This window comes from Theobroma umbraticum, unplaced genomic scaffold (genome assembly GCF_002168275.2).
Source record: "Theobroma umbraticum cultivar Fairchild unplaced genomic scaffold, ASM216827v3 scaffold_86.0, whole genome shotgun sequence".
Lineage (NCBI taxonomy): Eukaryota > Viridiplantae > Streptophyta > Magnoliopsida > Malvales > Malvaceae > Theobroma > Theobroma umbraticum.
Window position 1 is genome coordinate 5,441,464 of NW_018397263.1, and position 72,089 is coordinate 5,513,552.

Genomic DNA, 72,089 nt, shown 5'->3' on the forward strand with positions numbered 1-72,089 from the left:
AATGACTCCTCACTATCATCCTAAGTCACACCAGCTTGCTTGCACAAAGTTGTAATCAAATAAGAGAACCACAAGCCTTCATGCTTTGATTGTGCAGTGTGAGTCATAGCTTTGTAAATTACACGACAAATATCAATTATGCATCTAGTTATGATGGAATGACTAAGGATGGCTCAATCTTTTGTGACGTCATTGAGATGAGTAGTAAGGAGTAATTTGGAAGCCACAAAGTATAACCATATCTCAGAAGTTGGTTTTATCACAGACCTCTTGAATGAAACTGATGCATTATTGAAGAATTGCCATTGAGCACCCTCCTCACAGAGTATATGAAAGATATCATCTCGATCCTCATGCTCAGCCAAATATTGCCCATAGCTATCATTGTCAATATCAAGAGTTTCATAAAATTCATTGATGGCATGGCTTGAGAATGGAACTAATTTACCTCACACAAAAATGAAATCATTAGTAGCCTTAACAGCGTTTACGTAAAATTCTCTTACTGGAGGGATATTTACAACTGCTGGCAAGGCACAAAATTTTTGTCTTCTCATTAAAATAATACCCATAGTATTAAGTAAAAAGCTCGCAATTATAATATTTCTAGACTACCAGGCATATAAAAAGAATTTAAAATCTAGAACTTACCCATATTCCCCAATTTCGACTTATCCTTGAAATTTAAAGCACAAATCTAAACAATCTACCATACCCATAAAATAGTTAAACACAATACCTCAAGAATCATCAATACCCATCACAAATTTCCAACAACATAAAAATATGAAGCAAGTCAACAATAATAAAAATAAAAGAAGAAAAGAGAAAAGAAAAGAAATAGTAAAGAAGAAAAATAAATAAATAAAAGAAACATTGAAACTTGATATTTAGAGCAAATATGTTAGAAATATGTTTGGGTAATAGGTATAGAGGTGATAACTCTATAATATAGATTTATTTGAGCTTAATTTTGATAGTAATTTAGCTTAGTTCTTGTAGTGATGTATAGAAATTAGTATATTTTATTTACATTAATTTAAATTAGTTAATTTAGGTTAGTCAATCTAATCTTAGTTAATTTTATGCTTAATTTGGTGTTAATGTGGTTAAGATAGGTGGTTGTTGATTTATTTGTACTTTTGTAGGTGTTTGATGAAAGAAGAATTTTAATGGGAAAAGAAGAGTGATTTTAAGGTGTAGACTTTCACTGCACATGTTTCAGTATTAGAGTTATAAGTCTCTCTATAGAGCTCCAAATGAAGTGATTCTTAGACCATTGAAAAATTAAGAGAAAACGTTATAACTTTTATGTTTATCACTGGCTCAATTTGGGCTAGAAAGTGATAAAAATCTTGTTGAATTTGATCCATTGTAGCAATCCTAGAACAATCACGATTTCTGTTAATTAATTAGGCAAGGTTGTGACCCACATAGTCTGATGAGGAAATCCTAACTGAAATTGACTTCTTTCTTCACCCAACTTGGCCTACTTTCAAAGCTCTATAAAACAACATTTCGAAGGACTTTGAGAAAAGAACGAAACACTAGATTGACAACTGAGAGTCAAGCCACAAAGTCATTAAAATTAAGAAGAATTTGAAAGATTCAAGGAGATTTGGAGATCAAGAATACAATTCTTGAGTTTTTCTATCTTTTTTATTCTCTTATTCTCTTGGTTTTGTTTTTAATGTTTAAACTTTATTCAACGATGATGTGTAACTTGATAGGGAACTAAACTTTTAATTTAAGATTATGATTAAACTCAATATGTAGTCTGAATTGTTTATCTCTCTTTTATTTAGGTTTGATGGATTTAAGTTGTTTATTTTATTTTATTCTTAATGCTTCTAATTGCTTGATCACCAATTATATTGAATTGGAAACGTAAGTTTAACCTTGACGAAGGAAATTTAGGTAGACTTTAAATAGAATAGCGTATGACCGAATGCATTTAGTTGATTAAGTGGTTTGATTTGCATATAGGGTAAACATACACCATACGTAGCCAAAATTAGAGCACAAACTTAATGAATCTTTCTTCAATTTAATTTGCATAGACATATAGTAAAATTAATTAGAAGAGGTATTTTTATGAGAAATTCGACAGAAACTTGTAAATAATTTAAGACTTTAGGTTAGCAACTTAATCCATTAAACTAAGTTGAGAAAGAGAGACAATAATTAGATGAAGTATTGAGGGGCATCATAATCTTAGGTATGGTAGTTAAATGAGTTTCATAAAATAAATTTACTATTTAATTTTAGTTTCAGTTTATTATTTTTAATTTTTCTTTTTAATAATTTTAAATTTAATTGTTTTGATAAGATTAAGTTGTTACAATTTTGGTAGTTAGTAATTAAGAATTAATTCAATTCTCTGTGGGAATAAATTCTATTTAGTATTATATTATTTGTTAACAATATGTGTCCTTTCGTGAGAAATCAACAACAAGAGGAATAAAGATGAAAGGGGGATAATGGTGAGTGGAAGAGTAGAGGAGAGACGGAGAGTAATGTGTAGAAAATTACTCTTAGGAGTGAGGTAGGTGTGTTGGAGTGAAAAAAGAGAAGGCCTTATATGGGAGGTGAAGGAAGTTGATTTGGGTAGTGGGCTACCCATTATTGGTAGCCCACATAAAGGGGGGCCATGGCCCACATTATAGAAAGTCGCGTGGTTATGTCCTTGCTATGGGAGCGTCGTTGTTTGTGTTCTAGCAAGTCGTCGGGTCGTGCCCTCAAATTTTTTTTAATGGTGGGCTATTTAACATTGATAGCCCACAAAACCCCTAGTGGGCGTTGTGGCTCACATTGTTGAAATTCGTGAGGTCGCGACCTTGTTTTTGTTCTCATTAAGCTGCGACTTACCCTTTCCACCATTTTTTTTTTGAAATTTTTTTGAGTTTTTTTATTTGTGAAGGGGTTGTACATACTTGCAAAATAAAAATAAATTGTTAATAATTGAATAAATAAAAACAATTAAAAGAAAATTAAAGGAAATAATTAGAGTGCTTAAGTTGTCTCCTAAGAAGCGTTTTTTTATAGTTAATAGCTTGGTTATTTCTGACTCAAATTGAGTCGATAAGGGTGATTGAGGATATTTGACGATCACAATCACCACCCCAATAGTGCTTTAATCATTGCCTATTCACCTTGAAGGTTGATTTATCATTAGCCACCTCTACTGCTCAACAAGGATATACTTTCAACACAATGAAAGGTCCAAACCAACGAGATTTCAACTTTCCAAGAAATAATCTCAAACGAGAATTATAAAGAACAACATGTTGGCTAGGCTCAAAACTTCTCTTTATGATTTTCTAGTCATGCCATCATTTTGTCTTCTTTGTGTAGATTTTTGTACTATCGTAAGTTTCTCGACGAAATTCATCCATCTCAATGAGTTGCAAAAGATGCTTTTGTCTAACTGCTTAAAATCAAAATTAAGCTTTTTAATTGCCCAATATGCCTTATGTTCAAGCTCCACTGGAAGATGACAAGATTTTTCAAACACCAATCTATAAGGAAACATCCTAATTGGAGTTTTATATGCAGTCCTATATGCCCACAAAGCATCATCTAACTTTTTCAACCAATCTTTTCTATAAGGATAAACAATTTTTTCTAAAATTCTTTTAATTTCTTGATTTGGAACTTAAGTTTAACTTAGGTTTCTAATTTAATCTAATTGACGGCTAGTCAACTAGAAATATTAAAAACAGAATAAAATAAATAACTTAAATCCATAAAACATAAGCAAAAGAGAAATAAATAAATCAGACTACGTATTGAGTTCAATCATAATCTTAGATAAATGAATTAGTTCCTCATCAAGTGTCACATCATCATCAAATAAGGTTTAAACATTAAAAACAAAATCAAGAAAATAAGAGAATAATAAAAAGATAGAAAAAACCAAAACTTGTAATCTTGATCTCTAAATCTCCTTGGATCCTTCAAATTCTTTTTAACTTCAATGACTTTGCGGCTTGATTCTTAGCTTTCAATCTGATGTTTCGTGATATCCTAAAAGTCTTCCAAAAGGTTATTTTTGTAAAGCTTTAAAGTTAGGCCAAGTTGGGTGAAGAAAGATGTCAATTCTAATTAGGATTTCCTCATCATACTACATGGGCTGTAGACTATCTCCTCCAAAGCCGCAGCCTTGATAATTTAAGTAGCAGAAATCGTAATTGTTCAAGGGCTACTATAGTTCTCCAAGTTAGACAAGATTTTTTACCACTTTCCAAGCTAAATTGGGTACAATGGTAAACATGAAAATTGTAGCTTTTTCTTTTAGCTTTTTAATGGTCCAAGATCATTTCATTTGGAACTCTGTAGAGAGAGTTATGGTTGAAATACAGAAACATGTGCAGTGGAAGTCTACACCTCAAAATGCTCTATTTCTTCTATTAAAATTTTTCCTTCATTAAACACTCACAAAAGCACAAATAAATCAACAACCTATCTTAATCACATTAACACCAAATTAAGTATAAAATTAACTAAAATTAGATTGACTCACCTAAATTAATTAACCTAAATTAATTTAAATAAAACTTACTAATTTCTATGCATTACTACAAGAACTGAGCTAAATTAGTATCAAAATTAAGTCCAAATAACTCTATATCATAGAGTTATCAAAACTCAAAAAGGTTTTATCTTTGTAACAATTTATCTAAACATATACTTGTATTATAAATATATTGAACTAAATGCAAATGAGTAGGCCTTATTTTCATCTTCAATATTATTTTTATTCATATCTTTTCATATGGTATCAAAGCCCTAAGCTCCATTGAATACAACTAAACAACCCATAGCCTCATCAAACTTCAAGCACAACCTCATTTCCTATAGTTTCTTCAAATCTCACCTTTATCTACTCAAACTAGCAAGTACCATTAATGCAACATCTCATTTTCCTATTGAACCCACTCCCTTCAATTTCCATTAATATAGCAACCTATCTTACTTTTATTCATCTCTTTTTGAATAACTTACCAACGAGTTTTATGTATCTAGTAGCATCTACTAGCTGACCTTCATCTGGTCAGTTTACAATTATAGTTTATCAAAGTACTTTTTAGTTTTGTGCCCAACATACCATACTTAAACAATAACTCTAGAGTGTACTTCCTTTGACACAATGAAATACCTTAAGTAAATCTTGCAATTTCAATACCAAGGAAAAATTTTAACTTGCTAAGATCTTTTAGTTTAAAACTGTCACCAAACAACTGTTTTACTCTATCAAAAATTGCAACTAATGAACTTGTTATCAAGATGTCATCAACTAATAATGTCATAGATTCATTATTCTTTGTCTTAGTAAATGGAGAGTAATCAACTTTAGATTGAATAAATTTATACCTCAATAAAGCTTCAGTGAATTAGAGTTCCATTATCTTAAAGTCTGCTTCAAATCATACAAAAATTTTTGTAATTTGCATACAAGTTTGCAACCTAGTGAAGATTTATACTCACCTTGAAGTTCATATCCTTGAGGCAAGCCCATGAATACCTCTTCATCTAAGTCACCGTGGAGGAATGCATTGTCGATGTCTAATTGCCTTAAGAACTAACCTTTAGCAATAGATATGGCCAAAAGAACTTTGACATTAGTTTGCTTAGTAATTGGGCTAAAAGTCTCCTAGTAATCAAATCCCTTTCACTGATTATAACCCTTGGCCCTTGCTTTATAACTTATGCTGCCATGAGAATTAAGTTTCACCTTGTATGCCCATTTACACCTCACTACATGAGTATATCTTGATAGGGGTATTATTATCCAAGTCTTATTTTTTGCTAAAGCAATCAATTCAACTTGCATATCTTCCTTTCAATGATCATATCTGATGGCTTGTTGATAAGTTTAAATTAAAAAAATGTTGGTAAGTGAAATGGTCAAGGCTTTTATGAGATTGTGATAATTGTGAAGTAGATAAGTGTTGTTGAACGAAAATAGCAATAACTAATTTTGTTTGAGAAAGCAATTGACATTGATAAACGTCAAAATATTTAGGAGGGTTTCTTAATCTAGTACTTTTTTGTAAATAAGGTAGGTGATGGATTAGAATAAAAGGAATGTGAAGAATTTGTAGTTTCATTAGAAGCAATGTTTAAGGTTGTATTAATGTCGTCAAAAAAATTATCAAATGATCCTTTATTTGGTAAATAAGTGGTAGGATGAGAATTATTGTTACGCATAAGATCAAAAATATCAAAATATAGATAGTTAGAAATATTAAAATGATCAGAATGATGAAATGCATTTATATAAGAATCACAATGATAAGGAAAAATGGTTTCATGAAAAATAATATCTTAAAAGTAAATGACTATTTTACCCTCAAATCATATACTTTTATATCCATTAATGCCAATTGGATATCCAGGAAAAATGTATTTTCTTGGTCTAGGATCAACTCTTTCTGTTACAAGACAATGTGGAAGCATAACAAAACGGTCTAAAGACTTTGAGATGTGAAAAAGGACATTTTTGGTGTTTTGTTTTTCAAAATAGATGTTGGTATCCTATTTATCAAGTGGGCAGCTACTAGAATAGCATCATCTCAAAATTTTGAGGATAATTTGGATCGAAATATTACAGATTTTGCCACCATCGATAAATGTTGATGTTTCCTTTTCACTACTCCATTTGATTGAGAAGTTTCTATACATAAAAGATGATGTACAATTCCATTTGCAGAATAGAACCCCATCAAAAAAAATTTATGAGATGGAGGATATAAAACTTGGCCCAAAAATCCTAGGAGTCCAGTCTGAATGTAGGTCCAAGTCCACCTCCCTCGTAGCCGAAAGAAACATGTAACCCATTTTTGTCCAAACTTCATGAACCCTCTTTAGATTTCAGATAGCAATCTGGCTGACAATCTTCAAGTCATAAAATTTTTGGAGCCTTATCCTGTTAATCGTCCCCCTTTCTCTCTCGGTCTGTCTCTTCCCCCTCCTTTATTCTCCCCTCACCAGAAAAACAAGCGCCACCCTCAAAACCCGACAATGTAGACCAACACAATGCAAGACACACTCCCTTTCCTCTCCAAAAACAACCCTTTCCCTCCCTTACTGTCCTCCCCCCACCACCACCACCATAAACACCATGATTTTCCTTCACTTTCTCGCCCAAGAAACCTCCACTTCCCCACTTTTTCTTCCAAAACAATCACTAGTCCTCTCCCTCCCAAACCACCCAAAATCCCAGAAATCCCTTCCATATCCCCACCCCCAAGCTCCCACTCCGACTTCCAAGAAAAAATGCTTCACCTTGACTCCATCGGTCTTGATTTTTTCTCCCTAATCCAACACCACCCTCCCATCATAACCACCTCTCTCGATGATCTAAAATCAGCGGTTGATTTTCTCACCTCCTTCAACTTCACTACGCTCGAGCTACGGCGAATCCTCTCCATGTGTCCTGAAATCCTAACCACCAAACCAACTTCGCTGCTCCCAATCTTCACTTTCCTCCTCCGCGAAGCCCGCGTCAACGGCTCTGATTTAAAGAAAGTAATCAACCGACGACCCAGATTGCTCACATGCAACGTGGAAACCCAGCTGCGTCCCACCCTCTATTTCCTTCAAAACATCGGCATCTCCGAGGTAAAAAAACACACTTCCTTACTCTCTTGCAGCGTGGAAAACAAACTGATTCCTCGTATCGAGTACTTCCAAAAAATGGGGTTCTCTTACAGGCACGCGATTTCGATGTTCCGTAGATTTCCTCAACTGTTTAATTACAGTGTTAAGGAAAATTACGAGCCGAAATTGAATTATTTCGTGGTGGAAATGGGGAGAGATTTGAAAGAACTTAAAGAGTTTCCGCAGTATTTTTCGTTTAGCTTGGAGAATAGGATAAAGCCAAGGCACCAATGTTGTATTGAAAAAGGGGTCTGTTTTCCTTTGCCTGTTTTGTTAAGGACAAGTGAAGTTGAGTTTCGTAATAGACTGGAGGTCTGTTGTAATTCTTCGTTGCCGTTTAAGGGGTCTCCTTTGTGGTGTTCAAAAAATTGTGATATCGAATAGTATATGATTCAGTATACTGTAAAAAAGAATGAACTGATTTTTACTCATCTTTCGTTTTTGTTGTTTTTCTTTCTACAATCATGTGAAAATTTGGTGACTGGAACCTGAATTAATATGGGTTTTACATGGCTCCATTTAGTAGATTGAGATGAAGATGTAAAGCCCTGAGTAAATTCAAATCGAGTAGACAAAATGGATGATGACATTTTCTGAATAGTTCATGAGTATTGAAATGGTTCATTAGAGGGCATTATTGGCTTAGTTGTTCTCCTAGTTCTGTGAGGTTTATGGAACTCAGGGTAATGCTAATTCTATTTGAATATTTGTTGGTTATTTCATTTGCTTCAGGCTTTTCATTTAAGGAACAGAGAGAGTTTGCATTGGTTGAGATTCCTTCCCACCTCCCTTTTAGTTTCTTCTGTATTCCGTCTGGGGTCCCTTCTTTCCAGAGCATTTTTAGATAACATGTTCTCTGTATATTCTGTGGGCTTTGATTGACCAAGGAGATAACAAGCTACTTTGATCATTTATATTATGGAGGTTTATAGTACAATTTCTGTCACTTTTCTCCTATACCGTTCTTATCACTGTTTTTCCATATGCTGTAGTCAAGTCACCTGGAGATGAACTGAGGGGATGTTCAGTTCTCTATGTCAGTAAATGTAAGTCTTGCTTAAGTTCTCTGTGTTACCTGAAATCAAGTTATATCCCTGCTGAATTCTGAGTCAGTTATGATGGCTGGCCTAGGTTTTGACATGATAATTACCAAGGCATTCGATTATATTAATAGATAGTTCAAGTATCAGCTAAGTTGGAACCATGCCTCAGCAAACAACTTTTGTTTTCTTCCATTATGGACTTGAAAGTACTGTCCTCCCCTTCCTGAAGCATCATTTCTCCTGTCATTGGTATCTATGAAATTAAGATGGTTTTATAGTTGTTCGTAGCAGCATTTAGTTGAAGTTGAAAGATTGTGTCGACACTTGGTCTTTGACCCCTATCTAATTCTTGGTTGGAAGGAGGATGAGAACTGAGACAGTAAAAGAGATAATAATAATAATAAACCTTTGGTGTATAATCCTATTAAGCAAGCTTGTTTGTGGGCTGTGGCCATGCTGGATTGTTCACTTGCATTTTCAGTGGCCTAATCCATGCCTTTGGACAAATGGCAGAAAGACTCCTCAGCTCATTTTCAATGGGATAGTGCAGTAATCCACCTTGTTGGCAGGCCAAGAGACTCATGGACATTGCTAGAGCATAAAGGGTTTTACCTTTAGTCGAAGCATATGAAGGGCTGGATGTATTTGTAAAGCTTAAACAAGCTCACTTCTAATACCATCAGTCTATACAAACTTTTGCAATACTTTTTTCCCTGTAGACATGATTAATTGCTTATGAAATTAATAATGCAATAATTCTGGACATCTTTAATTGCTTCAAACGCCATGGAACTTGATGCATTATACTCTTGAGAAAATGTTTTAGCATTAAAGAATTATTAGCGACCAACAAAAGCCTAATCCCCTAGTCTCTGGCACTGGTGAGATCCGTTGTCAGAGGTTCAAGCTCATGGATCAATACAATGACCGGAAGACCGGCGAAGCCGAAGCTACGATAGCCTCCCCTGCCTCACTTCTTACCAGACCCATCACCATTAAGAATATCGCTGGTTTTGTTGGGCGTTTTCAGTTTTCCCACTTAGTTTTCGATCCAAACAAACCAGTATTTCATCCCGATCTGACAGTGGCTGGAAAAGCAGTTTCCCTTATCCTACTTCCTCACTGCTATGACATTTCAGAAGAATCCTGCTATCATTTTAACATTCTAAGTTTCCGAGAACATTTCACTTATAATTATTGCATTACAAGTTTCCAATCACAATTATGAATTTCTACCCTCAAAAGTAATCAGTGGAAGACTGGGAGTTGATGCCTCCTTCACGGAAACTTGCAGTCTAAGAAGTTGCTGATCACGGCCTGATATTTGATGCCACAAGTGCAAGAAGCAATTTTTAAGAAAAACTAACGTCGCCAAAGGCTTTGAAGATTCAACAAAAAACATATACTTAAAAACTATATAAAGAGACCACTGGCAATGGACCAAAGAATAAAAATGAATTACCACATGAAGTAACAAATAAATACTAGTAGTACCATATCAGAGTAGCATAGAAAAGAAACAGAACAAGAAGGATATGGGCCATAACCCAGAACGGGGTCTAATGCCCTGAAGCAAAAGCTTGTTCTCAGCTTCATTGTCATTTGTGAGATCCTTGGTCAATGCTGTAACCACCAGCCTCCCCCGGAGATACTCTCTAGTTCCCTACCAGATCCTCCACGATTACCTTCACTTCATCCCGATTACGCCTGATGTCCAAAATACACCTGAGACTGCTATATAATCCAAACAATGTTGCAGCTGTGCAAAGTCCATTTGCTTTGCTTAAATGCAGAGGCGCAGACATGCAAGCAGCTAGTAAGAAACTGGGTATAGATGCAGCTTGTCCCTTCAGCACTGGTGTTCCGTAGCCTGCAACGGCCACTCCAGTTTTACAGTAGATGGCAAATTCTTCACTGTTATTCATGAATAGTTTATAGCTATTGGTTGCATAATCAAGCAAGTACTTTGCCCGATGAACAACCACATCAGCTGAGTCAGAGACTGCCCGAGTACATGTTCCACCGCATACTTTCACAATAAAGAGAGCATTATTAACACCATATTCATACCGGCGCAAGACTCTACCACCTAGGAAGCAGTTGAGGCAAGAGCTGATGATCCCATCTCGTTTTGTTTGAGTGCAGGAAGGGCAGGATTGTTGAGATTGTGCTAGCATTGATACATTCAGGGGAAGATCCAGCAAACTTCCTCTTCCTTCTGAACAACATCTCAATAAATGAATGACTTTGTCATCTCCTACATAGATGCCTGCTTATTCATTTGCACATATATAGAGAAAAAGATCAAATAACTAAGAGTGCTAGTCAACTTTTCAATAGAACCAAAGTTCAACAGACTGAAATAGCAGTAAAATTAAGGCTCAGAGTTGAGGGTGGAAGGGGGAGATAAGAAGTTAACTAATCTACCTGACAAAATGATCTAATTTTTATTGTTGCAATCACCAATAAAAGGAAATGAAGGTTCTAGTGAAGGTGGCAATGCATCGGGTTGTTGCAACCAAATCCTCGTTCAACAAAGAATTATAGCCATTGCTGAACTATGAATTAATAAGGATCAGGAATCAACACAATTGTAAAACCTATATATGAATCTTAAATTCCAATTTTAACAAATGCCTCGTAACTATAGATGTGGAAGAATCTGAAGACCAAACATTTTTCCTTGACGCCACATTTTTTTTTGAAAACAAAGAAGAAAGATCTATTAATTCTGGACTACTAAAGGTGACTGAACATGATTCTATCTAAAAAGCTGAGATCCATACTGGAAACATAAAAAGTGGGTAAAGTGCAAACAGACTATACCATGATCAGCATAGAGAAAGCCTATCCTCCAACAGTAAATATGGTCACCAGGTTTTAGACTCTCCTTATTGATTCTGCATTCATTAAAACAACATCTTTCAATGTTGTCCAAACAAAATAAAAGCCACGGCAGCAGATATACCTGTGGGTTAGCATCCCCATCTGTTGTTCTTCCTTGGACAATTCTTCCTGGATCCCCCTTTTGTTCTACCACTGGCATTTATTGGAAATTATTTGGGATGAGAAATTGATGGATGTCTTCGGGTTGGGCAAAGTTATTACTAATCGGGCTGTACTTGACATGCAATCCCAATTTTAGTTTGATCCAACAGATTAAATGTGTAAGATAAGAATGAATTGTAGATTTGAATTGATACTACAATATCCATAACTTTTACTTAGCTTGATGGGCTTAAATTGACTGCCAGCCCACAAAATTTGTTTGCCATTCTTTTTAATTTGGATTTTGTAGAGGGGTTCATGTGATAAGATTAGAGAAAGTATTGTAAATAAGTAAAAGAATTTAGTACAGGTCGTAGAGAGAAAGAATAGAATAATCTTTGAAGTATTAAATGTTATGGTAGGTGAAAAGAATAGGTGAGTAGTAAAAGAAGAATATTGCTTTTGAAGTTTTTCCTCCCAAAAAAGTTTTGAGTGGAAAAGACTAATGAAGTTCCTTCTATTCTAAAAAAATTGAGAAGACAAAGCTAATAGAGAAAGAAGAGAAGATCACTTTTGCGAAAACGTTCTCCCCAGGCAAGTTGATGAACATCTTCTTGAACCTATTGGATATTATTGGAATCACTTATTCTTTAAAGCACATTCTCATAAAAGACTTTAAATTTCAAAGCAATCAGTTTTGAAGTTGAAGTTTAAGTGTAGTGTGTTTTCATTTTTCATTACTAAATTTGGCTCTAATTCTCAATTTGTTCATGATTAAGACGAATGGGCAAATAAAGAGTTGAAGAATCTTGCTTATGTTAAAATCCTCTCATCTACGGGAGTGCTCGATATTGTGCGGGTCACCTCCAAATTTAACATCCATAAAGAGAAAAGGATGGATATATGGTATGCTATTCTCATAAAGTGGAGCACATTTTCTCATACTATTATTATAGCATAAGGGGAATTTACTTTCACATTGAAGGATGTATGTATTCTTTGAGAACTTCCTTATATGGGAAAGAATAATTTTCATTCTATCAATCTTTTATAAAAATAAGTGTGCTCGAAAATTTATTTTCATAATCTTCTTAAAAGCTTTAGTAGAATTTCAAAGGTTGCACAGTTCTCCAATTGGATAAGACTATTTTATAAGAAGTTTAACACCAAAGGAGTTGATAGTAGCCTTCATGAATACCTAAACCATGAGAATGAGCACCACTTTGTTAATCTTATGGTTGGCTTGACATGTATTTCTCAGGTGTCCAGATGATGAGATCTCTTCAATAATCATTCCTTTCTACAATGAAAATTGCTAAGAAAACAAGATTTCCTTTTACTCCACTATATCTAGAATGTCTATGTAAAAGGCTAAACTTGTGTCAACTCAAGATTGTGGAATCAACTGGGCATCACAAATCTTAACTTATGTAGATGCTTCCTTCATCTAGACGTGTTTACGAAAAAGGCTTAGTATTTGCACTCTTGTGCCTAATATATATATATCCTTATATATCTTTTTCTATGTATAGCACTTTATCCTTGAATAACTATTGAGCTTGGGCATGACATGGTTAGACTTCAAAGGGTAATATTCTTGAAGTGATAAATGTGGCAAAAGAATTCAATCCTAAACCTTGTGTACAACCTAATAATGGATTTAGTGATATTAAGATTTATTAAAATTGCCACCCATTACATTTTGGAAGAATGAGCTCACAAGAAGTTAACTTTTTTGTATGGATTCATAGTTCCCAATTGGCTTTTATAATTAAGAGTGTTAGTCCAAGTGAAGACAAAGACTTACTCCTTCTCGAAGTGTATTCACCTTATAAAGTGGCACACTAATTAAGATATGACTATCTAGCTCTGCTTAACCCTTCTTCATTTGTCAATTTTTCTTCTTTTTTTCTTCATTTCTCATGGCAAGATTTCAACTTGATTTAGATAAACTTAAAAGTTGTCTAGTTTTAACTTTTAATAAAGATGGTATTCATACTTTTTGATGGTTTGCTTACTAAAGAAACTATGTAAAGGGATGAAGATCTTTTGTTGTGCCACTAGTTAATCCCAATGATAGTCTTCACACCACTCATGTTAGTAACAAGGACATATCTTTGCACTTGATTCCTCTTAGAAAGAAGAGAGATGTAAATGAAAAAAGAGATAAAGAAAAACCTATAACTCGTGCTGTTCCTTTAGCTTCTATTCGTCAAACCAAAAAGAAACATATGTATCAAAAAGTATGTTTACCGTTTGTTTTTTATTTGTTTTACCACTATATTCATTTCCTCAATTTTCTTTTCTATTTTTGTTTAGAAGGAATCAACTATTTTTGAAACGAGGATTGTTCTTGCTCTGGAAGTTGCTCAAGTTACAATTAGTCTTAATACTAAGATTATTCTTGATGTTAAAGTTATTCCAAATGCTAAAGTTGTTCCTTATGTTGAGCTTATTCTTGATGTTAATATTGGTCTCAATCCTCATGCTTCCTTTTTCTCAAGGCTAGAGCATAGAGATGTTAATAATGCTTTCAACACTCATGTAGAACATACTAAGCAAAGTGATATGAAAGTTGACTTCCAAGACTTTCAAGTTTCATTTTAGCATGTAGAATATTTAAAGCGTATTTATAGTATAGAGGGGGAGTTTTGAAGTACATGAACTTTGAAGAGCATAGATGTCATTTCTTCCATATAAAGATCTTAGGTAAAGCTTTAGTGATTATCCATATTCCATGGATCAGCTCTTCACTAGAGAAACTAAAACTGATGTTATAGTTTATAGATGATGTTTGTAACATTGAATTCAAACTTAAGTGCCTTAATGATTGTATGTTTAGAGCTAGAGTATTTTTTTTAAGTAGAAGTTCCCAAGTCTTTGTTGGAGGCTAAGTTAGAAGATGTTGTGGCAAATATGGCTTCACTGAGAAATCATGAGGTCAAAATGCAAGACAAATTAGATGCCTTTACCAATATTATGAATATTGACTCTTCTCAACGAGATCACATAATTGGCTAGGCTTTTTTGCTATTGCTTTAATTTACCTTTTTTTTTATCTTGTAAGATCACATGAGCTAGCACTTCACTAGTTATATATCTGATCTCATTTTTTTTTGTTTTTGCAATAATAATGTTATAGTTATATGCATGTTGCGTATTATTCACATTTTACATTGTTGTATGCAGTTGAATGGGAACTCTCAATTTGACATCATGGAGATTAATTTTAAACATGATGTGAAGGAGATTGTTCTTACTCCACAAAACTATTTAAGCTAAGGCTTTTCTTGACATTGAGGCTAATTGTAATGTTGAGGTTATTCTTGATGATAAAGTTGTTACTAATAATGCTAAAGTTATCCCTTATGTTGACATTATTCTTGATGCTGATCCTAATCTTCATGTTTTTTCTTCCCCAGTGCTAGGGTATAGAGATGTTAATAGTGCTTCCAATACTCATGTAGCACATGCTAAGTAAAGTGGTATGAAAGTCGACTTCCATAACTTTCAAGTTTCATTATAGCATTTAGAATATTTAGAATGTATTTATAGTATATACAGAAAGTTTTGGAGTCCTTACACTTTTAAGAGCATAGATGCCTTTTTTATATATGATGAAGATATTAGGTAAAGTTTTCTTGATTGCTTATATTCCATGGATAAGTTCTTCACTAGAGAAACTAAAATTAATGTTACAGTTTATAGATGATGTCTGTAATGTTGAATTCAGACTTAAGTACCTCAATGATTGTATGTATAGAGTTAGAGCTTTTCCTAAAGTAGAGGCTGACAAGTCTTTGTTAGAAGCTGAGCTAAAAAAGATATTGAAGTGGAGATGGCTTCATAGAGAAATCATGAAGTAGAGGTGCAAGGAAAATTAGATAACTTTGATAATATTAAGAATATTAACTCTTTTTCATGAGATCGCGTAGTTTGCTAAGCTTTCATTGTTTCTTTAATCTACTTTTTTTATATCTTGTAAGTTCACCCGAATTAGAACTTCGCTATTGATATATCATATCTTAATTTTTTTAGCTACTTCTTTTCCAACAATTGCCAATACTAAAAATTCGAATTTCATTATAGAATGTGTAATACAAGTTTGCTTTTTAAATGCCCAACTAATGGCACCACTTTCCAACGTAAAAATCCATCTTAATGTAGATTTATTTTCATCAATACTAGTTGTCCAACTAGCATTAGAAAATCTTTCTAAAGAACTAAGCAAATCATCATAACAAATTCCCAAATATTTGATTTTCTTTAAATATCCAAGTACTCTAGTAATAACCTTCCAATGATTTTTGCTAGATTTAACTATAAACCTTAAAAGTTTGCAAACAGCAAGTGCCATATTTGATCTAGTACAATGTTCAGCATATATTATGTTGCCTATGGCACTTACATATACTAATTGTGTCATAACTCTTCCACAATTCTTAATCAATTTTATACCAGACCAATAAAGAGTATTATACTCTTTAATTTCCAAATAACTAAATTTGTGGTGAATTTTCTCTATGTAATCTTAGGAAGATTGAGGATGCAATTGCTAAGTTTGTCTTTTAGTTCCAAAACATGTTTGATCATTGTGGCCACTCAATCAAAAAAATGCAAGAAAACATAAACAAACTTGAAGGAGGAGTTAAATAATTGGTAGACAATCAAATAGACTTAGCACACAATCAAGAAAAACTTAATGATAGGATGAACAAAACCTCTTCCACAATCATCCATAACCTAGATGAGAGCTCTAAGTTTGATTTGATTCACCTAAAGCATAAACACATCTACACTACATAACATTTGCATACATATTGCTTTGTTCATTTGATATATGATTGTATTACAAATATTCTTTTTGTAAATCTTTCAGTACTTAATGAAATCTCTCTTTTGCTTCCTTTATTTGTGCACATATTTGATATACTCTTGCTATTAATCTTATGTTGTCTCTATAAGCTTTATATTTGATATACTTTGTTTTTTGTTCCTTTTTTATAGAATAAAAAGAGAGAGAATTTTTTGAGTAAATTTGCCAAAGCTTTACTTGATTTCCATGGCTAAATCATTTCTTGAAAATACTTTAATGATTTAATGCTTTTAAAATTTTACAAAGGTTTTTTTTTAAGTAAGCATAAATTCAAGAAGAGTTCTTCAAAAAGTAAATTTAGCTCTTACTTTTGTTATATAAAAAAGTGTTAGCTTGGTTTTGAAACGACAAAATTGATTGATCTAAATATGCTTTGGAAATGCTTAGAAAATGTTTTTAAACTTGAAGAAAATCCTTAAGAGTTTTGAAGTCAATTAAGCAAAGAAATATCTTTTAAACAAACTCAAACTTTAAATTACCAACCTTAGGAATCGATCTTTTGAAAGTAAAGAATAAATTCTCAACTATACAGAAAGCAAAATCTACTTTTCCTTTTAAAAGAATAGATTCTGGAAAGTGTAAAAGTTATTAAAACAAGGGAAAAACCGACAACTCAAAGAAGAAAAATCGATTTGGGGGAAACAGAGAGCAAACTGATGAAGTTCAAGCATGATAGAATTAATTCTCCATGAAATAGATATCAGTTCCAAGTAAAGGATGAGTCAACAAGCACAAGTTTTAAAAGAAGAATCGATTTCAAAAAACTAGATGTCGATTCGTAAAGCTTCAAAGAGAAAAATCGCAAACTTGGAGAAAAAGAAAAAAATGGGGTGAATGGATAAAAATGGAAAGTTAAAAACCATTTTCAAATTTTAAAATTTAGTGCCTAACTACAGAGAAGAATTGACACCTAGTGACGAAAAATTCGATCCTCAAGAAAACTAGAAAGATGCAACATTTGAATCAAGCTAAGAAGAATCAGCACCTTAAAAATAAAGAATAGATTCTCAAGAAACAAAAAGTTCTAGACTTTAAGGTGACATAGAAGAATAGACACCTCAAGGACAAGAAGTCAATTTTGTCAAACATAAGACTAAAGAAAATATCGAGTCTCAGTATGAAAAAATCGATTCTTCAAGTATGATAACTTGATCCAACTAGCCACAACGTTTAGAAATCATTTTAAATTTACCTCAATTGGTAAATTCTTTCAAGGCTTATAAATACCTCCTAGAAATGCATCAAAAAATATCAAGAGCTAGGAAAGAGAAAGAAAACAACAACAAAAGAGCAACAAGAGAAAAAAAAAACAAAACAAAAAGATAGCAAAAAGAAAAAAAAGTTGAAAAATCCTTTCTTTCATTTGAAAAATAGTAGATATCACAATAATATCATTCCTTTCTTCATCTTCATAATCCTCTAAGTTGAAACATTCCTTTATTAGTCCTTACCACTTAGAAATCTCTCATCCTTTTACACTTAAATTGCTTACTAGCCTTGTCAAAGATTTTAAGCTTCTTATACTTCCTAGAATCTGTTGTTGTTGGTTTTACCCCTACGTAAAATGTATTGTTAAAGGTTATACTTCCTCTTGAAAAGGTAGAGTTTGGTTATACCTCTATTGAAAAGTTAGAAAAGTTGTGCTTGATTCTTAAAAGGCATTTGGTTGTAAGGATTATGCTTAATCCTAAAAAGATAGTGACTTTTGTAAAGGTTGTGATTGATCCTTAAAAGACAGTGGCTTGTAAAGGTTGTGCTTAAACCTGTGTTAAAATGACAATTGATAGCAGATTAGAACTCCTTGTGTTATCAACGAAGAAGATGTAGGCATCAAAGACCGAACCTCTATAAAAACTTGACTAAGTACTCTTTACTTTCTACATCTTCTTTACTTAGCTCATACCTTGTTTTTATAACTCTATTTTTTAAATATTCATACTATCTTGTTTTCTTAAAAAAAAAAAAGGATTTGTACTTCATAACGAATTCACCCACTCTTGGTTACTTTACTTTAAGTTTATTTATCTAAAAAAGTATTTACAAATTTCTTTCTTACTAAAAAAAGAATTGGTATCTACTACTTATATTTATAGTTTTTATTAACAAAAAAAATTATCTCTCAGCCTATTCTTTAAGTACTTACAAAGGAGATATGTATCCAACCCTTTAAGTGAATCATGTAAGATTTGCAAATCCTTGATTGCTTGCTTGCTAACTAATATATAAAGTTTGGACAAGCTAAATGTTGTGCGGTGACCAATAAATCTAAATTTGATTTTTGACCAAATTAAAATTGAAACTCAAGTTCATCATGCTATGATATATCTAATAATTAACACAACTCACGATATTATAAACAATAAACTAATTTTAGAGTTTTTTCACAAATAGGCCCCATGCATAAGACATTTTTAAAAATAAGCATCTTCATAATTTTAACTATTTTTATATAAGAGAATTAAAATTAAGACAAAATTACCTTTAATAAAATTAACCTATGTGTTTGGCTTCGTACCTCAACCTGAACTATATTAACGAGTTAAGTATGTTTACTAGAGGTGCAACTCTTCAGTTCTCATCGATAGACCATACATCTCCCTACAAAGCATTATCTCGAAAGCATTCCTCGTCGATTCAACTTTCAAGCATTTTGAGCAGTGATAGAAGCATTTTAGAATGGTTATTTGTATAAAAGTGGTTCACATATTGATCAATGAGAGGAAGTTCACATTACGCTGAGAAAGGTAGGCATATATTTTTATTTTTATTTTTAACCATGTGGAGAAATGTTTAAGGCTATTGTTATTCTTCATGTTATTCATTATGGTTTTTGAGCATAAACATAGGCATATTACTTGTTCTTATTGATATTCTTGTTGTTTGAAATTGTTGAATATAAATTTGAAGTTGGTATTTTTGGTGTTTTTGAGGTCAGAAGATGACAGGGCATGGGTGACTTGTTGATAAGCATGCGTGATTGATTGATAGGAATTGGGTTTAGTTATTGCATGACTGAGGGCTTAGGTGAGTAGTTGATGCCTTATGAATGATTGGATTAAGACGTAATGTCACTTAGGGTGTGCGTGATTGCATTAGGTATTTGGTTTAAAGGTTTGGCATTGCTTGACTTGATGATAGGTCATTGCGTGGCTGGTTGATAAGTTATTGCTTGACTAGTGATTGATTGATAGGTCATTGCATGACTTGTTCATAGGTTCAATAGAATAATGGATAGCCAATTTTGTTGAAGTTGTACAATGATATTTCCTCTTAACACCTTAGAAAGAACTCATCATCATAGAAAGCAGATCATATTTGGCCATCACCAAATGTTGAAATGTGTTTAGATTATTTTTCTCAAACACCTAAACCTTAACATTAAAAAATCATGCAAGCCTTGAAATAATACAAAGAATGTATCCCTGACCTTTATGAATGATCACAAAATCTTTGAAAATATGGTGAAATATCATAGAAAAGAGCCATCAAGGAAAATTTCTGCAAAAATATCTTTCAACATAACTCATAATAAAATCTCAATGAATAGAAAACAAAAAACATTGTCATATCTATCACAAGACATGCATAACTGGTCAATAGGCATGCATGACTAGTCAATAGGCATGCATGACTAGTTGATAAAAATTGGGTTTAGGGGTTTAAGGTTTAGGTGATTGATGGTTTGCGTGAGTGGCTAATGCCTTATGCATGACTAGTTTTAGACATGGCGTCACTTAGGTGTGCGTGATTGGTTTAGAGGTTCTTAACATTGTATGACTTATTGATAGATCATTGCGTAATTGAATGTAAGTAATTACATGACTTCTTTGTAGGGCATTGTGTAACTATTATTTGTATAGAAGTGCGTGAGTTTTATTGATATGGCACTGCATGAAATTTATCTGTATGGTGTTGCATGACCGTCATTGCGTTCATTTTGTATTATTTTGGGTCAACTATAATACTTTTATATGTATATGTTGATTTACTTAATAATCCATGTTCTACACATGCATTAATTATTCTGTTTTTAGGTATGCAAAAATAGTAAAAACTAGTTATTATTTTTTTAATTTACAATTATCACATTAACTAAAATAAAAATGTGATATTTATCTATTTTATGTTGGTAATAAATAGAACAGGAACAAAGTAGGAGAATGTGGAATCTTTGCTTTGTGTGCCAAGGGACCAGTGGGGCTTCAACGCTGGCATTAACATCCACTGTAAATGGACACATTTGCATGTGATATGTGAGATGCTGCACAAAATAAATGAGTTGGAAGCCTTGAAGAGAACATGCTTCAGGCATATGATGGACATTGAATCATATAAGAATTTATTCTATACCAGTCTAGTGTACAACATAATGTTGCACAGAATCAATCAACCTGGCACCATCGAGCGTGAGTTATGGTTTGCCATAGCAAAATGAAGGCCCGATTCTTGAAACAGGAATTTTGCTTGGTGACAGAACTGAAGTTTGGTACCTTATCGGCCCTTATTGTCAATCCCTACAAAGTTGCCCTTGGAGGAATTCACCTGTGATATTAAGGAGCGGGGAATGAGGAGAAGATACAACAAGTTTTAGAGACGTTCAAAAGAAAGCAATTTCTACAAAAGGGAGACAGAACCAGGAATAAACAATTCAATTCCATTGAAAATAAGCAAAAATGAGATTAAAAATTTAGATTACATATGAGTTCAATTGCAATACTAGAAAAGTAATTTAGTTTATAATATCTAATAAAAACTTCATCCAAAGAAAATTAACCATTAATCCAAGTCAAAGAAAATAAAAAATATATATAAAAGTAGAAAGAAAAAGCTAATAGCTGAAGCTTTGTGATCTTGATTCTCTCTTCAATTCTCTTACTTTCTTGCTTTGTTTTTGGCCCTTTTTCTCCAAAGAAATTGCTTGCTACCTCATCCCAAAAACCTCTAAAACCTCATCCCAAAAACCTCTAAAAAAGGCCCTTTAAATGGCCTCCAAAAGCCCTAACTTCCAAAATCTCATAAGCTTGTTATTTTTGGAAAATACATTGAGCAGCGTGACTTTCATTTCCTAAAGCTGTAGCTCTCAAAGGTTTTGTCTCAATTCTATTTTTTTTGGTGCAGTACTTTTAATTCAACAAAGATTTTGACCACCTTTTGATCAGAACTAGGCAAAATGGTAAACATCAAAGTTGTAGCCCTAACTCTTCTCTTTTTTATGGTCCAAAATCATATCATTTGGACTTTTGTAATAGGAGATATGGTTGAAAAATCGAAACATATGCAAATAAAGTGACAGTTCATTATGCACCTTTCTTCACCAATTGAAATTATTTTTTATTTTTCTCCTACGAAAATATAAAAATAAATATAAATAGCATGAAACTGACATCATTAACTTAAAATAAGCATTTAAATATAAATTAAATTAAACTAATAAAATAACTAAAAACACCTAAATTAGATCCTAAATCTAGTCTAATTTAAACTAATTAGGTATTTAATCTCCTATTAAATGTATGTATTTGATGCACAGATCATTTAGTTTTTAAATTTTGTTTTTTTATTTCAAATTTTAGTATTTGGATTAAATTAAGGTGTGTGATTTTAGTAATTCATAGTAAGAATTAATTCAATTCCTTGTGGGATCGACACTCTAATCATCATTATAATATCTTTGCAACACATATTCTTGTGTGGATAGAAAATTGAACAACAAGTTCTACAAAGAAAAAAAAAACTCTATTCTGTTGTGAAATATAATTTTGAAAGAGAATATTAAAGAGAAGTAGTAGGAATGTAAGAAGATCTTCTTTGTCATTTCTTGTTCCAATGTATGTACCATCAACTACAATTATTTTATTTAGAGGCACACATAGATAGAGGGAAAATGAATTTACATAAATAGAGGGGATGAACTTAATAGATAGGAATGTACATATACTGAATGAAACTAAGAGATATGGATGTACCAACATAAATATGTACATTGGATATGGGGAGATACATTGGATGTTATGAAACACAATGGATATTCGTGTATATTCATAACACTCTTCTTTGAATGTCCATTATATTGCATCATTAAAAACCTTAAGCTGAAAAAACCCAATATGACAAAATCGATCAGAAGGAAAAAAGAGTACGATGCATAGTTCATAATTGCTTTCCTTTAATTGAGCTATATTGCCATTTTTGGGGTATCTTATTAAAAATCTTAAGCCAGAAAAACCCAATGGGAGAAAAACCGATTAGAAGGAAAAAAGAGTATAATGTATAATGCATAATTGCTCCCTCTCAATTGAGCCATATTACAACTTTTGGGATTTACCATTTTGGAGCATTACTTTGCCACTCTAGGGGCAAATCAATCTTGCATCTTGTTAACTCGCCACATTCTAATGCCATATACTAATTTCTCAACTATTGACGTCAATAATGATTTAGTAAAAAGGTTTGTAAGATTATTGGTGGAGCAAATTTGTTTAATGTTAACTTGTCGAATTTCTTAAAGTTTGTGAGTATAGAAAATTTTGACGAGATATGCTTGGTCCTGTCACTTTTAATATATCCTCCATTAATTTGTGTAACGCAAGCAACATTATTTTCATAAATTATAGTGGAAGAATTTGTAACCGATGTTAAACATCAAGAATTATGAATATATGTTATAACAGATCTCAACTAAATACACTCTTTTCTAAGTTAATATAGAGCAATAATCTCAGAGGGTTAGAGGATACAGTTATTAACATTTGCATAGTAGAGCATTAAGAAATGGTGATGCCGTTATAGTAAAATAAATAATCGTTTTGAAAGCGAGCCTTGTATGGATTAGATTTATATCCCATGTTAACATATCCAACTAAACTAGATTTAGTGAAATCTTTGGAATAATATAATCCCAAATCTATAGTTCCTTAGAGATAACGGAAGATATGTTTTATTTCATTCTTGTGTCTTTGGATTGGCTCAAAACTAAAACATGCCAATAAATTTATCGCAAATGCGATATTCAGTTTTATATATTGTGCCAAGCACATCAAAGCCCCAATTACATTTAGATGTGATACTTCAAGACCAAGTATCTCCTCGTCAGTTTCTTTAGGACAAAACAAGTGTTTTTTGGAGATCAAGAGACCTTACAATCATAGGGGTGCTCAATAGGTAAGCCTTGTCCATGTTAAAATGTTTAAGCAATCTTTCAATGTATGCTGACTAATGGACAAGTATTCCATTTGCTTTATGCTTAAGCTCTAGACTAAGACAAAGTTTTATTTTACCCAAATCTTTAACTTAAAACCCCATTTTCAAATATTCAACATTTTTAGATAATTCTTTTAGAGTTCTAATCAAATTCATATTGTCAACATAAACTGCTATCATAATAAATTCAATTTATGATTTCTTAATAAACAAGCATGGGCAAATAGGATAATTTTTGTATTATTCTTTAATTAGGTACTCACTTAAGCATTGATACCACATGTGGTTATATTGCTTAACCCGTACAAAGATTTTTGCAACTTTATTAAAAATAAGTTGCGAAGAGTATATGCTTCAAGCATTTTTAATTCTTTGAGAATTTTCATATAAATATTGACGTCTAATGAACCATATAAATATGCCATCACAATGTCCATAAGATGTACTTTCAATTTTTCAAAAACTACTAGGCTAATAAGGAAACTAAGGGTAATTATATCCATTATAGGTGAATACGTCTCATCATAATCAATTCCAAGTCTTTGAGAGAAGCCTTAGGCAACGAGTCAGACTTTATACCTCACGACCTCATTTTTTTCATTTTGTTTTTGGACAAAGACCCACTTGTATTCAAGCGGTTTTACATTGCTAAGGGTTAGAGCTATAGGCCTGAAAACCTCTCATTTAGTTAGAGAAGCCAATTCAGCCAAGATTGCTTCCTCCCACTTAGGCCAATATTGCCTTTGACGACATTCGATAATATATCACAGTTCATAATCATTGTTTATAATCTTATGAGCAGCTGAGAGTGCAAAAGCATCATCAATGATTATCTCATTTTGATCTCAAATCACATTACAATATGTAACAAAAATCTCAGTATTCCCAAGGTCGATTGTCCTTTCATGGGTTTGTGCCTCTTTAGGGGCAATAAGTTCTTTTGGAGCAAGCTAAACACTATGCTCTTCTAGAGTGGATTCCTAATTCTTCCCCCTTCATTTCAGTGTCTTTTGATCTTATCGATCTTCCAAGCTTCAGCCGTGAGCCATTTTAATCCATTTCAACTTGTTCTTCAAGAACAACAATCTTAGTTGGAACATTCACAATTGGAATATGAAACTTTATAACCTTAGTAGCATCATTAAATGCGTTAGGAAGTCTATTAGCAATAACCTATAAATTGATTATACGTTGCACTTCATTCACATTAGAAGTTACTGGGTCTAAATAGGATGGATTTTTCTCATTCTAGGAGAAAATCTAAACTAGTTTCTACCTTTCAGCCATGGAAGCCTTATGTATCCCAATCGGTGGAAACACTGTTTCATTGAAATGACAAGTAACGAATCTGACGGTAAAACGATCACTTATCGTTGGTTACAAGAACCTAATAATAGATGGTGAATCAAACCCAACGTAAATGCCCAAACGGCATCGAGGATCCATTTTAGTCCTTTCTGGCAATGCTACAAGCACTTGCACAACACAACCAAAGGTGTGTAAATATGAAATGTCTAGCTCATAACCTAGAACTAACTACATAGGAAATTGTAAGAGACTACTAGTGGGGTGTAATCTAATTAAGGCTATCACATGCAAAACAGCATAATCGAGGTTGAATAGTTGAGCTTTGTCCTCAATAATAGAGAATGAGTGACAATTTGGATATGTTTAATTAGGGATTCTGGTAATCTATTTTGAGTATGAATATGTGAAATCCAGTGCGCAACCTCGATTCCTAGTGAAACACAATGCACATTAAAGCTCTTTGATGTAAATTCATCAGCATTATCCATTTTTATGCTATTGATTGGATAATTACGGAATGTCCCTGAAGCTTTATAAATTGTGCAAGAAACATGTAAAGGCGACATTACGCCTAAATAATAGGCAAACATCAGATCATCTGCAGGATGCGTCCACTAATACCATGAAATATCGAAAATGCCTATTTGAAAGTTGTATTGGTCCACAAATATCACCTTGGATTCTTTACAAAAATGAAAGGGATTCAAGATTAACCTTTTTCATAAAAGGTTTAATAATGAGCTTTCCTTGTGAACAAGTTTCATAGGTATAATCTTTGGACAACAAAACCTTTTTATCCTTTAAATGGTGTCTTCTAGTATTTTGGATCATCTTACACATCATCATAGGTCCCAAGTGACATAGGTGATCATGCCAAAGTCCAAACTCAATGAGATTTACTAGTTTCCAAGGCATGTTAACGTTGGATTCAACATCTCTAATAGTGACACAATATAATCCTATAGTTAAAGCTTTTAGCTTCTCTTAGATGGTTTTTTTACCCATCTTATAAGAAGTGATGTACAAATATTCCTTATTTTACTCATAAATTGTCTTAAGATGGTACCCATTACGGTGTACATCTTTGAATCTAAGTAGATTTCTTTTCAATCTACTACTAAGCAATGCATCCTTGGTATGTAAGGTGGTGTCATTTGGCAAAACAATTATGGCATTTTTAGAGCCATCAATAATCCCAACGGGACTTAATATTATATAAACATTTACCTTACGCAATGTCACACTTGGGAAAAAGTGCTTGCCACAAAGTATGGTATCTGTCAGTACACTATTAAGCAAACAAACATCTTTCCTGTTTGCAGTGATTCTCATTTGGACTTGTATTGACTATTTTAAGGATTCTTGAAGACCCACCATCACTTTAGGGGACACAAGAAGACTTAAGGTCCGTTGTTGACTCCAAGCCGGTTGGACAGTATACAAAATTAAAATCTAATTAGTTAAAGAATTAAAAAAAAATTACCTTTCCAGTTGGTTAGAACCTCATGTTGATAACGTGTTGTAAAATATAACTTTGAAAGAAAAGTAGTAGGAATATAAGAAGATCTTCTATTATAGGCACAATGCCTTATTTACAGTGAAAAATGAATTTATACAAATAGAAGGAATGAACTTAATAGATAAGAATGTATATACACTTAATGAAACCAAGAGATAGGGATGTACCAACATAAATATATATTGGATATTATGGTTTCATATATTCATAATATACTCTTCCTTTCGAGTTCATTTTTCTTTGTTCTGCAATCAATCTTGCACAGATTCAATCATTGACTCCTCTCCTTTGTTTATAGGTAATTAATAAATAAACACATTCTTGTTATGTGCATGTAATTGGTATGCAACAAACGATACCATAACCTTTAGGGGAAACAAGATCTAGAGGAAGATAAAAGTAATCTTAACGAGAGACAAACTACTAACAGTTTTAAGGAGCAATACTATTAATCTTTTGAAAGTAGTTTACGTTGCAAAGCTCACCTAGCTTAGCTTCTCCCCTGGCTAGAATGGTGACCAATCGTTATCTCTAGACCTTTTTCTCACACTCCACCTTAAATTATTTTTCTTTTATTTAATTATGATCATTTAATATTTTTTAACTATTTACTCATATTTAGTTATATATAAAATAATTGATATTTGCTAATTATAATTTTTTATTTGTATTGGCAAGGAAAATGAGTAGCGATTCCAATCCCAATCGCATGGTTTGCAATCGTATGCATATGCATTACTTTGCTTTATGGAGTGAACGCCGTGTACCACCTCTCACCCATTTCTACAACTATCGGGTAAATTGGGCAAGACAATGAAAGAAATTACCACAAAAAAAAAAAAAAGAAAAAAAAGAAGAAGAAGAGGATGAGCTTTACCTAAATCTCCGGTTGCCCAAAATGAGTGGAGCCGGTAACCCAGTATAAAACCCACCACACCCAAACCAACCAAACCCAAACCAAACCCAAACCGCAACACCCACCACACCCACGCTGTCCTGCACTTATCCTTTCTAGTCTTACCCCCTTCATTTCATTTCTCCGCCGTATACTCCAGAGAGAGAGAGAGAGAGAGAGATGGCTTGCTCCGCTGCTTCAACCACCACTGCTCTCATTTCCTTAAACCCTAGGTCTTTCTCCGCCAAATCTAAGCTCATCTCTCAATCCCTTACTCTCCCCAATTCCTTCCCAGGTGTCCGTGCCCCTCTCCTTTCTCGGGTCGCCCGCTCCGTTTCATTCCCCCGCACTTCCCATTCTCGGAAGAGCTTGGTCGTCAAAGCCAGCGTATTTTGCTTTCCATTATCTCCTTCATTTCCATTGTTCTCTTTTTTTTAATCTTTTTTCCCATTAGTTCGAGTAATTTGAAAAATGATGGTACTTTGGAGGGGTAGACTGCAATGTGACGCATAATTAATTCAACTGATTATTTTATGAATGCTGAGTGCGGACCATTGAAAGCAGAATTTAGTAGGATGTTTCCAGGCTTTAGCTTTGCTTACTGAAAATTTTATTCCTTTTAAAAAGGAATTGATTAGAATGTAGTTAAGAATAAAAATGTAGAACCACTTTTGATTTTAAAGGAAGATGGAAATTTTGAGTATAATGAGTGTAGTTATTGAATTGTTCGTGCAATAAATTTGGATCTTTGACTCCATTGATAAAGCAAAATGATAAGGTAAAGCTAATTCCATTGGTAAATTTTGTTGGTAACCAAATGAAAATGGCAATTTATATCATTTGAAGTTTGTAAATGAATTAGTATGTTTAAAACCAATAATTTTGTTGATTTCAACAAGAAAAGAAGGGAGCAAATTACAAATGTTAAATGATTTTTTTTAAAAAAAAAAGTCATGATATTTGTTTATTCTAAACAAACACTGAATGATTAGACGGCACAGTAATGGTTTATGGTCATCTTCTGTTTCTGTATCTACATAAATATCTTATAAATGACTCGGTTTCTCATTTCATGCATCTTCTTGCAGAGTGAGCTTCCACTGGTGGGAAATACTGCTCCCGATTTTGAGGCAGAGGCTGTCTTTGATCAGGAATTCATTACGGTACTTTGTGTGGATGTTTTTTCTAAAGTATATTTAGGCACTTACCTTTTTTTTCCAGTTTTATTCTAAATGGTGCATTTTTGTTTCAGGTCAAGCTCTCTGAATACATTGGGAAGAAATATGTGATTCTCTTCTTCTATCCATTGGACTTTACATTTGTTTGCCCCACAGGTTTGTTTGATTCTTAACTAGGCTGAAGTTTTCATGATATTAGATTCTGATTCTTACTTCCACCTCCCCAAAATTGTTCCTGCTTGCAGAGATTACTGCTTTCAGTGACCGCTATGAAGAATTTGAAAAGATAAACACAGAAATATTAGGTGTTTCTACTGACAGTGTGGTAAGCTCCTTGTTGCCAAAAGAAGGTTAAAGAAAACCTTGTGTATTTCATCCCAGTAGCGTCCAATTGTTATATTGAAAAATGTGAATGTTTCTTTCCCCATAAAAAAAATCTTACACGCACAACAGATTATTAAATGAATGCTTTCATCTTCAAATTAAGTGTCTTGCTACTTGGTTATGCATGTAGGTGGCAATTGACTTTCAGCTCTGATCAGGCTCTGATTGTTGACTCTTTGTAGTCAATTCAGGATGGTTAGGGTAGGGTTTTGAACAGATTGAGCAGATCAGTCACTTTTTTGTCTATTTTGCCACATGCATTCTGCTATCATTTAGTAATCTTGTTCAAGTTAATTGGGGTCTGGCTGTTGACTTTTTGAATAAATTGGGTTGGATTTCTGGTTGAGTTACTGTTTGCCTTGTTTAGCCTATATAACAATGTTTTTAACGCTTGGCTTTCATTACTTATTTTAAGATACATGGCTTTAGTGATTTGCAATTTTGCATTGCTTATCTCATCACTGAAGTGGGCCTATAGTAATGTCACAAAGTTGCACATTGTCTCACCAAAGGTTGTTAACTTGTCCACCTACATTGTGTTACAGAATACTCCTTTCCCTCATTAATCTATGTTGCTAGTGTACTGTATTCCAAATATTTTGTGCAGTAATTGTCTTATCTATTCTTGTGATATCACTACGTTTTCTGCTCACAACTATAGAAGAATTTGTAGTAGCACTGATGAATGCTAAGGGGTTTTTTGACCTAGGTGAAATGCTAAGTTTTAGCAAGTATTTCAGAGTGGATCAAAAGAGATGTTTATAGGAAAGGAAAATCAATAGAGCTTGTTGTTCTTCTAGTTGCAGAAAAGCTCTGCATTGACGATGTATTAGTGATCTGCAAACAATTTTATATTTGTTACTTTATACCATCTGGAAAGCTGCATAATAAATGCTGCTTATCAGCTTATGTATCATGTAAAAGTTGATACTACTAAAGGCTAAGTTTTTGGTGGATGTATGTGGTGTTATAGCTTATATTACAGTAGTGTGTGCAGTATAACAAAGCATTACTATGTTTGGTGGTGCACCTGCATTTGTAATTTTGTGATGAAGTTTGCATTGTTGCTTTGTAACTTAGATTATGTTTTTGGATTTCAAGACAAATTAACCTTAATCTCAACTTATTCTTTATGCAGTTTTCACACCTTGCCTGGGTTCAAACAGATAGAAAGTCTGGTGGTCTTGGTGATTTGAAGTATCCACTGATATCTGATATCACCAAATCAATTTCCAAATTGTATGGAGTGTTGATTCCCGATCAGGTATGAGATAACCTCATGTTTGCTAGTAACTAATCCTGAATGAGCAAACTGTCATTTCTTCTTTAATTCTTTGAATATGTTGCATGGAAGAATATTGCATATAATGTTCTTTAGTTTTTCCTTTGGCAATTATGGGGATATGTCCATGGCTGGCTGGACTGTCACCCAAGGGGTGTGTACTTGAGTGCACAGCTGAAGGATCGTGATTAAGTTCTGCTCATACATACGTCTATGTATGTGTATGTGTATGTGTTCCTTATCGAAATTAATTTGTGGAATATAACTGTTTTTAGTGTTTGGTAAGCCAAGAAAATCATGGTCACAAGATATGGTGTTTTTGTTCAAAGAGAAAACTCATGAAAGTTTTTCAAAATCAACTTGACAAGTTGAGATCTGGAAGTTATTTTTGAGAGCCATACCATCTCATATACTCTCTTTTCATGCTCCTCTATGATCCCAGTTGAAATTTTGACCAAATGGATCTCAATTTCATCGTGTTTTAAAATTGGGTTTTGCTTGTGGTACAATCTGCCAACATAGAGTCTTTGTGCTTCATTCAAAATCTTATATATATATTTTTTAAAAAGCAAAACATATTCTCTTAATAGAAGTTTTTGGTTTTGTTTGAATTTAGACTAATGATTGTAACCTGTAATTCTCAACTTGCATTGCTTCGGTTTTTAGCAGATTGAATATCTTCTGAAGATATGTTTTCTTTCCAACATGTGTCATAATGCCTTATGCTATGTTCAAACCTTTTCTATAATTTGCTAACATGATTGTAGTACATATATGTATAGTAGACCCAGTAGACTCATTTTTGGACTTATTGAATTTTCGGTTTTCCATAGGGTTGTGCTATATAAATTAAGGTTAGCTCAGAAGTTTATGTAACACTGAGGCCATTCATTGAATCATTGCCAATGTTGGTATTGCTTTATTGTTAATAATGCTTGTTGGGTTACCTATATGAAGCCACCTTACTGGTCAAAGATCAACATGTAGATACCAAGGATATTAACTATGTTAGCTTCCTATTAGTTTCAATATAGGGGCTTTAAGTTTGGCAAAAGCTTGATGTTAGATTTCTTGCAATAGATTCAATAAGTTCTGGAATTATCCAGATAAATGGCATGCATGCATCTGTGATACTATGACTTATTATTTAAAATGTTTGGATTGATTATCTGTCTTAACTATGCTCAGTGAGTACTTGTTTAATGCAAATATGATATGTACCATACTGCATCTGTTACAAGTTCACTTTGGATGTCAGGGAGTTGCATTGAGAGGGCTTTTCATTATCGATAAGGAGGGAGTTATCCAGCACTCTACTATCAACAACCTTGCCATTGGACGGAGTGTTGATGAAACAATGAGGACACTTCAGGTAATCGTAATATTATACAAGCATGGTACTGCAATGACAGAAGAGTTTAAACTTAAGATTCTGCATGTTACTTTATGTTGAAAGTTTCTTTTTCTACGTGCATTAATTTGTCATTCATTTTTTGCCTCCTGCAGGCATTGCAGTACGTGCAGGAAAACCCAGATGAAGTTTGCCCAGCTGGGTGGAAGCCCGGAGAGAAATCCATGAAACCGGACCCAAAGCTCAGCAAGGAGTACTTTGCCGCAATTTGAGCGTGTGTATCTGTTGTATCCATTAGCAGTTTGTCTAAATGAGTTTTGTTTTTATGTATCTGTTATCAATCGCGAGCTTTGGATAGCAATGTCTGGGGGAATAATCACGTGTGGATCGGGCCTTTGCATTTATATAGCAAACGCAATTATCTTCTTTTTGGTTTTTACCCACTTCCTATTAAACACGGCTCGAAGCATAATCAGACACGACCCGGGGAGCAATGGGCTTTAGCCCACTGGCTCACATGCTTCCGCTTAATTCAGTGTCTTAGCAGAAACCAAGTAATATGACGGGAGGAGGACCTCCTTGGACTTTCACAAATTTTCTTTTATTGTCCATTGAAGGCCGGTGGATAAAGAAGAGAAATTGCTAAGCACCATGACCGCCGGATGCTTTTGAACCTTTAAATGTTGAATGACATGGAGGGAATAAAATTGACTATTTGTCTCTTTTTAAATGTTGTTTACCGGTTTGGCAATACTTGAAGAATAAGAGAAGCATCTTTTCCTGCACTCTGCAGCATTCAGCTATAAGTTAATTACTAAAAGAATTGAAAGAAACTTAACTATCCCATTGTGATTACAGTTCAGCCGATATTGACAGGCCATTTTCTAAAACGACGATGTTAGCTTCCCATGGAAACTTGGAGATCTAGACCTCTCACCTGTTGGATTCTGTCTGTTTAATTTTCTTCTATTCTTGCAAGTAAATCACAACCCTAGGTAGGGTTGACCATATTTTGGCTGACTGCAAAGAATCTTGATATGGGATTACACAGATCCAATCTTAAGTAATCAAGATGCCATCAGTTGGATCAACAACCAATCATGTGTCTCACGTTATACTCATTATAATATGGTAGGTTCATCAAAACCCATTTCTCCCCAAAATGTGGACACTATTGTTTCAAAAAAAAAAAACAAAACATTGTTTTTTGTTGGTTGTTAAGGGTTGCTATGCTAAGTCATTGAATGGATTATGTTTTTAATTATTTCATTGATTATCCATATCGATACCACTTCTAATGATCCAAACATGATTTTGTTCAATAATTTTGGAATCATGCTGACATTAGGGTTCTTTATTAGAACATGCTCTATTACTCAACTTAATTATAAAAACTTAAGGGAGCATTGTAATTCAAGGAATTGGATGATAACAGGACATGGAATTTGAAGTATGGTACTCTTTCAATACCTTCGAACATAAACAAACAGGGAAATAAATTTAAAAAATAATAATAATAATAAAAAAGAGAAAGATCATCATTAAGAAGTTAAAAGTCATCAAGATATTTTGATCCGTACCCCATATTATGATTGGAGTATCATGGTGGATGTGAGAATGATTAAGTTCAAATATTAAGCATAAGAATGAATAGCAAGTCAAAATTATCAAAATATAAACACCTAGGGTTCTAGGGTGGATATATTCAAAGTATACATGAACAATTTGACTTAAGCTAAAGTGTACCTCGACCATTAATTTTATTCGGCTTAAGCCAAGACTTACATAACCTACTGCAAGTGCTAAATCCCAATAATAATTTTAATTAACTGGCAATTAGATTTTATGAGTGTGTAAAATTTGAAAAGTTTTCAATACGAGTAGACACTTTTATTATGTATAAAAGAAGATTATCTCTCCCATTTCTTTGTTATAACTTGCTTGAGAATGACATATCTTTAAACATCTAATGAATATATTATCTTTCTTACCCTTTAATATATATATATATATATGTATTATCTTGCCTTTTTTAATTAAGAAAGGGTAAAATTCCTTTGAACCACATTGCATGTTTCATCAATTTTTATCCATCTATCTTGATACAAATATGTATATGCTAAATTTACAAATCAAACATTATTTATTTGCAAACATCAACATGTAATGTAAAGTCGTTTATCCCATTTCCACATAATAATGACAGAAAAGAAGATTGACAAGATCATGTTTTCTTGACCACTCGTGCCCTAAGTCTTACATGTAAAAGGAACAACATTGTAGTCCCATATGCCATACCCAAAAGATGTCTAGTCCAACCAATAACATGCATGTCATATGGTCTTGTCTAGTCATTGAAAAAGGAACATCTGAATTTAACATGATTTATGGGGGAGAATTGACGGCTTTGTTTCCTATGGTTGACTCCGCAAATAATCTCTTCCTATGCCCTAATTAGTATAACATGATTTATGGAAGAGAATAATTAAGGCATAGAAACATCTTAATTAACATGCTTTCTTTCCTATGGTTGACTCTTTAAAAATCTCTTCCTTTTAATCAAATATTAAAATTAGTATAATTGTATGCTCACATTGTTTGAGATATTGTTTAGTGTTACCTATATATATCAAGCATATTTAATTAGAGCTCAAATATGATTAGGGTGAGTTCTAACCTCCATTCTCTCAATTATGACTGGGATAACATTACTCATTTTTTTCACCTTTTTTTTTCCTTATAATTTGTCCCTTCTGATATTGTAATAATAATTTAAAACATAACTTAAGGTGGAGTTTATCATCCCTTCTTAGACAAATAAAAGGAATGATTATGTGTTGTAATCATGAGCTTTGAATTTGAGTATTTCAATTAAATTTTATATTGGAGGGTTTAGAAGATTAACTCATTCACTAAGGCAGAAAATTCACAAGTGGGCCCATTGAGGAGCCGATTCAAAAGTGGGGCCCAAAAACCGAAACCCATCCGGTCCGCTCTCAAGAGACACGCGTTTTTCTTAAAATACATGATAAAAAAGAAACGCGTCTGCATTTGCGTCTTTATCAGCATTGACCGCCGACACACCAGGGCACAAACAAGTGCGGCAGGGAAAGCGGACCTTGTCTACTTCCTCTTAACTCTACTATTTTGGTCAAGACTGCAAAACATTTTTCCAACAAATTTTCAGTCTTTTTCTTATTTTTGGATTTAAAAAAAAATTACTAAATCAATGGAAAAAATTGAATTGACTAATGTAAAATGTCTCAAGTAGAAAAATTTTAAATTTTTTTTTTATCTATCTTGTCCATTCTCTCAAATATTTGCTTTCCTTTATTCCAGAAAGCAGTAAAATAATAATGTATCGATTTTTTTCTTTTTACCATTTTTTATTTATTATTCTTTTTCCTAAAAAGGTAGCTATTAATTATTTTCATTCAAGAATTTCATAGGAATCATATTATTGTATTTATTTTTATTGAGATACTACAATTTTTAATATAATACAAAATCATTAAGTTTAATTAAAGAAGAAAACCTATATAAAATAGGAAGTAAGATTTTCACACATGAAAATCTTTTCTTTCTTTTAATTTTTAATTTCTGATTTATTGACTTAACAAACTAAATATTATAACAATATGATGAGAAATAAATAAATAAAAATGTTGAATATTCTTTATATATAATATTTTAACATTGAAAAATAATGTTTTGGATGTATTGCATAATTGATGTATGTTAATATTTTTGAGGTGCCATGGTAGAAAATTATTGTAGATAGGTCATGATGGAAAATATATTTTACAGAATAATCTAAATAACTGAAAATATTTTTAATAATTTGTCTAAACAACAAAAAAATATTAAATTTTCTAATAAAATATTCTACACAAAATATTTTCTTTTAGCAAGATATTTTATGGTTACCAAAGGAAAGCCAAACACCTAATTCAAAGCTTTCTTTCTCATTAAAATGAAAAATATTAATAAAAAATGCCTAACCGTTTTGCTTTTCTATTATATTTCATAATTTTAGACACTATATGAAATTACGTGGGTTTAAATTTTGGAATTATCGTGATAACATGTTGACAACTCAAAAATATTCTTGTTTTAAGTTGAATTGATACTCTTAGCTTAGATATGACATGTTTATACACATTTAATTAATCATTTTTAACTAACCATTTAATTAATCATATTAATAGATTTAATTGGTATTACTCAACATATTTAATCTATTTAATCTCAATTATTAAATTATTAATATTTAGAATACCAAATTGCTTGTTATTCATGCTTAAATAAGTAAATTATGTCTAAATGGGTTAAACTCATCATGTCTCATTAGATTAATCATGTCTAAATGAGTTAATTGTATTGTGTCTAAATATGTTTCCAAATATATTAATTTTATTTAAATGTGTTAATAGTAACATATTGTGCAACTCGTGTAATAAACTTGATATTCTCGTGTCAAAGAAGTTGACAAGATTAATTAACTGTACTATATTTGTGTTATTTCGTTTATCGATTAGACATTTACCTTTACACAACAACATTACAACAAACTAACTCAAAGTATCAACCCTATTTTCAACCAATTTAAATATAACGAGTAAAAAATGTTAGAAAATCTCCAAACAATAACTTCACTAAACATTTTATTTATCATTTAAGATATATTACCGATGTCAATTATCAAATTTTCTAATAAAATTTAAAAATGTCACCTTCATTATAAAGTATAAAAGACAAATTTTCCATTTTTATTGTTATAATTAGCTTCAAAAATAACTTATTGTTGTTAAATTATGACCAAATGTTTGTGCTTTACTTCTTTCTGTTAAAGGTGGTCAGCCCCAAAGTGGTGAGAAAGCTAATCCAAAGGATGTAGATGGTACATATGTCTGATGCACGCTTCCTTAATTAAGTCAAGTTTGAAACATATTTGATTTAAATCCCATGAAACGCGTTAATGAAGATTGGGATAATATCTAATTTTGTCTTCTAACTTTACCTATGAACATTTAAAGAAAATAAAATGGTATACATATGGAGTGAGAAAGAATAAATGTAGTTAATGCTAATTAATTGCTTGCAATAGGACAACTAAAGCCTCGTGGAAACGTATTTACATTGTAGTTTGAAGTAATAATGTGATACAAGATAGAAGGTGGTCTTTAGAGTTTGCCATAATCATTGGAAAATTTAGTCGGGTCAAAGGGGTTTCTCTGCAATATATATTCCGGAGATTAGGGATTGACTAATATTTCATGCAAGGATTAAGGGAAACGATTTTCCATTTGTTTGAAAATAGATACTTGGGATTGCAAAGCTGGAAAACATGTTGTGTGAAAGAGCTTGGGAGAGGGTACATTTACTTTCTTTGAAAAACATGTTTCCCAACGTTGCATTAAGATTCCGAAGTATCTTGTTTAATTCCTTCATCACGCTTCTTCTTACTTACTAATCAAATAATTGAATTAAATATGGTAACGTTATAAAAAATTGATCATGATTCATGGATCCTTTCGGTTTCATTATCCCACAATTCTTTTATCTTTAGGTTATGCAAATTCCTAATCGGGGAGCCTAGAGTTCATGTTTTCCAACCTACAAACACGTACTGTAACTTAAATTATTTTGGGTTTTAGCTCAAGTATCCTCTTGGGCGATGACCCTCCCTATCTGTTTAGCATGAATTTGTTTTATGGAGTCCAAAATTGATAATAACCTCCGAGTCCTGTATCTATAATGAAAGGTAACAGTTAAAATATATAGCGGTAACAATGAATAGATAGTCGTTTACGAGGAGAGAACTTTTTCGATCAATGAGCGTTAAGGAATAAAGAATCAATGGAAGGAATATTCAGGTCATTCCATCCCATTTTTAATTAATTTCCATACAGAAAGCACTTATCTTGCTTAGATAACTATATATATATATATTGAGACTTAGAGAAGCTTAAAGAACTGATGTATATGAACAAAAGTCGTAGTAAGTCTTGAATCGATGATCTCTCTACGGTTTCACATAGGAGGAAAGTGACGCTACATCTTTTCTTTACGGACATGTATACATAACAGACTTTTTGTGACACTGCATGCGATGGCTGGCCAAGTTCCAAAATACCACCAAAAAGTTCCTGTGTTCTGCTTCTACGGTATTAAGACCGTGTATATACTTAGTAGGCAAAACCCTAAAAAAGTTAAAATATTTAAAATATAGAGCTGAAGCGGTATTTATCACGTGGTAACCCTGGATTCCGGAACGTATCCAAGTCTGTCCACTTCATCCCATACTAGCTTTGATGTTACTTCATCGTACTCTGGCTTGTAATCCTGTTTAACATAGAAAACCTTAAGTCAATGAGGTTAAATTTCATTCATATGTTCGAAACCCCATGTGAAATAGCTTTTTCAATCTCATGGAAAAGTAAGGACAAAGAAAGAATGGTAATGAAGGACACTACGGCACATATAATAATTCTACCTAGATTAGTCTTTAGTCATGGCACTTACAATTATTCAACTTTCAAACATGTGAGTTGCCTACTCATTTTCTTTAACTCTTTTTTATTTGCTATTCAATATTTACAAGGAGCTGCTTACCTCTAGTTGTCTGACCAATTGCTTAGCAGTTGGGGCAGACACGATAATGCGACGTGCAGTTGGTGAAATAAAGCCTTCATCAACGGCCTTATCAATGAAAGACAACAAAGAATTGTAATATCCATCCACATTCAAGAGACCCACCTGCAAAAAGGAATATGACTTACTTTTCAATTATTGGGTAAAGTATAATATCCAAGTCCATAGTATCAAACTATAATAATCTTGATTCGTCTAGTGACCTAAGACATAATACCAACACCTTCATTTGACCAACATTTGTAGTTTTTTTTTTATTAAAATAGTACGTAAGAACCTTTCTCCCATTCAAACGGAGATCTTCCGATCAAATTCTCAAATCATGAAAGCACGAGCATCATTAGGCTATCAAATCTTATGCTATCTTTCCATGTGAATTCTTCTGAAGCACCACATGCATTGATTCTAAGTTTTTCTTCCTAATCTGTCACAATTTACAAGATATTAATCTAACAAAATCGTGTCAACTTTGCTTTTGAGAGTATATAATTCCTAAGAAAACAGCATTGTGCTCAAGAAACATAACAAATCAAACATGTAGAATCACGCTACTTGGCTTGGAGACAGGATAGAAATATATATTAATGTGAGACTAGAAACCAAATTGAGTTCTACAGCACAAAACATGATGTCATGTGAACATATGAGTGCTGACAATAAGTGCGGGTATGATCTAAGTTGAACAACAAATATTTTAAGGTGAAAAATCCATTTGTTTATATTTTAGGGCCAGGCCACATGATTCTATACTTGACACCTTCAATTATCTTCTCTGGAATAAACCACCAATGCGTTGATTCAGTTTTTACCACTTAATAAGGAAAATTGTTATTTAGTTAGTTTTAGGCAGTTATTTGCAAATATCTTTTCCTACCATCACAAAGCTACCTACTAATTTCGATCCCAGACCAAATTCTTATCTGTCATCAACTATACCATCATACTCAATGATTGACATAACTAAACAAACGAGGTAAACAGAGAATATTTCTAATTACAGGTTTACGATGAATTCCAAGCTGCGCCCATGTAATAACTTCCAGCAGTTCTTCAAGGGTGCCATAACCACCTGATATTTCAGCAAAACATTAGTACTGTTTGAGCATTCCAAGCCAAGCATTCTAATAAAAAATTATAATGTGATGAAAACAACTATTGTCGCACGTATTTAGGACATCCTGATCAAGGGATTCAATACAGACCGACAAAATTTAAGAATAAGAGAGAGATATACCACAAATCAAATAGAATGCATACCGGGTAGCGCAATGAAGGCATCAGCCTGTCGTGCCATTTCAGCTTTCCTTTGGTGCATATCAGATACAGCTCTTACTTCTCCAACAGTCTCACCAGTAATCTGCAACAAGATCCCATGTTTCCAACAGATTATCAGTAACACCTTCCACTTAAAATTCCACAAAAAGTTGCTAAATTAGTAAAAACAAAATCACAATTTACAAAGAAGTAAGAAATTAAAAAATCAGATCTCCACTAAGCAGCAAGTCACTGCAGCAACTAACTGCCTAGTGTTGTCTACACACAGCTGCTTAATAGATACAGATAACAGATAACCAAGTAACAAGCTTTTAATTGCACTCAGCTTTCAGATATTGACACTTAGCCTTTGCTTTATCATCGGATTCCGCAAGCCATTAATTCTACCAATAGGCTACATAATTTGACAGTTACAGCTGGAAAGCTACATACACTACCATATGTATTATCATTTCCAGCCATGGGTTTTGTAAATGATCGATTTCATAGGAAATAGAAATCAGAATAACATTGCAGACAACTCGGAACAAGTTGCAGATTCGATTCAAGGCTCTGAATATTACCTCTCTAGGCATCAAGGTCCTTGGAATAACACTGCGAAATCCAACAAGCATAAATCAGTATTATTCTAAAACGATAACGTTAATTATATTACACTTACGGTAAAAAAGACATAAACTAATAAGGAATGTACTACTAGATGTAATCTTGCTTCCAAATTTACAAGAAATTAGGCTACAATTACCAAAATTATCCTTACGGCGACACAAACTAGATACTTCCCAGTGGCAGCCAAGTCTTTTTCAGTATAAGATGCATTCAGTTATGTCCAAAGGAGGAGTCCCGATGACTGCAAAAAGTTTCTAAGACTCTAGACTCTACAACTTTAAAATGATTTCTAACTGGAAGTTAGAGTACAATTGTGGACTGACAATGCAAGGATCAATAGGGATTCACTTTTCCCAACCGATGAAAGCTGCTCGAAAAGCCTTGTAAAAACTTTTAGTAAAGGCACTTATAGATTCTAGTTGCATGTACGAGATAACCATGTTCCTTTGTGCACAAATCCAATTTGACCACAAAAACAGAAACCTTTAACACGTGAATTTTCTTCTTCTTTTTTTTTAAAAAAAGGGGACATATCAAAATTCTTTCCTCTGGCCCAGCATTTGATCCCATGATGTCTGCCTTTGTTGAGAAACCCACTGCCATGGATAATTGAGAAAACTTGCATGGTTCAAGAGGGAAAAACTCTTTTAAAATATCGAATGCTCAAAACCCATTTCAGAGTCCCAAAAAAACAAAGATCATTACCCATCTTGGGATGAAAGAAAAAAACATGATGCTTGTCTTCTAAAACAAAAAGACCAAGAAGGAAAAGAGAGAGAGAAAGAGAGAAAACAAACCCTAGAACATGGCGCCCACCATCATGAACTGCCTGAGAAACAAGACCCATCAATCCCACGCTTCCACCCCCATAGACCAAATCAATCCTTCTCTCCACCTTCAAAACAACAAAAAATTTATAAATTGCCTCGAAAACCAAACCCCGTTAACACGTGTCACAAGGGTATAAACGTTAATTTTTGCCTATACAAGAACAAGAAGAGCTGGAACATAAACAAATTGACAAAACACTATAAGGTTGAGTGAAAAGGAACGATCAAAAAAACCCTACACAGAGAGAGAGAGAGACAGAGAGAGAGAGAAACATAAATATATTTTCATGGAACCCCATAAACAAAAATTATGGAGGTTTTCTTGTACAAGTGCCAAAGGGAAGAACACGCTCAAAGGAGAGTCATGATATCAAGGCAAGCACGTTTGCTTCCCTAGGGAAAAGCAGGAGATTATGACTATTATTGTTATAAATATTATAAATGTTATTCATTTTTAAGGGTTCTTAAAAAAATGAAACAAAGAATCATGCAAGAAGGCTGCTCAACTGACAGGCAGGTTACAGCTAGCAAGGTCTGTCTGTCTGTCTCTCTCTGTCATGCCAAACATAAACCCTAAACCTTCTCCCTACAGCTAATTCCCTCTACAATCATAAACGCACGTCGAAGGCTTGATTGTTTCAACTCCCCCCACTTGAGAAGAAAGAGAAAACCAGCTCACAAAAGAAAAATCATTTCTGGGAATTTACCTTAAAAATATATAAAAATTTCAACCATGAAGAAGAAACAAGTGTATGATTAAGGAAAGTGTTTTCCGCATCTATTGAAGAGAATTTGCACCAAATCAGGAACTCCGCCATTGTATCAGATTTTCTAGAAAACAAAAGACTTGAGTACTCCATGTTGAAAGCAATGAGAATTTTGGAATCAGAGAGTTGAGACTTGAGATGGAAAAATGTTGGTGTAGGCCTCAAAACAAGTATTACAAAACGAATTGTAACAATGGAGGAAAAACAAAAAGACAAAAAAAAAAGGGTCCACAACGGAATTGTTTCTTCACGAACATTCTTCATCGGAAGCGCTTGAAAAGTACAAAAGGAACGAAAAGGAAAAAGAAGAAGAGGAAAGAGAAGACACGTATCCCCAGAAAGAAAGCCAATAAAAGAAAGTAAGAAAGAGTCGATTGTTTTATTTACCAGTTCCTTGCCTAACTCCACAGCAGCTTCTTGGTAGCTAGCTTTCTTCCCTGTACTGCTCCCACAAAACACACAAATCCTCTTAAACCTGGACTGTTTCTCTTCCATCCCTCTCTTTCTTTCTTTCTTTCTTTCTTTCGTTTTCTCACTTTCTTTTCTTCCCAATAATAATAATGATGACCTTGAAGAAGGCTGAGAAATGAGAACAAGGTGAGTGGCAGTAGAATTTGTTTAAACGCAGGGAAAAGCAACACGTTCAAAGCCACATTCAAAACTACGGAATTGGGTGCTCATATATATAGCCAAGTACTGTTTACTTTTGGGATATTTTTAATTTGGGAGGTAGAAAATATTGATTTTTTATTTAGAGAGAGAAGGAAAAAAAATAATCACAAAGTGGGAACTTTATTAGAAAATGGAGAGAATTGCTGCTGCTTTGGATTATATCTCAGTTTCACACTGTCAGCCAATACCTTTCACCCACGTGGCTAGAAAAAATGGGCCTTCCAAATATTTGTCATTTTTCGGGCTTGGCATGGATTAATCAACCATGTTTTTACGATAATTCATGTTTACAAACGAAGTTTGTTAAAATTGAATTATAAAACTTAATAATCCCTAAATTCAAAATATCTTAATTATATAAATTATAATAAATAAATGTTGAGATGTTTCTTTCAAAGAGAAGACATATATACATACAGAAGTTATTTGCTGCTTTCAAAAGATTTAAAAGCATTATTTTACATAATAGTAACATTTCTTTCCTGCATAGTTTTTCTAGCATCAAAACTTGTGAACAAACGAAATTGTTATCCGTCATAAAAGCAAAGATGCAAGTACGAAAATATTCTTGTTTAACTTCAATATCAAGAACCAAAAACTATAAGTGATGTTAAGAGAAAACCATAATCTTTTAACGTTGATAACTCAAGATTTAGGGTTCAATTGGAACTTACTCTGGAGACAATTTGGTTTCAGATCTTCCTCTTCGAATTTGTTTATTGAGACTACGGAGACTTTGTTTTTTCAGATCTTCTTCTCCCTCAATTGTGTGTCAAATGGTTTGGAGGAACATTGTATTTATAGTGTTAAATAAGAGATTTCAATGAGAATTTAATTTTTTTGATTTATTTCTAAATTATTTCAATTTGATTAGAAAAAAAGCATGATTCATGGATGGCATTCGATTGGTCAAACTCTAAGTTTTTGAATTTTGATTAGTTGAATTTGAATTTTATCTCTAAATTATCTTAATTTATTTAAAAATAAATTTAATGATTAAATTTGAATTTTATTTCCAAATTTTTAAATTTTATTTAGAGATAATTTTGATGACTTAGATGTCAATTTTGATGGGCCAAACTTAGACATTTTCTAAATTATCTCCTTTTATTTAGAGATTTAATGGATGAGTCATAGATGAATTTTAATTTCCAACTATGTGTCTTTGATAAATTTATTTAAAAAGTTAATTATTTTTTAATTAATTATATAGCTAACTTAAATAGTGTCATGGAGGTACATGATTTGTCTTTGAACAACTTTTCAATTTACTAATTTTGAAAGACATATTGCATCTTGTAATTAGATAAAAAATTTTACCTTCTAGAAATTCCCTCTCAAGACTTGTTCATATAATTTTTAATGTGACAATTGGACAAATCTTGAAATTTAATTTCATTTTACATCAATATTTTCTTACATTTTTCATTTCACAAGAATACTTGCATAGCTAAAATCCTTTTACGAGAGTACCATGGACTCTTAGCACATGTAGAATTAATTGAAGAAACTCATTCTGGATTTCAGGATTTAATTGGAACTATCGTACATCCTTAACATACTTTAGCTTTATTGAACTTACAATCATGAAAGAATTACGCTGCAATTTTAATTGAATGTCATGGTTGCTTCTTAACTGAATAGCAATAGAGTAATCCCAAAAGAATCTCCTCCCCATTTTAATTGATGACACATTCTCCACCGATTAGAAGAAATACTTGCTGCCAATTAATAATTAACTCCTTAATCAATTAGGAGTAGATGCTGCTTCCAATTGATAATTCACTCCTTAATCACTTAGTGGATCAAAAATTGAAAAAGGTAGAAGAAGAATCGAGAATGTCCCAAGAATTTCATTTCTCGAGAGAGTTAACTTTACAATTATATTTCACACTATTTATACATAAACACTACAAAATAACAACATACTAACTAAACTAGCTTTAATATATATTTAAGACTCCCTCTCAAGATGAGTGTGTATGTTATGCATACTCATCTTGCTAGAGAGTGAAGAAAAAGGACCAGGTTGGAAAGCCTTGGTAAATAAATTTGCCAATTGCAACTTGGTATGAACATATGTAGGAGAGATGACACTTGATAAAACTTTCCCCTTTATGAAATGACAATCTATTTCTTTGCGCTTGGTTCGATCATAAAAAATTAGGTTCTTATAATGTAAAGAAATAGCTTGCATATGATTAATGCCCAAATCCTTTAGTGAACACAGTAACCAAATTACTTCACAAGTAGTGGCTGCCATTGCACGGTAGTCTGCCTCAGCAGAGCTGCGAGCAACAACCATTTGTTTCTTGAATTTCCAACTTATCAAATAACCATCAAGGCAGACACAAAAACTTGTAACAGACCTTAGTACAGGACACCCTCCCCAATCACTGTCACTATATGCTTGTAATTGTAAAGAAGATCTAGAAGAAAATGAGATGCCTTTGCTAAGAGCACCTTTGATATACTTGAGAACTCGAAAAGCAGCATGTAAATGACTTTGAGTGGGCTTATCCATATATTGGGATAATATATGAACATCATAACAAATGTCAGGCCAAGAAAAAGTCAAATATAGAAGCTTACCAACAAGCTGCCTGTAATTAGTTGCATTAACCAACTGATCAATGTCTATAGCTTTATTTAACCCATGATTGTAATCAATAGGTGTAGTGATAGGGTTGTAGCCAAGAACTCGATATTCTGCTAACAAATCAAGAGCATTTTACGTTGCCAAATAGAGATGCCTGCTTCAGATTAGGTAACTTCCAAACTAAGGGAATACTTTAATTTGCCAAGATCTTTGAGCCTGAATTTGGACTTTAAGAACTCTATAATTTGCTCAGTAGCATTGGAGAGGAGCTGGCAATAATGATATCATCAACATACATCATGAGGATTAGTATCTCATCATCAGTTGTGCTTTTAACGAACAGGGAATAATCAACTAAAGACTGACAGAAGCCAAGCTCCAATAAAACACGTGTGAATTTTTGCATTCCACTATCGAGAGGATTGCTTAAGCCTATACAAAGAATTGTGTAGCTTGCAAACTAACTTAACATTAGAAGGAAACTCCCTCTTAAGTTGATATCCTTGTTTCAAAATAATATAACTATCCTCATTGAGATCCCTATTAAGAAATGCATTGTCAATATCTAATTGGGTAAGAGTCCATCCTTTGATGGCAACTAAGGCTAAAGCACACGAACTGTTGATTGTTTGGCAACAGGGCTAAATGTCTCTTTATAGTCAAAACCTATTTTTTTATTATAACCCTTTGCCACAAGCTAGCTTTATATCTTTCTACTTTACCATCAGCATTAAGTTTAACTTTATAAACCCATTTACACCTAATTGTTTGTGAACCATGAGGTAAAGGTACTACTGTCCATGTCCCATTGGCTTCTAAAGCATCTAATTCAATTTGCATTGCATTGATCCATTGATCATACTAAATGGCTTGATGATAATGATTTGGTTCTAGAATTTTAGTTAGTAAGGTGGTAAAAGCTTTATGGGAATGTGAGAGTTGCTGTGGTGATAAGTATTGGGAGATGGTATGGTTTGTGACACTGTTAGCATGGGAAGATAATTGACAATCATAAGCTTCAAGGTATTTAGGCAGTTTAATGACTCTAGAACTTGTCCTAAGAATAAGATTTTGATTAGCAAAAGGAATTTCAAAGTCACATTTTGGAATAGGAACAATAGAGATAGTGTCATGGTTGGTTGCCAATTCAATATTAGTTGCTAAATTGGATGAAACAGCTATTGAAATATCAGAAGAAAAATTGGTGGAAGAATTTTGAACAAAAGTAATCTTATTAGGATTATAAGAAAAATCAGTAAAGGACAAAGTATCACAATGTAAAATAAAATGATCATTAAAAGAAGAATGCATAGATTTAAATGATGATTTGCCTTTTTGAAAAGGAAAAATGGACTCATGAAATATAACATCTCTGGATATGAACGTTTGATGGGTTTCCAAATCATATACCTTGTATCCCTTGATTCTTATAGGGTAACCTATGAAGATGCATTTTTCAGATCTGAAATCAAACCTAGTTCTATCTCTTTTAAGGGTGGAAACAAAGCATAAACAACTAATGTGAATAAATTGGTGATTTGTTGTAAAGTAACTCATATGGAGATTTATTTCTTATAATGGAAGATGGTATTCGATTGATAATATGAGCTGCTGCAAGGACTAAATCTCTCTAGAATTTTAATGGTAAGGATGATTGGAAAAAAGTACTTTAGCAACAATCAAAAGGTGTTGATGTTTTCGCTCGACTACCTCATTTTGTTGGGATGTATCTACAGAAGATAAGTGATACACAATACCCTTAGTAGAATAAAATTCATTTAATTGGAACTCAAGTCCATTATTAGATCTAATCTATTTGATTGGTTTACTGAATCAAGTGTAAATAAGGTTGTAAGATGCTAGAATGATGGTTTTGACGTTTGATTTAGCACGCATTAAAAAAATCCATGTGAATCTACAAAAGTTATCAACAACTGTTAAAAAATAATGGTAACCAAACAAAGATGTAGTAGAATAAGGCCCCCATGTATCCGTGTGAGTCAATTCAAACGAAGAAACAGTAGTTTGAATGTGAATAGGAAAAGGTAAATATTTTTGCCTTCCTTTGGATATGTTTCACAACATAAACTTTCAACAAAGATAACATCAGCACAATTTTCATGAATAAGTTTGATTTTACTCAAAGGAGCATGGCCTTACCTAAAGTTCCATAAATCAAAACTTTTAGGCAAATTTTTACGAGTATTGGAAAACAACTTGGAAGGAAAGGAAATAAACTACTTAACTTTAGCGTGTCTAAGAATATATGCATCCCACTTGTCCTGCATAAAGTATAGTCCAAAAATGGCTTTACCAAGCCCAATCGTTGTCCAAGAACTTAGTTCTTGGACAATACAATATGAATCAGTAATCAACAGTAAGATATTTTTGGACTTGGTAAGTTCAGTAACTGAGATCAAATTGAATTTAAAGGAAGTCACCAATAGAACATTTTTTAGTATTAGTGATAAAGAAAGCTTGATTGTGCTTGTATGGGAAACGAATGCCTTTGTTTCATTTGGTAACTGAATGTACATGTTATGTACAAGTCTAGATGAAATAAATTTATGTAGAAAACAAGCTATATGATCTGTAGCCCCTATATCCAAAATTCAAGATGTATTACAAACATTTAGGTTTATTATTCAAGATGAATAATTTTTTCTATAACAAGAATAAAAAAGTAATGCAACAAACAAACAACCTAATGACTCAATGGGAAAATTATTGGAACAAGAATATAAAGGGTTTAGGATTATACCAAATAATGCTGAATTCATAAGATAAGTTTTCACTTGGGGTGGATTGGTTGGTTCTTCATTCTCACCATCAGCAGTATGATCATTGATCAATGAGATTAGCTTTTGAATTTAATGCTTAGAAAGAGTCAATGAAGACAAAGATTCAGTTGATTCATCACGTTCTTCCTTTAATGTAACAGGGCTAACATTATTAATAAACCGTACGTTCTTTTTCTTAAGAGGTGATTTCCCTTTTGAAAATTTGAAATCTAGTGGGAATCCGATCAATCTATAATACTTGTCCTTAGTATGTCCCTTCTTATGGCAATAAGAACAAACAACATCCACCTTAGACTTAACCTTTCTTTCTATCATTATGGCCATGGTAGAGGACTCTATGATAGGCATAGTATGCAAATATAAATTTGTTTGTGACTTATCCCTAATCACCAGATTATATGCCTCATTCAACGCAAGAAATAATTTCATCATCACAATTTAGGATCAAAAAGCAGAGATTGACTCATTGAGTCCATCAAAAATCTAAATAGCGAATCCTTTTTATATTGATTTATATAAGTTTGAAAGCAAGCTGAATTACGTTTGCCACAACTACAACATGGAAGCAATTTGTAATTCCTAAGTTCTTCCCAAATGCAATTTACCTCAGTGAAATTTGCAGCAACAGATCTTACACCTTGGGAGATGTTGTAGAGGTTGAACTAGAGGTTGCAAATTCTTGCATCGTCTGGTTGAGAAAAGCGTTCCTTCAGAGTTCCTCAAACCTCAAATGCCTTTTTGATGTAGAATACCGTAGAGGCTATGGGTGGTGAGATTGATTCAAGAAACCAGGCAAGCATAAGGCTATTACATCTTGTCCACAGCACAAAGAGCTTATTTGAGACATTAGGTTTTGAAAGCTGTCGATGAACCCAGATTTGTTTCGAATGGAGAGTGCTAGCCAGAAAGATCTGCTCCACGATGAGTAGTTTTTTGATGTCAGCTTAGGAGTGATGATGATGGAGCCATGGTGGTCCGAGTGGTGGAGATAAAATAGTGACAGTGGATCTTTAATGGGTGAAGTTGACAATCGAAGGTCAGAAGTGGAAGATATTGAATCTGTCATGAGGCTTGAGAAATTTCCAAAAATTGCAGTGGGTTTTTGGAAGGAATATGAACGATCAAGCAAAAGAAATTTGAAGAATCTTAAGAGAAATGAATGGCTCTAATACCATGACAAAGGTAGAAGAAGAATTAAGAATGCCCCAAGAATTTTGTTTTTCGAGAGAGTTAACTTTACAATTGTTTTTCACCCTATTTATATACAGACAGTGCAAAATAACAACATGCTAACTACACTAACTTTAATAATCTATTTAAAATATAAACATGATTAATATATACTTAAAAAAAATCAACCACACAGCCTGAGTTGCACTATGAATCTGATTTAAGCTATGCAACCAGCCTATGGGTAGAATTCTCCACCAATTTGATGGTTAACTCAATTTGTCTTTTATAAAAATAGAGTTCCCTAGCCAAGTTTTTGCACATCAAAACAATTCATGTTTTGCAACCTTTCAATTTAGTAAGCTAGTTACCATTATCTTAGAAGAATTCTCCATCCTTTTAAGATCATAAGGTGATGTCACTTATTTTTTGCTTTTTATTTCGCTGGAATTGTCTTTCTTTTATTCACTATCGTATCAACTTTTGCATGATGTTCTTAGCTAGATCGATAGCTCAAAAACAATTAAACCATTCATAGGCATATCTCTTGCCTTTACTTGGTTGCTTTATCAAGAAACATTTTTGCATGGTTATTGCTTCAAGTTATTACAAAAATTCTACTTTAAGCTTTGTTAGATAGTTTGCCTACCACCTTGCTTGGCACTGTCCAATTCTTGCAACTATTGCTTAGCTTCTTTCCAACTACAATTTTGTTGCTTCTTTCCAAATTGTAATTTTTTTGGCTTCTTACTATAATATTTCTTGGTCATTTCTTGCTATGGTTTTCTTGGTTTGTTGCAATCTTTCTTGATTTTTTCCTATTGCTAGAATTTCTCAATTCCTTTGCTTGTAATCACTTGATTTTTTAGCTCTCGCATGCGGACACTTTATTCAAGTCTTTCAATTTCTCAAATCTTAATCTCTTAGCCAAAAATTTTTTTAGTCACAAGAGATTCAACAATATTAATAAAGAAAAAGAAATATCTAAGCATTAGTGAACACAACTTCATATTGCTCCCATGTTCTTGCTCTTTGTCCTCATCCTTTCTTATTCACAATATTAGTCATGATTGTCGAATTGTTGTCAAGGTTCCTTAGGGATTTTGGTTACATTGTTTAAGGATAAGAAGTCAAAGCGGGGTATAAAAGGTTGTGCAATAAGAAAAAATAAAAATAAGAAAGGAAAAATAATATAAAAAAGGAAAAAATGAGAAAAAAAGAAAATGAAAAAAAAAAGAAGAGAAAGAAAAAAGAGATAAAGGAACAAAAAAGAAAAAAAATATAGATAAAAGATAGAGAAAATAAAAGAAAAGGGAAAGGCAAAAAAATGAGAAATAAATTAAAAAAAAAGAAAAGAAAAGAGAATCTTGTGTCTCACCATTTTTTTAAACTAGGGCATTCTCGTGTATTAATGGAATGCTTTGGATAGTTTTATCTTGTTGTTCTTTTTGAGATTTTTAGATGTGGTTCTAGTTCTTTAAGTCTTTTTTAGTGGAGAGAGGGGCAAGAGTAAGGGGATTTCTCTAATGATGGGATGTTGATTTTGATGATTTTGCTGGGAACGAAAAAAAGGGGCGGCTTTGGGAGGTGGGTTGTGGGTTTGCCAATCCATTGATGGAGGGGGAAAAGAGACCTAGTAGGGGGTAAGGGGGAAGAGGGAAAATGGGCATATCCCTCATGTTTTTTGGATCTTATTTGTTGGGAGTTTTAACGAGAATAGGAATGCGTGTTAGGGTTTAAGAGTTAGTGATCAATGGATCCTCTGTTTTTGCCATTGTGAATCCCTTTTCTTTTTCAACTTGGGTTGTGAAATTTTCTAGGTTGTGCTCCTCCTTACCTGAGTGATGGGAGGTTTTCTTTGGGATCGCTTTGTTGACAGACTATGGCAGTGAGTCACCATGGTTATTGAGCTTAATTCTGTGGTGTTGTTATTGTGCGACTATTTTCTTCCTTGAATGTGGACATAGATCTTTCTCTCTAACTCTTCGTTTCGGGTTCTAGGACGTGCAGTTGAGTGTGTTGTCTTCGAGCTTGTGTTTGAATTGTGTTTTGCCGTTTCAGCTCGTTGTTACTCAATTGCATCATTCATGTCGGGTTATTCACAAGTCTTGTTTTGGCTGATTTTTATGGCTTCTTTTTAGTGCTTTTTTATTCTTTCACTTGAGATGAGGCTATTCTCTTTGTTCTTTGATGTTGGTATGATATCCTTGGGTTTTGGAGCTAAAGGTTGTAGTGCTTGGTCTTTTTGGCTTATTGCTTTCTTTATGTTTATCACAGGCCAATAGGAAAAGGGTAAAAAGCTTCTCGTGGATTTTCTAACTCATCTAAGTCAGGAGATTTGAGCTAAACCTTAGTTATTATCTCTTTTTGTGATTGTATATATTCTACTTTCACACAAACCAGACTCTTCATGCCATTAGAGTCTTTAACAAACAGTCAGAGACTTGAGTTGGCATGGTGGTTTAGTGCCAGTAAAATCATCTTCCAAAAAAAAATGGAGAAAATCCAAGCCTTGGCTTTAAAGTTTCAATAAGATTAGTTTTTTTTTTCACCTTTTGCTTGTATCTAACCCTTCTAATGAAAGCCTAAAAACCTTTGACTCTTTTAACTTAGTAAGTGGAAGAGTCAAATTCTTTAAACCTTAAATAATTTTATCACTTCCCTTAATAGGTGCGAACAATTTTTTTTTTAAGTTTTGCTTTGATGGTTCTCTTTCATCATTTGGGTGACTAAGTGTAGGTTGTACTTCCTTTACGAAGGTACTCTCCAAGTTAAATTTAGCATCAATGAAGTGTACCCATACTATAGTAAATGGATTAAAATATGCAACATTTGTGTTTACTTGACCATTTCTACAATATTTAAAGAATTGATTGAATGTTGAAGCGATCACATCATTGTGATGTATCCATGATCACTTGAATAACATGTTGTATGCTGCCTTTGCGTCAATCACATAAAATAATGGATTTGATTCTATGTCATCAATGAAAAGTTAGAGTTTAAACTTCCTGAAGGCCCTATGCCCTTATTGATTGAAACCTCAGATCATCAAGCAATTTTTTAATAGTTCATTTAGTGAAACTCCAAGCTCTTTCAGTATCTTTAAAGAGAGTATTTTGATAACAAATCCATCATTTATCAAAATTTAATTATTTTTTATTCACAAATATATTTCACAGCAAATAGAGGTTTATTGTGAAAAGTAAACTCTAATAATAAATCTTCGTTAAAAAAATTAATTTTTGAACCATAAGAAAGATTATACTCAAATTTCATTTTGTCTTTACTCTCAACATCTTCATCAACTTGGTAACAAGACATGGGAGCCAAATTTTCATTTTTGAATTAAATTGGTATGAATTCATTCAAGGTAATTAGCCGTTTAGACTTCTGCACAATTGAATTTTCATGCCTAAATGGAATTGCTTTTCATTAAGTTGCCTTCGGCATTAGCTTTTTGGTTGATTGTTTTACTACCTTGAATCTTCTTAACACTTGTTTAGACTTAAAAGGGTTCTTCTTTGGACCTTTTCGATGGGTAACTAAGACATCTTTCATTGTCTTGATCTTTAAATGTTTAGCGATAAGTATTGCCCTTATTTTCTTAAAGATCGATTGCTTCACTCGCATTTAAAGTTAGGATGATGGCATCCAAAAATCCAAATTTTATAGCTGTACTCAATACATAAAGTTGAGAAACATACTTGTTAATGATGTGAGGTTTGATGGCACAATTTCTTCCTTAAATTCAATTTTTCCATTTTTATAAAGCCTTATGATTTTGTCTTTCAAAATGAAGGATTTTTCAATAATCAAGAGCTGATACTTACAGTAGTTGGTTGATACTTGCAATAGTTTGCTCATTCACTCTATCAATTTATTCAAGCCACTTCTTTTTTGGAAACTAAATGAGCTTAGCCTTTATGAGGCTTTCCAACATGTTTGGAACATTTGAATTAGGGAAGGGATATTGCTTCTCATGTTTTTCCTTCAAAGAGGTCTTATCTTTACTTTTATCTTAAGAAAGAGCAAGATTTCCTTCTTGAGATTTCTTTGAATTGGTGGACATATAAAGGGCTTGGTGTTCACAGACATAGATTGTTCGCTTTCACCTATATCAATCAATGTTTACCCTTTTTGTGAATGTCTTACTTCTGCCTACCTTTATTGGGATGTTGAATAAAAGATCATTGATTCCAAACAATACACATGCTTAACTTAATACCATGCACATGAGTAGCTAACTCTTCAAAAGTCTAAAGGTTAATGGCTTGCAGAATGTAATATAAACCTAATTCATCCCTTAGATGCTCATATCGAAAGTAGATTACTCAAACAATCATTTTTTGCAATTGAGACTCAAGTTTCTCCACTTGTGGATTTAACAAATCACAAGCTCATATTTCCATTAACGTGAAATTTTGAATTCAATCTTGCTAACTACTCAACAATTATTCTAGAAGCAATTGAGGAATCCACAATTTGGTTGTTCTCAACTGTCAATTGTCTTAGGCTTAAGATTAATGTACCAATCAAAGGTGTTGTCTATTAAAGATTGAAAAAATTAATTCACCGTGAGATCTTTTTTGGTGTCAGTATTATAGAAGTTTCCACAAAGTGTTCAATGGTTGTTAAGGCTTTCCTATATTGTCTAATTGTTGGAACTTTGGTGGTTGATAACTTTGAAGAATCTTCATGTAATCAATCCTTTGGGAATAAGGTTGAGTGATGCTTTCAACTTGCTTTTTAATGGCTTTTATGATAAATTCTTTGAGTTGATTAGAAAAAAACTATTTCAAGATCTTCTGCATGTACCTTAAAGGGATTTTCACCAACTTTTTGAAGAATTTAGTGCTTGTTTCAGTTTGAAGCAACTGTTTTTTTTTTCATTTAGACTTTGAATTTTCTTCATCATGAAAGCAATTTGGTCATCTTTTTCTATGATTTTTGTTACAAGGGATTCCATGGTTTTTGGAAGAAGAGCAACTTGCTCATCAAGAGAAATTGTGCTTGTTGTCATGACAATCACCCCCTCAAAATTTGCATTTGATGATGAATTATGCCAAAGAGATAGTCCAAAATTTTTTCGAACTTTCGAGTTGGAGAAGACTTGAAAGTTGGCTGCTTGTTTGCATAATTCTTCTTAAGAGGCATTACAATTTGAAATTTTAATTTTTGAAGGAAAGAGATAACATGAAAAGAATGCCCCATTGAGTGTTAGAAATTTTTATACATAATTTTCTCATCAAATATAAGATTGAGATTTGAAACCAAGTAAAAATTTTATTATTAGACCTGTGATTACGATATCTTAGAATTCTTTTATAATAAAAGAATAATCCTTTAATTCTTTTCTTCAATAGATCACTACAACAATCTTGATGACTTGATTTTGAATAACAGGAATTGATTTTTTTCTTTGGACTAGAACAAGATCGAAGAACAATTTATTACAAAATCTTGAAGCATAAAATCAATCTTAGAATTTTTTTTGTCACTTATTTAGGGCTTGAGACCTCCATGAAAATTGTTCAAAGATTTAGCAATAAAAGATCCAAGTTCCTTCTACTTTGCAATAAGAGGTCAACTTATTGCATGAGAACTTTGATCTCTCTTTACAAAATCTTGAATAAACGGAATTGATCTCTTTCGTCTAGATTGAAACTTTGGAGATGCTTTGATTCATTAGATTTTTCTTGAATTTGTTTGCAGAAATTTTGGAGACTTTGTTCTTTAGATTTTAATTTTAGACTCATAGATCGGAACTTTGGAAAGATTTTAATTTTTCATATCTTTTTCCTTGGATTTGTTTATGGAGACCCTTGAGACTTTGTTCTATCTTCTCTTTCCTAATTATGTGTCAAATGGCTTGAAAAAGCATTTGTATTGATTGTTATATAGGGGAGAGTTCCATGAGAATTTAATCAATGTGATTTATCTCTAAATTATTTTAATTTAAATAGAGATCAAATATGATGACTTGTAGATGGTTTTTTATTTTGTAGAACTTTGACTCTTTGAATTTTGATGAGTTAAATTTGAGTTTTATTTCTAAATTATTTTAATTTATTTAGAAATAAATTGGATGATCAGATTTGTGTTTTATCTCTAAATTATTTATTTTATTTAGAAATAAATTAGATAATTCATAAGTGAATTTTGATTGACCAAATTTAGACATTATCTCTAAATTATCTTAATTTGTTTAAATAAAATGGATGAATCATAAGTGACTTTTAATTGGCTTAACTGTGTATTGGAGATAATTAGTCAAGAAATTAATTATATGCCTAACTTAAATGGTGTCATCCAGTCCACGTGACAAATCATGATTTATCTTTGAACAATTTTTCAATTTACTACTTTTGAGAGACATACCCTTTGTAATTAAATAAAAATTCTCCCTACATCAATATTTCATCTTTTATTATTATAAGATCTAACATCTTATCCTGTTGGGATTTGTATTTTACCCAAAAATTGAAAACATCAAAGAATATTCATACTAAATTTAGTAATTTTGGATATGATATGAAAAGACATGAGATTAAACAAGTTTCAGTTTAACCTTATCGTGTTTCATGTCTTAACCATGTTAAGTACAAGTAACACGTTTAATTAATCGCGTTAATAATGTTATCAAGTTTAAATGTGTATATAAGACACTTTTATTAACTCGTTAAAATTAATAGTCAAATACTAATTTAGTCTTATTTAAATAATTTTAAATAATTATTTTAAAAGGTGTTTTAAATTTCATAAGGATAACGTAACAATGGATGTCATGAATTTAGATATTAGTAACAAGAAATGGGATCAGCTGAATGCTCTAATATTTTTTATTTCAATTAATCATCAATGAAGGTAATGCTTTAAACTAAATTTTAAATTTTATTTAACTTTTTTTTATTTTGATTCAATGTTATTAAGATATTGTTTCCATTTTATTATTAGGTTTTGTGACACCGGAATGACATGACATTAGTAAGCGAATTTTCAATTTTGGTTTAGATGTTTGGAATTGTTCATGGTCGATGATGTGGTTAATAATATATATTTAATTATGGTTAAAAATTATGAATGATTTTAGATGTTATTAGTATTTTAAGGTTAGAAGTTAATGATAAGTTTTATTAGTATGATAATGGATGTTATGCATGTTATTTATGTTAAATTATATAATATTTGATGTTATTATTATTTTGTTATAATTAATTTTATAATTATTAATTTTAAATTTCAATAATAAAATTATATTTAATTACAAATATTTTAATTTAATCACGGTAAATGTGTTAATTTTCTTAATCGTGTTAGGAGAAAATTATGTTTAATCCTATCATGTAGTATAACAAATCTTGATACGTACAATAAACGTGTTAATCATATTGTATTATACAGTTATTAAACGTATTAATATACATATTTTTAGATATTAACATAGATAATTATTCATATTATATTTAGATTTAGTTTTATCATATTTCATATTTTAATCGTATCAACAAGATAAAAATAAAAAAATGAATTACCAGCTTTAATTCAGCAATGCAAAATCTTCTAAAAAAATGTATATGGAAAAGAGATTTTAATTATAATTCTGAGCTATACAGACTTTTCATCCATTGTGAAAACTGAGTCTATAGATACCAAGTAAATAGAGTTATTTATTTAGAAACAAATTACTACTAAAAAACAAACAAATCCTTATATTGAAGATAGTGACAAGTATCATTTAGCAATATATAATCGCTTGTTATTTGCCGTGGCAAAGCGTGTTGACTGTTTGATGGTAGCAACTGTTCTGTTTTAAGCAATTAAAGGAGTCATTATTTAGCCTGAATAACTTTGAGAAATAAAACAAAACGGTAGAATTAAATATTTAATTAATATTGTACCCAAAAGATAGAATAAGTTATTTGTAAGCAACACTGTTATATGATCAATCATGATGAAAGGAGCCCTTGAGCAATTATATGAGAGCGACCTGATCGTAGCCGCGTCTCAATTAGAGTATTTTTTTTTTCTTAAAATAAATAAGTTGCTTAATTGTTTTAATATTTTTTCTAAAGTAATGCATTGTCTCCCCTAATTAAAAAGCATGCTCCTCACGTGTAAAACCCCCAATATTATAGGTGCGCCTGCCGGTTGAGGGGCTTTCAAATAATAATTTCTTTCAATTAATTAAAAATCCGGCATTAATTGGACAACTGTAATTAAGTTTTAATTAAACTGTTAATTAAGCGTCTTTGTCCTCTAATTAGGTGCCCAGAAAGGCGTTATTCATGCCATGCATGGAAATTACAAACTTAACCCTAAGAGTCAGTTGGTCAAAAGCCAAAGTATTGTTTCTTAATTTGGTTGTTAGTATACTAATCACATTAATTTAATGGCTTGTGATTAAAATTCTAGTACAACTATTGTCCAAAGAAATGGTCGGAAAATTTTTATTTTAAATTATGTTTTCATTCTAAGTAAACAAAATTTAAAAAAAGCCCTTCAATTCTAAAGCACTTTGATAAAAGATTCATACGATTCAGCATGTGTATAAGCATTCGTAAGCTAAGCGGGAGCTTGGCTTGTGGATTTTTCATTTGCAATGGATTTTATGTTATAAAAGCAGTTGCATGCGCCACGTGCTAATAATGATAATAAGTCAGATAGCAATGGTAACTAGTGATTTGAGCTTAACTAAAATGGTAGGTGCATAACCTTTACAACGTTATTTTTGAAGTAAAATAGGAAAAAACGAAAAAGGAGATGCTGGCACTGGTTAATTTCGCAAGAAATGAGAAATGAATCGAGGTGGACAGATAGGATTACGTTTACAGGTGAATGAGAAGTGGCCTATGGATAAGAAAGAAAGGCGAAGAGCCAAAAGCAAAAGGGCTTTGGGAAATGGAAATACTCCTTGGGGGCTGATCCGGTGTTTGTACTGACAATTTGTAATGATTACACTTTTCCTTGATTTATCTTTTTGATTGATTGACGTGATGATATAATAATAATAAGCGGAGCAGAGCAGAGCAGTGCAGAGCGGAGGAGAATTCACCTGCTCCTAACCTTACACCCATCACTCCACTTGCGCTATTGCAAGTTGCATTTCGCCCTGTGGGCTGTGGCTATAAGAGCATCACACCACATGGGAAAGTTACATCTGGCAATTTTATTGGTCCATACTTTTCTTCTATATTTGTGTCTTATGAGAATCTCTTTTTCCTTTTCCAAGGAAATGCTACAACTTATACTTCACTCCCGACTATGATTTCTTTCCTCCTGTAGCAATCCCTGAAAATAAGTTTGAAAACAAAAGGCAATACTATTATTTTAGGTTAACATTACAAACTTTAGAGAAGCAATGAGAAAAAGGGTTGGTCGTCGTGTAATCCTTTAAAGAAGAACATGTTTTTTCAAGTTTCAAAGGAAGCATTCATTGCATTTCGTCGATGAAATGACACGCAACCGAGTCCAAATGACTGACAACAGACAAAAAAAGAAAAAACCACTGCCTCGCTCACACCCAAAGCTAGCTAACATCTATCTATAATAAAAATAATGCGCGGCAGGTGATCCAAATTCCAGTCCACAAATCCGCACCGCACGTGTAGTGTAGCGGCGACAAACAAAAATTACAACAGTCGGCACGTATATTTTTTTGTCTTGAAAAGGTTTTTCTTTTCGATTTTTCTTTCAATTATTACTAATACTATTTTGAAACGAGTTCCCTGCCGACATTTGTTGTCAAACTCAAGCAACGACGTGGAGGTAATGACATCCGGTGGATTATTCCACCGGCATGGATAGATTTCCGACCATGCAATTAAGACTTTAACGGCGCTAAAAGCAAAGCAATGGCCCCCACGAGATTAGATGAAAGGGACAAGATAGATCTAGTGTTGTACGTGTTGGTGGATCCGGGGTCCACACTCCACAATGCGAGAATGACACACGTGGGACAAGCCGCCGGTGAAACAAACCGACAGAGAGGCAAAGAAAGAACTGAGGAAATGGCACCAGCTCGCGCAGACAGAAGAAGAGAGCATGGGGCAGGGAGGCTTTGCTTTTTTTTTGCTTTCCGGGAGGGTTGCTGTCAACTATTAATGGCTTTGTGTCAGGTTCTTTTGATGTGTTGTTTTGAATTTGATTGATGCTTCTGTATTGTTCTCGATATTTTCAAAAAAGCTTGAGTCCCAAGGGATGGATGAAGGAATGAATTGACGGTTATTGTGCAGTTAGTTTCAGTTAGCCTCAGCTAGGTGAGCTTCATACGCTGTTTTTGTTGTCTTTGTTTTTGTGAGATTACAGATAACAATGCTTTAAACTTGTTTTTATTTTATTTGACAACGAATGTACATATATACTGATCAATAAATGTAATTGTTTTATTATATTTAAATAAATTATATTTTATAAAAAATTTTATATATAATATGTAAAAAATTAATTTTATTTATAATTTAACTCTAATTAAATATAAAAATTTAATTACAAAATAATATTATATTATAAATTTAACGAAATATTATATACAATTATCTTACATTCACCTCAAACTCAACTTGAGTTTAAATACTAATTCTTTAATCGACTACGAAGATGGGTTTTGATAAACATATCAACAATTTGATTTAAAGAGGATACACAAGTGAGATAAAATGTCCTTTAAGTCAAATGATGATGCACAAATGATAATCAATATCAATATACCTGATGCACTCATGAAATATATCATTGTAAGCAATTTAAATAGTTTTGCAATTATAATACTAAAGGATAATGGTAAAAGTTAGGACAATAATTGTCACGATTTAAATTCGAGAGTTGTGATTGATGCACGAGTTTGACAAGTGAACCGTGCAAGACTCGGATAAGCTTCATAATTATTAAAAGATTCGATCACAAAACACAAATCCAAAGGTCTATATAACCTTCACCTGCTCATTTCATAACATAACTTTAAAGAAATTCACATTAAATGCCTCATTGGCACATGGTGCTTATATCAATATTCCATAATATTCATAAAGCTATACATTGGCTAACTTGATGAGTTTATCCCGTACAACTCTTAATCAAAATAATGGCAATGTGATGCCTACATATCCCAAATTATAACATAGTCTAAAACTCAAATTCGAAAGTGAAAATGACTCAAAAATCGGGTAGAGTGGAGTGGACACATCAGATGGAAAATGCCTACTAGAGGCCAAAATTGTCTATCTAGAGACAATGGTAGTCACGTAAATCCTGTGGCCTACTTATCTACACAGGGTATAATGATTGGAGTGAGTCATCTAATATTCAATGAGTGGGAGCTAAACAAAAGCATATTAAAATGTACAGAGATATATAATAGAGCTAAATCATAAGGTAAGCACAACTATTAATCAAACATCTGCGATATATGAAGTGTGCATAAATCATCCTAATATCTTAACACACATCACATTAAACTAAGTCTTGCCATGATTACCTTTCAAATGACATACCCATTATCATAACCAATCCAGTCAATGACTTCATAAATGGTACATGTTAAATTAGGCTTACCTTGAAAGTTGTCGTTAAAGTTACATTCCTTGGAAGTCACATCATTATTGAAAACAATATTAAAACCATACACATTATTGCTTACCTTAAAGCTTTCTCAAAGACAAATATTTATTCATTTCTCATGAGTACATCAATAGTCATATGTTCTGTTAATATAGCATGCTTTCACAAAACATATCATCATAATCAAAATATAGTCAATGAGTGATCTTTCTTGGACATAGTCAAATCATGTATGGTGACCAACTGATAGAGTTAAATAATGCACGATTCTAAAACAATTGGCGAAGAGTCAAATCATGTATCGAAGTAATTGATGGAGAGTCAAATCACGCACATTGCCAAAGTAATTGAAGGAGGTTCTAATCACTCAAGGAGTCAAAGCATTTGACGAAGGTTCAAATCAAGCATAGTGCCAAAGCAATTGGTGGAGGTTCAAATCAAGCTTAATATCGAAGTAACTGACGGAGAATCAAATTAACGTCATAGAGATAGGACTTTACTCAACCATAATCAAATCAATGTTCAAATTTCATAACATCGAATGAAACACATATCCACATGCAAGGCCACAATGCCATTAACTCCACACATAAATATATATCATACTCATCAATTAATTGTGGCTTAATAGCTTCACTTGCTTAATCAGTTCAACATCAATTAATCATGTGTTTGCACACATCAAATATATAAGCACAATGCTCCTCCAATAGGTTATTCATCATATACAATTATCTCTAAAAACATATATTGATCTTATACATAATTGGGCAGTTTAATCCCTTCAGTGTAGTACAACTATTGGCTTACTGTTCGTAACTCAACATAAATAGACCTGATAGTCCAGGTTCCACATGCAATTCAAACCAAACTTAATGCCACTGGTGGCTTACAATAAGGCACACATACATATCGACTTATATAAATAATTTACAAGCCTAGGCATAACTATTTAGGCATTAATTCACCAACCAAGTATCATAGCAGTGCATTAACAATGTGTTATGCCTCACATGTATTAATTCAAGCATTCAAACAAATAAACCCCACTCATAATGACAAATTGAAAGTGTTTGCAACAACCATAACTGAATTCTCCTTGTTGTCAATAATTTTCTAGTACAATAGCTCATCAATAGCTTTCAAATTCTGAAACTGTGATCCTCAAGCTCCAACTCTTCCTAAACAGAACATTTGCACTAATTTGCCTTAGTTTCCAACAATATTCCAACATCTCAAATAAATGGTAACATTTCAAACTAGTCAACTTCTAGCTAATCATAGTTATAAACCTAGGTTTCGAATTTTAGGTTCACTTTGCTTAAATTCTTACCTTTCATGCCGGATTCAACCAACTCAAATCCTCAAATCTCCAAAAACTCAAAGGGAGGAAACAACCAAACTTGAAGCAACACAAATTTCACATTACAACCGATTAAATAAAAAATCAATCGATAAAAAGGTTTATTCTTACATTTATAACTATTTCCCAAGCTCCAAATCACTTTAAACTAGTTTGAAAATCTAATGGGAGACTTGGCCCTTCAAAGGGGGCAAAGCATGTGGTGTTTCCTTTTGTTTCTCAAATGGGCAGAATGCCTACAGTCTTTTATTTTTGTAATTTCTCATGCATCTATTGATAGATGGGATGAATCTATCAATAGATCTTTCACATTTTTTCAACATTTTGCCCTTCATCTATTGATAGATTTGTCAAATTATCGACAAATGTGCACTAAACACATTCTCATGATTCTAGTGTTGCTATCTATCAATAGATTTCGCAAATCTATAAATAGATTGTGTTCCAAATACTTCAAATTTTTTATGGGTGGACATTTATTGATAGTTGCATGAATCTATTGATAGTTATTCTTCAATTTGTTGGAAAATTTTTTTTCCATTTATTAATAAACTTAAAACATCTATAGACAGATCATGTTCAGATTTCTAATTTTCGCAACTCCAAGCCTTCAAATTCATTTCTCTAAGTTCCAATAGATTTTCATTTCAACCAACATCTCAAATCATCCATATAACTCAAGATTTTTTATACATGTACTCAAATATAATTCAAAGTCCTACTATATGGACATACACATCATTAAGGTGTACAAGTATACACATTTAGCTTTAAATTAACTCACCAAATAGATTAGTTATCATTACACGTAGCTCATATCAAAGTTGAGGGTGTTACAATAATATCCTTTATTAATCAACGAAATCAAAGTAACTCTGAAGTAACATCTACAAGGGTATGATATTTAGACTTATTGTTAATATAGACTATTACAATTAGTTTCTTGTTTGCCAAGAAAATCACCCAAAAAGAAATAATAATCTATGGTTAAACATTTATTTGTGGGACCACTTGTTTAGTTTGCATTAGAATACTTAGATAGAATTAGAGCAAAGTATGTAAAGAAGTGAAGCCCATGGAAAAGTGTGCTTTTAATATAGAAAAAACATAAGCAAAATAGTTGAAAAATGAGATGATTGTGGAGTAGCCATATATTGGTTGACTAAATGAATAGTATAAGCAATATCAAGTAGAGTCATTATGATGCACTAATTCTTAACCAGTTAGTAATATAAAGTTAGATTAGTAAGAGGAGTGTTGTCTATTGGAATAAGTTTAGTAATATGTTTCAAAGGAGTGGAGACGGTTCTGTTGTCAATAATACCTGGTTAAGAAAGCAAGTTAAATGCATACTTATCATGAGAGAGATAGTGACCGCCAAAGGTGAAAGAGATTTCAAGCCCTAAGAAATAGCTAAAAGGGCCAAGACCTTTAATTTCAAAATGTCAACTAAGATACTATTATAATTCTACAAAGTCTTATCACACTAGTTATAATAATCTCATCCACATAAAAAAGAAGAAGAACAATGACCTGATCAATATGTCAAATAAATAACGTAGAATCACAAAGGCTAGAAGTAAAACCAAGTCGAGCAATAATGGAATTGAATCTTACAAACCAAGCTCTGAAACAGATCAATTCTGCTATGGCAATTGCAATTGCTTTGTACTTTGTTGCTAAAAATGACCTTGCTATTGTTTTTTGTTTGGAAGACTTCTATGAAATAGGATTGCCTCCAAGGTAGATAATGTATGAAAAAGTGAAGCTTTTGTTATCTAAAATTCCCTACACAATCTACATTAGTAAAGGCAGAAAGTTGTAGAGACCATGGTAAAGTGTACATTGGAGGTATCTTACAACTATTTTGAGGTTGGAATAGTGAGATTGACTTGGACCATCAATGAATTAAGAAAGGTTTATTAATGGAGTGAATGATCTTGAGACATGTGATGAAAAGGTAACACAGTGAACCAATCAACTGTCTATATGCTATGGAATCTATGAAGCTTAAGCCATCTTTGAATTGAAGTATGTTGGCTGCCATACATGTGGTAACAACCTTTGCATTTGTCATATCAAATTTTTTCAAGATATCTTTGATGTATTTATGTTAAGATAGGAAAAGGCCATTAGAGGTAGGAATCACTTCAACACCACGAAAGAAGCTGAGATTACCAACATTTTTTAAGGTGAACCTAGTAGTCAGTTGTTTGAGGAATAGTTGCAAAGTTGCAACTAAATTTCTTATCACCAATGTATCTTCCAATATACTCGAAAATATATTTGAATTCAATCTTTACCATGGATGAATAGTTAAGGTTTTGAAAACAAATTTGAAAAGGCATATAATGTGAAGAATGAGCTCAATTCTTAATACTATGCTCTAAGTGCCTATTTCAAACCATAAATACCTTTGTTCAGTTTGAATAAGTGCACGGTTTGTCTTTATTAACAAACTCAGTGGGCTAAGCCATGAATACTTCATCAGTTAAAGTTCTTGGGAGAAAGGAATTTTTTATACCATGCTATTTTACAAGCAACCTATTAGCAAATGCAATACACAATATTGTTTTCATGGTGGTTAGTTTAATGAAGTGTTGGAAGTTTTTTAATAATCAACTCTAGGTCTTTGGTGAAACCCCTTGGCAATTAATCTATCTTTGCACATTTCGATTGAGCCATTTGATTACATTTTTATTCTAAATGTTTATTTTCAGCCTAATATATTCTTATTAGGTGAAAAAGGTACAAGAGTTGAAATAGTGTTTTTGACAAGAGCATTGAAGTTATTTATCATAGCTTGCCTCTACTTTTGATCACTTAAAGCTTGTTTCACACACGTTGGCTCAAGGGGTAGAGATAAGGAATATTTGGAGACTAGAAAAGCTTTCTTGGGTTTGAAAAGATTATTTTTGGGCCATGTGATCATGGGATAAGTTTTTTGTCAAGTTGGATAGAGTGTGGTGATGAAATAGAAACATTTGCTAGTATGGCAGAAGAGTTATCTGATGAAAGAGATACATGTCATAAATAATTATTAATCTGAATAGGACTTAACATGCCACATCATCTAAAATTATAAGCCAAGCAAAATCTTTTGAGCTGAAAAATAAAGTCGTCTGAAGTGATGAAATTGAAATCTTAGTATGTCTGAGAGCTTACTTATTATCTTTAGAAGAGGTATTGCTATTAGAGGTGAAAAGAAAAAAATGAAAGATGAAATGTCTAGAGACAAAAATTCTGTTAGTTTCAAGATCATAACATTTGAAAAGTACTTTAACGAGTTAAATAGCTTTAAAAAAAGACAAGATTTATACTTGAGATGTAGTTTATGATTATTATAAAGTTTGAGACAAGGGCAACAAAACTAATGAATACTTTTGGTTTATTATAATTAGGAACAAAATGGAATAATACTTTAAGGGAGACTAATGGTGAAGTGATGGAGTGAGCTGCCCATGGTTTAGATATATTGCTATTCAAAATGCATTGTACCATAATGTTAAAGGCACCAAGACAAAATTAAGTAAAGTAAGTCTAGTTTCAACAATATGTGCTTGTTTACTCTCAATTGTGTCATTATCTTAAGGCGTGTGAAGTGGTGTTGTCAAGTATGAATACCATGCATGTTTCCCATTTGATAGGGTTTTCAGTGTTCTCCTCCATTATTAGAATATATGATCAGAATATCAAGTCCAAATTGTTTTTTAGCAAGTGTTTTGATGGATTAAAAGAGTGCATAAACATTTAATTTGTGTTTTGGTGGAAAAAACCAAATGTGCTTAATAAAATTATCAATAAAGATGAAATAGTAAGAGTAACCAACAATGGACTTGATGTGGGTAGGAATCTAGAGATTAGTGTATATGAATTCAAACGGTTTGTACTTTTAGGACTTTAATCATGGGAAAGAATGTGATAACTTTTATTGCGGTGACAAAAGTCATGAATGAACAAGTGAAAATTAAAAGATAAGACAAAAGATCTAAGAATAAATTAAATTGAGTATCCTAGATAAAGGATGGCCAAGCTTTCTATGCCACATATCAGCAGAAGCTATTATGTTGACTTGTGCTATTGAAGATGGTAAAGAAGATGTCATGTTCATTGAGAGATGTTAAATGTTACTCTTATTTAGATATAGGGATGTTAATAAGCAAGACCTTTGTTAGTTGTGAGGTACCTTCACTCAAACCCTACAAATATCATATTAAATTTTTATCACTCTTATTTAGACTTCAGGGTGTTGTTAATAGGTATCGTACTCATTATTTTGAAGGTACCCTAAGTCAAACCATATACATACCAAATTAAAATTTTGAATTGTTATTTGAATCCGTAATCAAATATCCAAGATATTACTGTCAAACCCTAACTTTGACTTAAGGTTAAAAACATAATTTAGCTTGGCAAATAAGTAAACTTGTGTTTCACATGATATTTTTGAACATTTAGAACCTAAAAAGGTATGTTTTGATAATCAAATAAGCTTACTTGAAAGGTGGGACCTATAGAGGGTTAAAAAGCTTTACTTCGGACTTAAAACTGCATTTTGTGTCAAAAGTATCGATACTTGTTCAATACTTGTTCATGAAGAATCGATACATGTAAACCCAAAACAAAAGTATTGATACCTACCTTAAAATTATTGATACTCATGTTGTAGATTGAAAAAAAAAGGGTAAAATGGAATTTTTACCATTATTTTAAAGCTCTAAAACTCTAGAATGGTTCCCTAAGTGAGAAATAAAAACTTTCTTTCTCTAGTATCATCCTTTCTTTTCTCTTTTCACTCTGTACTCTTTCTTATCTTCTTAAGCTATTTGAAACATTCAAAAGTTAGATTCGAGTTTAGAATATCGTTTTAAGCACTCCTAAACATAAAGTTTCACTGTATAAAACATTTAATCCTTGGGTTTTTATTTCCAAAATTTATGACTTATTAAAATTTCATTTCTCTTTCTAAAACTTAGGTTTTTGGAGTTGTTTTGGTACTTTCAAGCTTACCAAGGTAAAGTTGCTATAAACCCTAGCTAGTTGAAGTATAACTCATAATGAGGTTATTTTTTAGCCAATGATTTTTGGATTAGATACTAAGAAAAGAAATTTAGGAATAGGTAAATGGATATTTGTGAAGGTCAAGAACAAGAAATGAGATGTTAATAATAAATTATACATGGACAAGTGTTGTTGGAGAAATTGGTATTTTGGAAAGGTCGAGTTGTTATTGAAAGGTGCTAGAGAAAAGGCATGCTTCAAATAGGTGAGTGGTTGTGGCATTTTCAAAGTATTTTGATATATCTATACGAAAGCATGTTTGAAAAATAGCATTGGGAATGCTTTTGACAAAATATGAATGAATGATGATTGCTTATCATGTTGTGAACATGGTTTTAAAAGTTATCTATGATATTTTATGTATATTCGTATATGTATAAAATGGTTTTATAGGGAACAAACCTTTCAAAGTGTTACTCTTCAAAATGTGAATTGAGTTTGGATTGTGTATATATTAGATTTCATACCTTTGCATGACTTGAGCTAATGTTAATTGTGATACATGTTCTTAGTATGTTTAGAACTTTAGTTATTTAGCTTGTGAGCTATAATATGATGTAAATGAATTGCCATTGCAATTATATACTATTAGTATGTTTAGTATGCTCATCTTTGGTTCATATGCTCCAACATATTTTAAGTGCATTATTACTATGATCTACATGTCCATAATATGTTTTGAACATCAGCATCATTATGGGTTACATGTCCCTAGCATATTTTGACGACTTACATATTCCTAACATGTTTCGTTACGTGCCTCATCACATTTTGTACATGCCACCACATGTTTAGTTTACATGTTATAACATGTTTCAGAATTCTTAATTGGCATCCCACATGTTACATAAAGCATGGAGCATAAGTTCTTAATAATACAATCTTGGTGTATACAGTGGAATGAATGAGTGATGATGCATATGTTATGTAAATGATCTAAGGATTTGACATTAAGCATGTAGTTTGATTGAACTAATGTTCGAAATTTAGTTGGTGGGCCAATGGTTAATATCTTTTTTTTTGTTTTGGTGTTAGAAATGTTGGAAATTTGGAAACAGTGGAGAAAATATCAATATTTACGAAGAAAGTATTGATACTTGACTTACAGAATGCTTAAGAAAAGCATTCTAGATTAAAAGTATTGATACCTTTACCAAAGTATCAATACCTCGAAGGTAAAAAGTATTCTACCCAGAAAGTATCAATACCTTGACTACAAACTTGACTTATTTCACCATATGTGAAAGGTTTTGACTTCATTTATGAATGGTATACCTCCTGGACTTCTAAAAGGTTTTGTTAGGTTTATAATTTGTACTTTAATTGGTACGTTGATGTAAACTTAGATTAATCATTTGGCTTTGAAAGCAATTATACATATTTGTTTAAATATGTTTTGTAAAAACACTTCTTCGTTTAGTTTGTTCCCCTTCCCTATTTCTGCTCATCGATATTTTATATCTTGCCACATGTAAATTCTATTTTGTTTTTATATCAGTAGACCTTTAGTTGGCATCTTTGGAGAGTCGTCCTATCATCACTCTTGGTAGGTGTTCGCGGAGACTCTTAGTTAATTATGGTTACCCTCTTATGATACTTTGTTGGTCAAGTCTTCTATCAATTGGTTGTAAATATTGACAATTTTTAAATTTGGCCAATTTATGACTTTAGGTATTGTTTATGTTTCAGACTCACAAGTTATATTTATAAATGCGTACAATTATGTTGGATTGTTTGAGATGTTGAACATTACTCAAGAGTTATAATTGGTTTTATATATATAAATATACATGTTGAAATGCGTCTCCCATGCTTTGATTAATTGGTCATGACAAAAACGATTTGTTTAAAGGCTTGTTTGGGTCTTGTTGGCCATACTCATATAAACCCTTGCTCCGCTCGTGTCCTTGAAATCCGAATGTGATAAAATTGTATAAGAGCTTTAAGTTGTTTAAGTCTTTAAGTTTTTATGTTTGTCCAATGAAGTGTCGGGTCTCTATATGAAAGTTTAGTTGTGATTTGTAAACCGTGACACATTTCACAAACTGGATACCACATAAATTCTCATGTTGTTTAGAGAAACCTTCCTTGTTAACAATTATTTAATAATTGAGTATTTGAGTATAATGCTTGCTCTTATCTAGGTAAAGACTCCATGTTGGACTCGAGCAGTGGCTAGACGTACGGTTAAGCAAGATGTTTTTGTTGAGATTTCGATTAGTCCATGTGCGCCTGTAACTAGAGGCCATGGTAGGTGTGGTAGGGCCACCAGATTTGTTAAGGTAGAGACGCCTAAGGACACACTCAGGAGTGCAGCCTCCTGTGGATGAGGTAAGTGCCCAACTAGGGGTGTTACTATTAAGGACCTGGCTGTAGGATTGTAGGGGGCCAATAGAGCCATAAAGATGATGGCTAACCGGATAGATGCCATGCAGAGGCAAGTTGAGGGGCATCAAACGTAACCTTTTTTCTATCATCCCCTTCACTGGTGAGCCACCAACACCTTTTATCTTCCGTCGTTCAAATCACAGGAAAAAGCTCCTAATACAACACTTTACCAAACTCCTAGATCCCAAACACCTTTCAATCAAAACCTCAAAACCCATCAATTAAACTCCTTCTCATCCCTTTGCCTCTAAGTTCCTTTTTTGGTATGTTTATAGTCAGTATTTGTTTATTTATTTATGAATGCTCTACGTTGTGGGCTCATATTGAACTTTTTAGGCGCTTGTGTGATTTAAAGTTGTTTTGATTTTTTTTATTCCTTTTATTTTCCTGGTTATAAGAGTTGTGAAATCTGGCTATGGAATCATGTTTGTAAATGAAGGCCATGTACAAGGGAGGACTTGTGAGTATAGGTGTTGGGTGTTCATAAACAAAAATTGTCTTGTATAATTGGGTATTTAACAAATTTGAATAATTAATGAATAGTGCTATACTAATAGTATTCAATTTTATAACATATTTTACAATTTTATACTAATTTTAATAAAATTCAGATATCATGATATTTAAACAGTTTCGATGTCTAATACCTAAAAATAATGGATATCCTACCCATTTACATCCCTACAAATATGTTTATCTTAGAATTAAGACCAACAACTTTTCTATCATCTAGTACAAGTGCCCTAAGAACTCTCTCTCCAATAATAAAGAGGTGTTCCAATCGAGAACTTATGTATTTCCTTTTTTCTAATAGCGTTGTCTCCTAAAATATAAATGATTATCAAAATAATGCTCAAATTTAGATTAATTTAAATTAATTTATGTATTTTTTTAAAAAGAAAAATTCAAATACAATCTTTTTGAAAAATACATGTAACAACAATTAAATTAAATAACTGATACAATTTATACTATTTTTTAATGCATGAATTATTACGGTTTGTACACTTGGAGAGCCCTTTGCGTAGAGAATCGATCCCAGTAGTACTTGTACTACATAAAAGATTAATTGTAATTAATCTCCCTGGTCTCGACGTCTGCCTTGACATCAAGGCTACAAGAGCTAGCTGAGGAAGAGAAAGATTATTGGCACTTTATGGCACCTTAACACATGGTTGTCACAGTTGAGCAACTAAACGTGAACCACATTGCTCAACGTCTGAAATTTGACCTTCTACCCTAGCTTAATTCATTAATTATAGTACCTATTCCTTTGGGTACAAATTACTATTGGTGATCTTAACTTTTGTGCTCATATACTAGGTGGAGAAACTTGTTAGATATAATTCCATGGATCAGAATGAAGTTAAATTTATTAATGGAGGTCCATCTATACATGTTATTTATTTTGCATGCATAACTTTTCAAAATTTTTGCATCGTATATTTGTTATTTGTTCTATATTTATCTCATTCAATTCTGCATGGCAGTGATAAAATTCATAAATTAACCAAATATAAAAAGTAAATATATTTTATTGTTTATATTTGGATAGTAAATGTCCTTGGCTTTAAAATTTTTCAATTAACTAATACCATCACGAGGTTGTATCTTTTCTTAATCAGTGGGAACAAACAAACTACTACTAGCTCAGTGCCTTTGGCTGTAAAAGAAGGACGTCTATGTGTGGTCTTCCAAGTAAAGACATGATGAAGTGGGATTGTCGTTGACCAAATTTTGCCTCTTTTGGCAGTCGATCGGTTTTAAATCTTTTTGTCTAGATTGGCAGTCTTTTTGTCTGGATCAATTGCTTTTGCACATTGCATATAGCCGGGATTGAGTTCTTCTGAATTGTGCATGAATGTAAACCAATGTAAGGCAAGTGTTGCAAAAGCAAACATGATGAGCGAAAATTGCAGCAAAAAAAGGGTTCAATCAAAGGAATCTTTTTGAGAGGATAAAGAAATCTTAGGTTGCTTGGCATCTTTTCAAAAGCAGGATCATCTCCTGCCAGGCTCTCTATGATACTACCTTTTCTTGTTTGTGTTTTTTGATAATGAAATAAGGGAAAAAAAACGTGCAGGTCGATCTAATCATTTAAAAGAATCTTTGGACGCAATAGAAAAAAAAAATCTTAAAAAGAATGTTCAAAAGGAAATCTAATAGAAAATTTTACATATCTCATATGTTGAAGATTAAATTTAGATGTATTAATCTACTCAGAAAATGTCGGCAACCAGACATGAAGTAAGGTTTACTCATGAACAGCCAAAACCTTCATGAAATCCCATGATGTCATGCATGTTGTCTAAAATATTGCTAGTTAAAGGATTTGATCTCCAAATATCTGTGAGAAGAAACTGTCAAAGCTTAAGTTGCGATTATATATACATATATGTATATTGAAAGGTTGCTAACTTAGATTCCTTGATCAATTGTGAATAAATTATTACAAATGCGATGCTGGCAACTGAATTTCCAGGATTTGATTTGATATCTTTGTGACTTAATAGTTGGCATACAGGTCAATCTATGTTGTTGCATATAAATTCAGGAAAAGGTCACCTGACTCTGGCCATCTCGAGCGAAGTAAGACCAATAGGTTGCCATCTTACTTCAGAATCAAGCCATTTGCAGTTTAAAATGTTGCAAGGA

The 72,089-nt window shown here is 32.6% G+C and overlaps 4 protein-coding genes across 7 annotated transcripts; 2 read left to right on the top strand and 2 right to left on the bottom strand.

Annotated features, from left to right (window-relative positions):
- Positions 1-6,861: 6,861 nt before the first annotated feature.
- Positions 6,862-9,460, top strand: LOC110420399 (protein SEEDLING LETHAL 1, chloroplastic-like). Of its 3 annotated transcripts, XM_089784258.1 has the most exons (3): positions 6,866-7,623; positions 8,655-8,708; positions 9,219-9,354. In XM_089784258.1, the coding sequence occupies exons 1-2, from the start codon at positions 7,039-7,041 to the stop codon at positions 8,676-8,678; spliced, it is 609 nt and encodes a 202-aa protein (XP_089640384.1). In that variant the 5' UTR covers positions 6,866-7,038; the 3' UTR covers positions 8,679-8,708; positions 9,219-9,354. The 3 variants fall into 3 exon arrangements, with proteins under 3 accessions (XP_021289368.1, XP_021289369.1, XP_089640384.1); XM_021433693.2 differs by lacking the exons at positions 8,655-8,708; positions 9,219-9,354 and adding an exon at positions 8,395-8,648 and having other exon boundaries at positions 6,862-7,623; XM_021433694.2 differs by lacking the exon at positions 8,655-8,708 and having other exon boundaries at positions 6,863-7,623; positions 9,219-9,460.
- Positions 9,461-9,883: 423 nt separating this feature from the next.
- On the bottom strand, positions 9,884-11,836 carry LOC110420737 (protein LEAD-SENSITIVE 1-like). Its single transcript, XM_021434108.2, has 3 exons — positions 11,674-11,836; positions 11,532-11,605; positions 9,884-10,974 (listed from the first exon to the last, which is right to left on the bottom strand). The coding sequence occupies exons 1-3, from the start codon at positions 11,691-11,693 to the stop codon at positions 10,361-10,363; spliced, it is 708 nt and encodes a 235-aa protein (XP_021289783.1). The 5' UTR covers positions 11,694-11,836; the 3' UTR covers positions 9,884-10,360.
- A 15,790-nt stretch (positions 11,837-27,626) lies between these two features.
- LOC110420431 (Thioredoxin superfamily protein) lies at positions 27,627-32,125 on the top strand. Its single transcript, XM_021433743.2, has 7 exons — positions 27,627-27,878; positions 28,580-28,654; positions 28,744-28,825; positions 28,915-28,994; positions 30,192-30,317; positions 31,594-31,707; positions 31,842-32,125. The coding sequence occupies exons 1-7, from the start codon at positions 27,672-27,674 to the stop codon at positions 31,956-31,958; spliced, it is 801 nt and encodes a 266-aa protein (XP_021289418.1). The 5' UTR covers positions 27,627-27,671; the 3' UTR covers positions 31,959-32,125.
- A 5,592-nt stretch (positions 32,126-37,717) lies between these two features.
- LOG7 (Putative lysine decarboxylase family protein) lies at positions 37,718-42,399 on the bottom strand. Of its 2 annotated transcripts, none has more exons than XM_021433757.1 (7): positions 42,209-42,399; positions 41,022-41,119; positions 40,179-40,209; positions 39,598-39,697; positions 39,339-39,409; positions 38,302-38,445; positions 37,718-38,031 (listed from the first exon to the last, which is right to left on the bottom strand). In XM_021433757.1, exons 1-7 carry the CDS (start codon positions 42,314-42,316, stop codon positions 37,936-37,938), a joined length of 648 nt encoding a protein of 215 aa, XP_021289432.1. In that variant the 5' UTR covers positions 42,317-42,399; the 3' UTR covers positions 37,718-37,935. The 2 variants fall into 2 exon arrangements, with proteins under 2 accessions (XP_021289432.1, XP_021289433.1); XM_021433758.1 differs by lacking the exon at positions 42,209-42,399 and adding an exon at positions 41,294-41,421.
- Positions 42,400-72,089: the final 29,690 nt, after the last annotated feature.

Coding starts and splice junctions, on each gene's coding strand:
- LOC110420399 (XM_021433693.2), top strand. CDS start 7,039: ATGCAAGACACACTCCCTTTCCTCTCCAAAAACAACCCTTTCCCTCCC. Junction 7,624..8,394: donor AAAACATCGGCATCTCCGAG/GTAAAAAAACAC, acceptor CATTTGCTTCAG/GCTTTTCATTTAAGGAACAG.
- LOC110420737 (XM_021434108.2), bottom strand. CDS start 11,693: ATGGGGATGCTAACCCACAG. Junction 11,606..11,673: donor ATGGGGATGCTAACCCACAG/GTATATCTGCTG, acceptor TAATGAATGCAG/AATCAATAAGGAGAGTCTAA. Junction 10,975..11,531: donor CTTTCTCTATGCTGATCATG/GTATAGTCTGTT, acceptor ATGAATAAGCAG/GCATCTATGTAGGAGATGAC.
- LOC110420431 (XM_021433743.2), top strand. CDS start 27,672: ATGGCTTGCTCCGCTGCTTCAACCACCACTGCTCTCATTTCCTTAAAC. Junction 28,995..30,191: donor GTGTTTCTACTGACAGTGTG/GTAAGCTCCTTG, acceptor TTCTTTATGCAG/TTTTCACACCTTGCCTGGGT. Junction 30,318..31,593: donor GAGTGTTGATTCCCGATCAG/GTATGAGATAAC, acceptor TTTGGATGTCAG/GGAGTTGCATTGAGAGGGCT.
- LOG7 (XM_021433757.1), bottom strand. CDS start 42,316: ATGGAAGAGAAACAGTCCAGGTTTAAGAGGATTTGTGTGTTTTGTGGG. Junction 40,210..41,021: donor GGTGGGCGCCATGTTCTAGG/GTTTGTTTTCTC, acceptor TGGATTTCGCAG/TGTTATTCCAAGGACCTTGA. Junction 39,698..40,178: donor GGACCTTGATGCCTAGAGAG/GTAATATTCAGA, acceptor ATCTTGTTGCAG/ATTACTGGTGAGACTGTTGG.